The 72089-nt window shown below is 34.5% G+C and overlaps 4 protein-coding genes and 1 non-coding gene across 6 annotated transcripts; 4 read left to right on the top strand and 1 right to left on the bottom strand.

Annotated features, from left to right (window-relative positions):
- Positions 1 to 33854: 33854 nt before the first annotated feature.
- Positions 33855 to 35326, top strand: LOC145064481 (uncharacterized). The gene is made up of 4 exons (XM_079011924.1): positions 33855 to 33861; positions 33962 to 34104; positions 34194 to 34534; positions 34690 to 35326. Exons 1-4 carry the CDS (start codon positions 33855 to 33857, stop codon positions 35324 to 35326), a joined length of 1128 nt encoding a protein of 375 aa, XP_078868050.1.
- Positions 35327 to 37678: 2352 nt separating this feature from the next.
- LOC145061881 (peptidyl-prolyl cis-trans isomerase CYP40-like) lies at positions 37679 to 40654 on the top strand. 2 transcript variants are annotated; one of them, XM_079009461.1, is made up of 9 exons: positions 37680 to 38129; positions 38295 to 38798; positions 38878 to 38965; positions 39040 to 39092; positions 39715 to 39819; positions 39922 to 39997; positions 40108 to 40145; positions 40236 to 40319; positions 40427 to 40654. In XM_079009461.1, the coding sequence occupies exons 1-8, from the start codon at positions 37959 to 37961 to the stop codon at positions 40287 to 40289; spliced, it is 1089 nt and encodes a 362-aa protein (XP_078865587.1). In that variant the 5' UTR covers positions 37680 to 37958; the 3' UTR covers positions 40290 to 40319; positions 40427 to 40654. The 2 variants fall into 2 exon arrangements, 1 of the variants encoding a protein (XP_078865587.1); XR_013687319.1 differs by lacking the exon at positions 40427 to 40654 and having other exon boundaries at positions 37679 to 38129; positions 39715 to 39814.
- Positions 40655 to 43427: 2773 nt separating this feature from the next.
- LOC145063127 (ARM repeat superfamily protein) lies at positions 43428 to 45686 on the bottom strand. The gene is made up of 6 exons (XM_079010721.1): positions 45126 to 45686; positions 44558 to 44841; positions 44343 to 44471; positions 44119 to 44241; positions 43748 to 44034; positions 43428 to 43675 (listed from the first exon to the last, which is right to left on the bottom strand). The coding sequence occupies exons 1-6, from the start codon at positions 45565 to 45567 to the stop codon at positions 43552 to 43554; spliced, it is 1389 nt and encodes a 462-aa protein (XP_078866847.1). The 5' UTR covers positions 45568 to 45686; the 3' UTR covers positions 43428 to 43551.
- A 1033-nt stretch (positions 45687 to 46719) lies between these two features.
- Positions 46720 to 47705, top strand: LOC145062326 (uncharacterized). Its single transcript, XM_079009942.1, has 2 exons — positions 46720 to 47033; positions 47194 to 47705. The coding sequence occupies exons 1-2, from the start codon at positions 46769 to 46771 to the stop codon at positions 47448 to 47450; spliced, it is 522 nt and encodes a 173-aa protein (XP_078866068.1). The 5' UTR covers positions 46720 to 46768; the 3' UTR covers positions 47451 to 47705.
- Positions 47706 to 49348: 1643 nt separating this feature from the next.
- Positions 49349 to 49435, top strand: TRNAS-GGA (transfer RNA serine (anticodon GGA)). The gene has a single exon. It is a non-coding gene; the product is annotated as a tRNA-Ser (tRNA).
- Positions 49436 to 72089: the final 22654 nt, after the last annotated feature.

Here is a 72089-nt window from a genome sequence, read left to right as displayed (position 1 = left end):
ATTTAATTTTTTTGGGTTAATAATTAATGATTAAAATCAAATAACTTGAATTCTCTATTCTCCCTTTATAGATGTCGAGTTCAGACATCAATGATGTTCCTCATCCTTTTGGAAATGGTTTTCCTTCTCATTCTGAAGATGGTCTTCCACAAGTTGATCAAGGTGAAAAACATGTTCCCTTCTTCAAACGGTGGAACTGGAAATCATCTCCCAAAGTGAAATATACCTCCTCCCACCAATATCGAGCTCTTCCTTTCAGAAGACAGGAAGCAAAATTAACCTTCGACCCCTCGGGGCAGTCGTCGGGAAAGCGTTTACCATATCTGCTGACCACCTCCTACTAGTAATGGGGTCCTTTTCCCCAAAGAACTCAGGAGCTCCACAAGCACGGAACTTGTTTAAGGAAAGAGTGTGAGCTCCCACAATCGTCATAATCTCAATGTGGAACGTGCCTAGATGCTAATCCAAAATCTTCATGATCCCCTCTTTGACCGAACCGAAGATCACAGGTGTCAGCTCCAAAATACTGCGGGTGGTCTCCGACGAGATAAACTCTCGCATCAGCTCATTAATCGGCTCAATGCCATCACCTAAGCCCAAATCAAATCCTCCGCCATGAGTTCTCTGAAGGGTTTTGAGTGAAACCCTAAATTTCAGGGTTTGCACCCTATTTAAACGCCTTATTGCAGCTTCCATTGTCCCTTATGCTCCCAGAACACCTCTTATCGAAACCCTAGCCGCTTTGAGTGATCTAAGGACATTTTTTGTGCTTTTGGATGGTTGTGAAGCTTGAAAGGAAGGGAGAAGCTTGGGAATTTGAGTTGGTCTTGTAGATCCAGAGATCTTACTCCATCTTCAGCTCAACCAAGGTAAATGCCCCCTGTTTTGGTCTTCCATTTGGTTGTTCATCTTTAGGGCTTAGATTTTGGGTGCATTTAGGGCTTTCTAAGCCATTTACAGATTTGTGAAGCGATTCATGGGGTTCTACTTTTAGATCTAAGTCATTGGAGGGGTCTCAAGGCATAAAGGTGCCAACTCTATGGCCATGAAAGCCCCATGCACATCGTAGAGCACCTTTTATGGATTTTTGAGCCAAAAACCCCATGCATGTGCACCAAGTTTGGAACTTTACGTATAAAATGGACATTAGGAGGCCAGATCTATGATTTTGACATGTTAAGAACCGTTTAAATCAACTGTATAGTAAGGGTCAAGAAGGGAATCGATGAGTTGTTCTTGGAACTCGGCGAGTCGGTGTGTAATGACCACTAAATCCTTTCTGTGGTTGGACCAGTAGTTCAGTAAGGAAGTCCCGTAAATGTTTAGACTCATAAAGGGACCTGGGAATCATGGGACTCGATGAGTGTATGAACAGACTCAGTGATTGCAAGGCAATCCCCCAACCTTTGAAGATGGACTCGACGAGTTGTTCTACAACTCGGCGAGTCATAGATTGGATATGTTCTTATGAGGGAGATGAACTTGTCGACTTGAAGGAAGAACTCGGCGAGTTGAATGAAGATGGTCCCGATGGTTTGAATGAAGGAGAACTCAACGAGTTCTTGCTAGACTTGTCGAGTGGAGTCGGGGTTGGATCGGGTTAAGTGGAGCATGGACTCGACGAGTTGTAGACCAACTCGGCGAGTCAGGTCAACTAGATGTTGAGTTTGACTGGTTATGGTATTAACCCTGGTTAGGGTTGCATGTTCTGTTTGATGACTCGATGATTGTCGTGTAGGGATTGAGGAGTCGAGGAGAGCCGACCTTCACGTCGAGGACATATGATACACTACACGACATCGAGGTGAGTTACCTTCCAGTAGCGGTGGGTCTACGGCCACAATGCCGGCCCACTAGTAGGAGTTGTATGTTAGATGATTGTCTTTGTGATTTTCATCTAGGTTGCTACTACCTGATATGTTATATGTTGGCATGATATGGGATATGAGATAGTGGTAGTAGGGGGAGAATAGCCCCCAAGTTCGGTTGTTAGAACCGAAGGGTAGTTCGGACACCCCAGATATGTCTGACAGTATGTTATGTTTGTATGATGGCATGGTAGATTATATGTGATAGTGGTAGTAGGAGGGGAATAGTCCCCAAGTTCGGTTGTTAGGATCGAAGGGTAGTTCGGTCACCTTAGATATGTTTGATGGTATGTTTATGTTATGATATATGTAATAGTAGCAGCAGGGGTGGAATAGTCCCTGAGGTTCGGTTGTTGGGACCGATGGGTAGGTCAACACTCCAGAACGACTTGACACGGGTAGGTCAGCACCCCAAAATGGCTTGACATGGGTAGGTCAGCACCCCAGAATGGCTTAATACGGGTAGGTCGGGAACCCTAGAATTGCCTGACAGTATGTAGGCTATGTGATTGTATGGTATGTGGTATGATGGGGGAACTCAATAAGCTTTGTGCTTAAAGTTTCAGTTTTGGTTTCAGGTACCTCTTTGTGCAAGGGGAAGGAGCTGGCAGGGTAGTAGCACATCACACACACCCGAGTTTCTGGGGTTTTACTCTGATATTTTATTACATTCAGATGATATGGTTTTTGAGATATGATACTATGGTTTTATGTATTGATATGATTTTAGTAATGTCTTGGCAAGTTATTTTATAATTCACAAAATTTAAAATGAAATTTTTGGCCTCAAAATTTGGGATGTTACAGAGTAGCAGGACCGACTTTAGTCTTGCTAGAAGAGGACCCATCAAGAGACTTTTCGTTGTGACCCTTGGAAGGGGTCTTCCTCTTCTTTCCCTTGCCTTGCCCGATTGCCAAAACATGGGCGGTGGTAGGAGTGGTAACAACCGACTTACCTTTGAGACCAGTTTCGGCTGTCCTCAAAAGTCCTTGAACTTTGCTAAGTATGATCTCCTCCTTGTTCATATGATAGGTCATGCGGAACTGATCATAACATGGAGGTAAGGAGTGTAGTATCATATCAATAGCTACCTCCTCAGGGAAGTTCACATTTAACTTTAGCAATCGGTCAACAAACCTTTACATCTTTTGCAAGTGGCCCATGATGGCTTAACTATCCTTCATCCTGGTCGTTATCATGGAATAGATGATTTCATACCGCTCTTGACGAGCACTCTGATGGTATCTTTCCATCAGGTCCTGGTGCATTTCAAAAGGGTATAAGTCCTCATAGGAATTTTGGAGTTCAGGAGACCTGGTGGAAAGCATGATACAAGCTACCTTGGTGTCATCTTTCTCATGTGCCCTGAAAATCAGCAATCTCCTGGGGAGTAGCAGTTGACTCATCAATATCCTTCAGCTCCTTGTCGAGGACATATTTTTTCCTCATAACGAGTGACCATCCTTATGCTCCTAATCCAATCGTTGAAATTAGTTCCATCAAAGATGACTCTCCCACAAAGGTTCATGAGAGAGAAGGAGCCGATAGGGTTTGAGCTAGAAGCAACATTGTTGGAAGACATCTGAAAAGGAAGAAAGAAAAAGTTTAGATTAGATATTGAGTCCTTAATATAACACCCAAAATGAAATATTAAGGCTAGCACCAAACACAATATTTTACAATTTGGAAGAGGGATGCCGTAATCCAATTTGTAAAATATTTGAAGGTAGGTAAATGACGATTTATCAATTTCCACCATGAAAAATGAAATTGAATTATTAGGTTTTAGATGAATTGAAATTCCTAGATTCTTTTGAGATTCATTGAACTCTTCAATGGCATGTTTAAATCTCGATTATGCCCTTCAAGTTTGTGACTGGGATACCGAGGATCACAAACAATGTGTGAATAATCAATGTCATTTATCACCTAATCGATGTGTCGATTAACCACACACGCTCCATCGATCTATGATAAACATTAAGCCCCCCTTTTCCACCCTTACTAGTCCATGTTAGTGTGCCGGTTAACCACACACGCTCCACTAAAGACTTGGTAAGATGCAAAGTGTAATTTTATGGGTTAGCATCAATTTCACATTTTCCTAAAGTAACTAAGATTGGGAATTTATAAAACATTTAGTTACTTTATATTTATCATTATACTTTTAATGAGAATTATAGTCTTTGTGTAACATCCTGAATTCCCAGGTATATTATTTTATTTAATTATTTTGGAATTTGTGGAGGAACTCGGCGAGTTGGAGCCAAGACTCGCCAAGTAGGGTCGCAGATGTTCATCCGGGTTCACGTCTGGACTCGGCGAGTCCACGCTGTTTAATGAAACCCTAATCCCTCGGGTTTGGAGCCTATTTAAGGGCACTTATAGCCTCCCATTGCAGCTACCAGTCCCTTGAGAGAACCCTAAGTGAGCTAAATTGTTGTGAGGGAGAAGAAGTCACTTTTTGATCCTTGTACCTTTGGTTTAGCAAGAAGAAGGTGACAAGAGCAAAGAGGAGGTGTGATTCAAGCAGTTCCAGAGTTCAAAGACTTCATTTTGAGGTAATAGTTCGAACCACCTTCAGTTTTGGTGTTGATCTTTAGAGTTAGGGTTTTCTAACCCCTTTGGAGAGTGATTATGTGGAGCAAATGGTCCCTCTTCGAGTTTGTGCCTTGAATCTAGACTCAAAGAGGTCCAGAGACCTTAACCCTTGGAACTTTATGGATCAGTTTGGGGTTATTGGACTTAGGTTGCCATTTTTGGGACCAAATCTCCTTTTGATGCCTTGTTGTGGTTATACAAGCATCAAGTTTCGAACTTTACGTGACATTCATGCTTGGGGAGGCCAGATCTATGGTTTGGGGAAACAGATCTGACCTCAGGAGGTCAGTAGAGTTTATGCATGGCATGAACTCGCCGAGTTGTTCTTGAGACTCGGCGAGTAGGGTTAGGGTTTCACATAAATTGCTCAGTGAGTCGACTTGCTGAGTTGGGGGATGACTCAGTGAGCCAGGAGGGGGTTAGAGGACTAGAGTTCAAGGCGGTACTCGCCGAGTTGTTCTTGAGACTCGGCGAGTTGAGTCGGGGTGGCCCCGCGATTCATGACTGGTATGACTCGTCGAGCAAAGGGAGGGACTCGGCGTGTCAAGCGGGACAAAGAGTTAAAGGGCATGTGTGAACTCGCCGAGTCACCAGGGTGCACTCGGCGAGTAGGGTCAAAGTGGGACCGTTGACTTTTGTTGACTTTTAGGGTTTGGTCATCAATGGAGTCCTTGTGACAAGAGGGGAGGGTAAAATAGTCTTTTACCTTTCTGAGGGTGCCAATGGCAGGTTGAGTCTTGTCTCGAGAGTTATATTTATAAGAGTATTTATTTATGTGAATAGGCGGAGGCTAGGCAATATTTTCCATCGAGTCAGAGATTTACCGAGACGCCTGAGGTGAGTCTTCTCACTATACTTTACCTAGAGTGGTAACAGAGTTATGTGATAGAGATATTATATGTTATCTATGTGATGTGTGGCACTGCATTATTTCTATGTGATTTATGCTGTGTGTATATCAGAGTTAGGACCGGAAGGCCCACAGAGCTAGGACCATAGGGCCCTAGGGCCCACAGAGTTATAGCCTCGAGTGGCTAATATATGTTATATGTGGTATTTTTAGAATTATGTGCCAGTGTATTTGTATGCTATTTATATGTTGATATTTATTGTGATATGTGATTCAGAGTTCTCAGAGTTAGGACCTTTGGGTCCATAGAGTTAGGGCCAGAGGGCCCACCGAGAGTTGGGACTGGAGGGTCCCACTGTGACACACTGACCAGAGGGTCAACAGAGATTATAGCCTCGAGTGGCTAATATCTGTTAGAGTGGTATTTTGGGGAACTTACTAAGCTTCGTGCTTACAGTGTTTTGTGTTATATGTTTCAAATTTTTTCAGGATCACGGGACGACACCGGCTCGATTGTACACACCAGAGGAAGCGTTATTTGAGGATCCTGGTTTATTAATTGATTTAACAAAAGAGTTATGTATTGTAATTAAAATAAAAAGGAGAGTTTTATCAAAAGTGTTAAAGAGATAAACTATTTTAAATGAAAATTTTGTTTCGAAAATTTCGGTGTTACACTTTGTCCTACCCGTTCGGCTAACGACCCTCCACCAGTCAAGGAAGCGGTGGGTGAGAGTGGACACCCATTAAACCACCATTTTATAGGCAGTAACCTTATACCCCCTTATAGACCGGCTTCGTGAATGAGGCCTACTAACAGTAAGACGGACTTATTCTTATACATACATATATATATATATATATATATATATATATATATATATATATATAATTTTAAACTTATAATATTATAATAGTATAAGGGTTGAATTTTAAACTTTTAAAACTCTAGGGTTTGGAATTAAAGTATTAATGTGTGACTTTACAAATTCCAAAACTTGAGGGCAAGTTTTGAAACTTTTCAAAACTTTTCAACTTCATAACATATGAATTTAATGGTTCTTGAAAATGAGACTCTTTATTTTTATAACCTATGACTTTTAATGATCCATTTAAGAGAAAATTTTTGGAATTCCATAACTTGAGGACAAGTTATGGAGTCCATTAAAATCATCAAGAACAACAATTCAATTAACAAGAATGTTCAAGTTCTAGATTAAACTCATATGATTAAGATAATTCAAATCAAACAAATTTTATGTAATTTAGACTAATCATATAAACTAAAACCATGTATGAAATTTTTACCATCACCTTTCAATTTGACAAGTAAGAACATTACCATCTTGAAAAACAGGTTTCTTGGTTCAAAAAACAGTTTAGGGTAATGATCGTCATCTAATAGCAAGCAAAAACCCGAAATTCTGCACACAGGTGCATCACCACGTCGTGGTAAAAGCTATCACGTCGTGGTGAGCAGTCAGATGCAAAAATGGCAGAATTTCAACTTTGGAAAAGCAAGTAGCATCAAGTATAATGGAAAGCAAGCCAAGGCTTTGATACCACTGAAGGGTTTTGAGCATTCTAAGACTCCTAAGGTGTTCATGCAACCATAAATACCTTGGATCTATGTTTTCACTATTATACATGAAAACTTGAAGTTTCCAAGGTATTACCCTAACTAGCATAGAAAACTTTGACACATAGTAAAACAAAAACAAATTAGGAAACATACCTTTTGTTGTGGCTAATTGCTTGGAGCTTTAAGAGCTTAGCACCAATAGTGTGAATGCTTCAAGTGGAATCACAAATCACCACCAACACTTGGAAACTTTGGGAGAGAACTCTCTAGCTCACAAAATGGGCCACACTCTTGACAATGCTCTAGGGTGCCATTTTCTTGAACCAAAGAGCTTCTTATATAGTGTGCACATTAGGGTTACACCATGTAACTCATGACTTTCCACATTCCTCGTGATCCATGGGTTTTAACCTCCATGGAGCATCCATGGGTCACCACATGGGTTAAGCCCATCATAAGGAATCATGGATCACTAGCCCACATTATAAGAATGAATGATTTACACAATCAATCCCTATATATTTAATTAGTCTCTTTTGACCACAAAATTAATTCCAAATTAACTATTGATCAATACCAATTAAATAATATGATTTCATATTAATATATTATAACTAATAATATATTAATAAATCATATACATCCTCTTCTCAAAGTCCAAATATTTCCGGTGAAGTGCAACCCAAATGGACCATGTTAAATCGGGTCAAGTATATACCAAATATAGTTATGGACTTAGACACCTTATCCAACATGTTCATCACCATACTGACAAGCAACCATACAAGAATCAGAACATACCCAAAAATATCCTCATCCAAAAGCTTCCTAGATTTTTCGTGACTCCCCTCGATTCGAGTATGAATCCCGTGCTTTCAGTAGTACGGGCCCAACACTACCTTCCACACCTATCCATACTTTCCTAAAGAGTTTTCCTGAATCCTCTACGTCACCTTCTCAAATCGGTACTCTAAGTATTCGCTAAACAGGGCAATCGAGCCTACTAAAATACTTCCTAGGATCTCCTAGGTTTCGACCTCACCCTGCCATCAGCTGCTGAAGAACACTCACTAATGTCAAATAACTACTTCACGAATAAAACACATGCCATAAAGTTTATATAATCCTTCAGGTAATAGAATCAACCATACAACGGTTGGACTTAAACAAGAGCTGCGTAATAGGGTAAAATTTATCACTCTGAGATTATTTAACCTTTTGAACATGCAACTTAACATAGTCATGAAATAATTAGCTCACATTAATACGAGTCCCACAAAGAACAAAGAAAGCAACATTTGTGAAGTAACACTCCAAGCCACAAAGCTGAATAACATCCCAAGACCACTTACTACAACCCATGCTAGGAACTTCCACTCTTACTGCCGGTTACCTTATGCATACAAATTATACACAATAAAGGATCAAATAAAATGTTGAATGGAAGACTCTACCCTAGGACCACAACCAAACAAGGAACATGAAATAAGGCCAAATAAGTCATTCTAGGGTTATATGATCCTAACGGTATACAATTTTTAAAGCATACACTTAGCAATTACGGATACCAATACATATTCCCAATCTAGCATAGAATCCAATGCTTCCTAGGCTACAAGGCATCACAAATCAAGCCAATATATCTTGCAATTCCTAAAAGTATCCCTAGCCTTATGCTAGCATGCAAACATTCATGTCGTATAACATATCAACATGTATGGGTATTATGGGAATCACTTACTTGAGCTCGGCTTTATTGCACACACCACACCCCCTTTTTCATTATAAAAGTCTTTTTAGAAATTTATTTTTTCTTTTAAAAGATTATGAACTCCTCAATTTGACTTCTGTCACAACCGAGAGTGTGTCCAAATCCCTCAAACCAAGGTTCTGATACCAACTTGTAATATCCCAAAAATCATAAGGTAAAAATTTCATTTTTAATTCAACCGTAAACACCAATTATCCATTTCAATCATTCAAAAGTATATCAGGTTAAAAATAGTTATCATAGTACAATTTCAAAATCATAAAGTTGCAGAAACATTTTTGGATGTGTTCCAATCAAGCCAATCCCTTCCCTTTTGAACCGGAAGTACCTAAAATCATAACCATAAAACTGTAAGCACAAAGCTTAGTGAGTTTCCTAAAATACCACATACCATACATAACATTGGGCCTAGCCTGCACACTGGGCCCAACCAACCATAATGGGCCTAGCCCTTTCAAATCAATGGGAAAAACCAAACATACAAAGGCAAGAGTCACATAGACAGCTAGCATCCTACATAACATACATTAGGCCTAGGCCTTCCTGATCTATGGGCACAAGCCAGCATGCAAACGGGCCTAGCCCAACATACCATGCAAGAGTCACAAAGACAATTATCATAATAGATCCCAGTGGGCTGGCATTGGTGCCCTCGACCCACGGGTATAGTGAGGAGACTCACCTCAATCCGAGATAACCGAAATACATGCGCTGTTGCTATCGGAATCCTCTTCACTGAACATAACCAAATTTTCCCTAATCAATTATTAAGGTAATTTCCCCATAATCCAAGGTCCAATCCTTATCATATCCTTCTAATGCATAAAGGATCATTTTACCCTTCCCCAATATGACCCAAAATCTCATGGCAAACAGCCCAAAAAGAGCTTTTCAAGAGTACGCCCCGCATACCAGATTTGTATGCCCGGTGTACTGCATGCCGCCGCACAATGTACAACTCGCCAAAGCTTTAAAAATGGGGACTCCATGCATTACACTGAGCATACGCATATGTATGCCTAGCGTACTCATTAGAGGTCCAAAACTCGCATTAAGCACTTAATTCGTAAGACCAAAAATGTCCAAACTCAGGTCTAACCTCGAAATAAGGTCTTAATCCATAAAGTTGCCAACTGTACTCCTTTACATGTCTTAATGGGACCCAAAAACCATAATATGAACACCAAATTTAGCATGATCCATAAAAACCCATCAAGATGACATTTTTATGCACCAAAAACCTTAGAAACGCTAAGATCTAGCATTCTAAGCTCCTAGAGTAGCTCATACTCACAAGTATGACTTTAGGGACCATAATAAACCCAAAACAAGCCCTAGACTAGATCTAACACATACAATTATCTAGTTAGAAGCTTTATATCTCCTAGAAGCTGATGAAGATGATTAGAGCTTGGATCCACACGCTCCAATCCAAGCAATGCTTCTTAAAAAATATCATTCTTTCCCAAAGCACACCAAAAATCATACCAAGGCTTGAAATTCACCAAAAGAGGCTAGGGTTTCGAACTTAGGGTTAAATGAATAAATGGGATGCATGTTGAAGATAAGTGGGTTTGAGGATGAGTTAAGGCCTTTAAATAAGGTCCAAGACCCCGAATTAGGGTTGGAGACTGAGTCGCGTATGACCAACGTACATCTGGTACATCTAATCTACACGAAGGAGCCATTGCGATTACTACAGCTAAGTACGTCCAACATACATCCTTGTACGCCCAACGTACTCGACAAGCCCCTTACTACTCAATCTTCTGATGGCCATAACGTTTACGTCCCAACGTGGTTTTCAATGATCTTTATATCCATGGAAAGGTAATGAAAAGCTTTATAACCCTATCTAATTACTTTTGACTTAAAACACCTCGAACTAAAATCCCTAATTCATGAAAGGCCTAAACCGTCACTTTCACCATTATACCCTAGGGGTCCAAAGCAGATACCAAACTCTCGCTACCCACAACTGCGGAATTTCCATTTTCATGGCCATAAAAGACCGATTTGTTTATGCTTATTTAAAAATAAGAGTTTTCTTTCTGAAGAATAACATAGTGGCATTTATTCCCAGAAAACATGATAATGATATTATCAAAGCATTTCCGAAGAAATGTATTTTATTTATTTTAAAACATTAGGATGTCATCGTCAATACAGAAACATAAGCATAATGAAATATTACAAGCCTTACAGTAACTAAACTAGTTGCCTAATACTCCTTGAATCTCTCAGCAGAATGTATCTTTAACATTGCTACCTGTGATACAATAAACTGAGTGAGTCAAGTTCGGAAACCTGGTGAGTACATTGGATTTTCAACCCGCAATAATATAATTATTATGTTTAATAATCAAACAATTAACCCAATTTCCCATCCCCATTATCTTCTTTATTCTTAAGGATCATCCCTAAGAATCATCTATTCTTCATTTATTCATTCCTAAGGATTGTCCTAAGGAATAGGCATGAAGTCCATTGATGCCAAGGTTTATCTAACTGGCACTAAGTCCATAGTTGCCAATGTTTTCTATTAGGCACAGCTGCCAATGTTAACTATTAGGCACTAAGCCCACAACTGCCAATGTTAATTTATAAGGCACTAGTCCATAGCTGCCAGAGTTTTTAGAGTACATCTGGTGAACACGTAGTTCAAAAACATCTACAGGTTGCGAGCCTGCTAGCATTCCACACGACTGTCTAGAATCGTCTTTGGTTGTCATCTATACTTTGCTAGACGACTAGATCAGCGTTAAAGTCAATGCTTCTCATCATCTTTCACCCCTCAACATCTATTTCATCCTTCATCTCACATCTTTCATATCATCTTTCATCTACCCACCTTTACCAAATATATTTATACGTATAAAAATACATATACAGTTTAAATCAAGTAAAACATGTATAAATCGTTCATCTAGCATAGATATATCAGGAACACAGATAATAAGAACATGTATCATGTATTAACATTAAATACAACATATCTATGTGTAAGATGAAATTAACTATGCACTTATTTGCTAAAGTGACAACTTGAAATTTCGGCAGCGCTTCGCTTCTAGCAACTGTCTTTTCCTTTGACATAACCTAGTGTCATTATCACAAAGTTTTAGTCTAATATTTATTGCGACTAATTATTAGTCTAGATTCATCATTAAATCAAAGTATTCTTCGAGATCTATCAAGTAAGGAACACCCAGGTAGGATCATATAGGAGGTAGGGTCCGTTTGGTATACGAAGTACATTGTTTGGAAATCCCACTTTAAACACCTCACTAAATCTAGGCTAGACATCATCCCCGTAAGTGGATCAATCAGCATAACGACTTGGAATCACTGATAAATCTTGTTTATAGGTTCATAATAATGACAATGAACTTAAACATAAGTTATACTTAAAGTACGGTAAGCATAACTCAACTTACAGGTGGTTTAGCGAGAAATCGGGCTCTGAGTGGACATAACTTCTAAGCCGAAATCTTTATTTCTCGGGGAATTCCGGTGCTGCGGGGCTTTGCTTCTAACACATAGGAGGTGCTAGGGGAAGGCGTAGAGGTTTGGGGGTGTTTAGGAGAGAGTTGGATAGAAAGATGTGAGGAAAAGAGTGTTTTTCGAGCTCTATTTATAAGCTGCCAACGGCCAAGTACGCGGGGCGTAATGGGTTTTTATGGGTTACGCAGGGCATACTAAAAAATTACGTTGGGTGTAATGTTCCACATGTCAAAATCTGGTGTCAAACCGTGGGGAAGAAGGTGAGGCCTAGATCATGCCATGTGTCACTCCGAGATTAATCTGAAAATTGATTATCTTCTAAAATCCGTAACTTTCGCATATGATCTCCATTTTTGACGTTATTTATATCCACGTGATCTACAACTTTCTTTTAGACTCCGTCGGTTAATAATCGATCAACCTAAAGTTCGATTTCTTAGTTGTATAATGTGACATCCCCATTTTCACGGCCAAAGAAGACCGATTTTGTTTATGCTTTATAAAAATCAAAGTACTTCTTTTAATAAAAATGTTGCAGAATTTGTTCCCAGAAAAACATGATAAATACGTTATCAAAGCATTTCCGAAGAAATGTATTTTTATTCATTTAAAACATTTGGGATGTCATTGTCAATACAGAAACATAAGCATAAGCAGAACTTACATTCATTTACACTAGTGATCTACATCTCTTTTAAATCTCTCAGTGCAAAGTAGCTTCGTATCGACACCTGTGATACAAATAAGCTAGAGTGGGTCAGGTTGGGAAACCTGGTGAGTACATAGAGTTTTCAACCCACAATAACATAATTATTATATTTAAACATCAAACAATCAACCCGATTACCCATCCCCGTTATCTTCTTTAATATTCCTTAAAGAATTCTCTTAAGGGTCATCTCCTATATCATATTTACCTCTCATCTTTTTACCTCACGTTTCCTTATATGCTCGTTCCTAAGGCATGAATACGTAGTTACAACGTCGACTGAACTCGTAATTCATAGTAAGGGTTAGAGTATCATCACATGAATATACAGTTAAAACATCACCTGGACTCGTAAATCATCACCTACAGTTTATAACTCTGCTGGTGTTTCCACGGGTTGTCTAGAATAGTCCGTGGTCGCCATCTATACTCTAGTAGATGACTACATCTCCAAATTGTTGGACAAGGTTATAGTATCTTTCATCCTACATCACCGATTCATCATCACCTATCCATCACCTAATTATCATCACCTTCCTATCATCACCCATCTCTCATCATTTTATTTCATCACACACCAACTATTTCATCTACCCATGTTTTATCCCAACATATTTGTAGATATAAAATAAATATATATTTAAATCATTTAAAACATGTATAAAATCATTCATCCATCATAGACAGCAGGTATTCAGATAATATGCACACATAGCACGTAATTTATATAAAATACTTCATATCTATGTGTAACATGAAAGGGACCATGCACTCACTTGAAAAGGTGGTGATTCTGAACTCAGACAGCGCTTCGCTTCTTAAAAATAATTTCCTTCGATGAAACCTAGTACTATTACCACTAGAGTTTAGTCTATTATTCGCCGAGACTAATTAATAGTCTAGCTATTATTACTATTATATAAGCGTTATACAATACTTATATGACCCATAATAATAGCCCAAGTACTTATTATAAGTTCCTAATAACGTTACTATAATTAAATAAAAGTTATATTAAAAATAGCGTAAGCACAGCTCACTTACAACGGGTTTTATAGAAAACCGGGCTTTGCTTGGAGCAGCGTTCCCGAGCCGAAAAGCTCTTCTTCTCGGAGTCGTCGAACACTCTGGGGTTTCCACCTCGTGCTAGGGAGGTTCCCTAGGCTTTTCGGGGGGTTTCGGGGCTAGAGAGAGGTTCTAGAGACAGAGTAAAGAGAAGAAAGAATGGGAAATGTGTGAAAAAAATGAGGGTGGGAGAGGTTCTATTTATAGGGTGAAAATGGCTGAACTTGGTGACACATGTCACCATCTAGTGGCAAGAGTTGGGGAGAAAGCAATGGCCAAGACTGTGCCACATCACCCATTTTTCGCACAACACACTTCCGACTTCTAAAATCTGTAACTTTCACATACGACCTCCGTTTTTGACGTTCTTTATATCCACGCGTAGGTAAAAATTAGATCTACAACTTTCATTTTGACTCCGTTGGCTAATTCTCGATAGATATTAAATTTAACAGTACAAGGAGATTATACTGTTAAATATCCGCGTAAAATTCATAACATCTACATACGGACTCTGTTTCCGTCTGTCTTTTTTACCGTTGAGTTCCTATTAATGAGATCTTCAATTCTCATTTAGGTCGCGTAGGCCAAAAACCGATCGATCTAAAATTCGAGTTTCGGGCTGTGCACTGCTAAGCCAAATCTTAGAAAATTCATAACTTCCTCATACGAAGTCAGATTTTGGCGTTCTTTTTTTGTATGTTCTCGGTTTAACCTATACAACAACTTTTGTCTAGATCACTAAGGCTAAAAAGTCATCTGTCGTAAATTCACTATTTATGCCTTCCCGGTGTCGTGCCGGTTTTGCCGTAAAACTTCGACGGGCCATAACTTCTTTGTTATAACTCGTATTTCAGCGTTCTTTATATGTACGGAACCCTTGAGACATATTCTAAAACTTTGTTAAGATTATTTACTCTAAATAATATTTTGTCGAAAAGTCATTTTCGACCCCTATTATCTCTAAATTGACTAGTCTGGATCTGCGGGCGTTACATATAATGCTATTCTGAATCTTAGAAAAATCAAAACTTCCTCTAACAAAGTCAGATTTGGATGTTCTCTATATACACGCTCTCGGTTTAATGTCTACTATGACTTTTGTTTATATCTCTAAGGCTAAAAAGTATTTTGTCAAAAATTTACTTTTTACGATATGCTGAGCTGTGTCGGTTTAATTGCGAAACTTCGACGGGTCATAACTTCTTCGTTATAAGTCGGATTTCAACATTCTTTATTTGTAAGAAATCCATATGAAATATACTATAAATTTGGTTCAGATTATTTATCTTAAATATTCTTCTATCGAAAAGTCATTTTTAACGCTTATTATCTTTAAATTAACTAGCCCGAATCTGCGGTCGTTACAATTATCCCCCCCTTAGGATGATTACATCACAGAATCATCAACAAAATAGGGCTTATATAATGACTCCATAAGTTATCTTCTCATCCTAGGTAATAACCGTAACTCTTATGACCTTTCAAATGATTATCTAAATCTTGGACTTCTTGACTGTTGGCGGTGCTTAATCTTGCACCCGTTCTTCATACTATGTTGGACTTTCAATCATAACCTTTGGGTTACAAACTCAATCCTTATTGGAGACTCCTGCTCCTTCTTAAATAGACTTAACTTAAGATAAGTTCTTTACTTCGATTATCGTAACAGATTGATGTGTCATGTTCTAATGACCTGCCATCGTATGATGCAACGCTTTGACTCATATATTTTTGAGTCAGATTCCGAAATGGAAGATACCTACCTTCATGTTCTAATTTAATATAATCACATTCTAGCATATAGCACTTCTAGCTACAAGCTTATTACTTTAACGGAGACCACAATACTTCTATTGATCGCCTCAATTATCTTATACTTTAGTCTTTTGGTTTAAGTCAGATGCTACATCAAACTTGGTTCTCAAAACCACGTACAATACATATCTTAGTCAAACTCGATATGATATGATTACCAGGGTTGGAATAATAATCATCTTCTTAGTCATTACCGAAATGATGGTGGCGACATACATGAACAAAACAAAATCAATTACTAGCCTTGGTAACCTTCTAACTTTCCCAGATCCAAGTGCGAGTCATGTGCTTACGGTAGTATAGGACTCTACTACCTTTCACACCTACTTATACTCATCCCAAGTATTGTCTCGCAGTTCTCCAAGGTACCATAAAAGAATTTCACATAGTCATTTAACACATCTGATAACATAACAAAATTTTATATTATTTCTTGAAACAATTACAAAGATATTCGCGTTCACCCTATACTATGCCTCTTATATTAGGCTACAGAACATGATATTATATATATGGCTACTTTATATATCGATCTTCATATATATATATATATATATATATATATATATATATATATATATATATGTCACAACTGGGTAATTTTGGAACCAACAAGGTCTAAACCCTAACCAAGCATAAGTGAATTCACAACATAACTTGATGCAATGGAACTTTGAAAACCATGAGAGCATGGTTATACAAGTTCATATGTATATACACTTGTGATAGCTAAGTTGTAATGAACCTTTGAAAGGCAAATAAAGTCAACAAGACATCAAGGACTCAAAGGATCGAGTCAACACAAGTCCAAGTAATAAATTTATATGCATGTTATTGTATAAAAAGATTTAGAATTTTAGAATGATGGAACACTATAGAACCGAAATCAACTTCTTAGGAACACTAAAAGACCGAAATCTATTACTTTTAAGAAGCTAGAACATAAATCACATCCCTAGAGCACTTTAGGACTGAAAACACACCCTAGGATGAGCCTAGGACCGAAATAATAAAGTAAGTCACTCCTAGGACCGAATTCATGTATGAATTAGGTCATACTAGGATATTTTGAAGGGTGTTCGATCATATGGTGAGAATAAGACAAGAGTAGTTGACTTTGAGATGGGAAATTTCATGCATTCCCAATACACTCACGGTAAACCATGAATTAACCAACAAATATCCATACATTACCCTCCAGACTTCCAAGCACATATCCCATTACTTTCCTCACCTTTAAACATCGTGAGTTAACCAATACCCCACCAACTTTCTTATTCCCAACTTCCCTCATTTTTCTCTCTAATTATCCTCTCAAGAACAAGATTGGTTCTTTCCAAAATCTTCATCATTTAAGTGGTCCTTGGACTCTGGTAAGTAAATTTTGACAACCCTAGTGCTATTACACATTATGTTGTTAATTTCACCCCATTTACACACAAATTTTCGTGTGTTAAAATTTCTAGAAAACTAGCATCCAAGAAGCTCTTCAAGCTCTTACCAAGACTAGGCTCGAAATATCTTCACAACACTTCAAATCATCCACCAAACCAAACCAAGGTGAGTTCATACCCCCATATTTTAAATCTTTTTCCATGTTTTAGGGGGGGGGATACAAGTCAAACTTTGTTTATCCCATAAATAATTTCATGTTTTTCATCTTTTGTTAAAGATAAAATATTATTTACATAAGTTATGGTTTATATTGGTATAAATATTTGTGATATATTTATTTTCTAGAACAAACATAATCTATGTTGTAAAATCATAATAAAGAAAAGTATGAATTGTAAAACTACATGGTTTTTGGGAACTTATACTAAAAGATAATTATACTAGCAAAAATGGCACCTTATAGTCACTTACTAATCTAATGAGTTTTTAGCATCGAAATATTATGTTTTGATTTCATATTTTCATGCTAGAATACACCTTTATATTCATATAAAAGACTATATAAATAGTTTTCAAACCAACAGGATTAACTATAAATGGGTATAGTTTGGAAACCACAAACCACACTTTTCGAAGTTACACATAATTATTTAAAGGAATAATTATCTTATTTTGCAAGTAAAAAGGAAGTCGTTGTTCATGTAAATCTGTTAATGCTCTTGTCAGACTTCCTTTCGTCGTACCCACCTAGCATACACTGTAAGTCCTGTAGTTATAACCAGAGTCTCCTGGAGGGAGAGCTGGGTAATTATGTATAGATCTATATGGGGTTGATACCCCCACACCTGAGTTGTTCGCTACAACTAGACGGGGCCAGTCTAGGGTGACAAATATCTTACCGAAACCGACGTCTGAAGAACGTCATGATATGCAATTTAGTTGTTTCAAGCATGGTTATAGCGACTCATGTAGGTTTTAATGAAAATGATTTTGGTTTACGGGAAAGTTATACTTCATTAGTTTTATTGAAAGAAATGAAACTATAAACTATTTTCTAGTATGATACTCACTTCCATTGTGGTCTTAGGGTTACAGACCATAGTTCATCTTTAAGGAAAATACTGCATTTTTCTGGAAATATATATTGTTACTTTACAAGAAAAGGATACCAAGGAATTACTTGTAATTTTAGTTCATATTAATGAAAATATTAGATTTTCTGGGAACACACTCTTTACAAGTATAACAAAAGAAAACAAAGGACACGCATGCATATAATCACAGTTTTAGAACGAGGCTTTCAAACTTATTTTTATAGAAAATATCAAATTTTGTGGAAGTACTATGAGAACTATTTTAAACAAGTGCAAAACTATTTTATAAAAAAACGCTTATGACTCACCAACTTTTTAGTTGACACTTTTCAAAATCACTTGTATTCTCAGGAACACCGTAGACAGGTACTCAACCCCTTCTGAGGTTCGGCGTAGTCATCTCATGTTTATTTACTTTTCAGTTCTTTACATTTAACTTTTGAACAAACAAAGTGTTGTAAGCAATGTAATCTTGTGTTATCAATGTATGAATGTTTGGATTGCTATGTTTCAATACTATTCGTTTGTTATGATACTGTACATGAAGTCAACCACCCCCGGACGTTTCTGCCATTCTGGTTTGGGGTGTGACAGATTGGTATCAGAACATTGTTTATAGTGAACTAGTATATCAAACCATACAAGATATACAACTATAAATATAATGGGATTAAAACACTCTGACTAGAAGTATTCTTTAAAAGTATAAGTATTATATAAAAGTATAGATACATACCAGAACAGTGTCATAATAAGAACAAAGCAAAAGTATTTAGATGTTGGACACTACAGTCAAACCTAGACAGTTATGTAATCATATATGGGGTAAATATAGCCTGATCAACTATATTTATTTGAGATATGACCAACATGTGGTTGGGAGGTGATGGTGGTGTTGTAATAAGTCTAAAGAACTTACCAACTATACATGCAAAGCAACATTAGAATTAAGCATAAAGTTTAAAATACTATAGGAGTATTTTAGGATACCATATAACCCTCGTACCTAAATCTTTTACATACTTCTCATACCTCTATTCTCGCACAAGCAACATGGCAAAATTTCACCACGAGGACCCCCGCTACCCTGTCATAGTAGCCAAAAAATGGATCGAGGAGGAGCCAGAAGAGGCTCATGAGGAAAACGTAGAAGTCGGTCCTGAAGAATACCAAGAAATTGACTACGAGGGGGAGAATTCTGATGAGGAGTCAGACGATGGTGAAGGCACCAGAGAGATCCTTAGCGAGCCTTACCCTTCGGGGGCAATACCAAACCCACATGCAGAGTAGGGGGCCTTACCGACCGTCTACACTCCCTAGAGGAGGAAGTGGCCACCGTAGGACAACAACTCATTACGGCTGAGGCTAGGCAGCCTTAGCAAAGCACAAAGCGGAACAGGCCACTCGTGAAATGAGTGAGCATCTTGTGCACTATTTCGACATATGAGCGTCACTAAACTACTCGCACTTGGACCTAGGTTTATTATGTATTTCACTACAACTAGTAGTAGTAAATCAAGAGAGGTATGCCCTCCAAGAACCCATGTAATCCAACTCAACTAATTGTACTGATATCTATATCCTCTTTTGTTAAAATTAACGATCGTCCAATACCTACTACTACCCATTACCATAAATACAACACAGGGATGTAGATCGAAACATTGAGAATTGGCAACAAGACATTTGAATTATATGCGTGCATGCATGACTGTATATCTATAATCATAGATGAGGTACAACTAGAAATGGCCCCAGTTACTTACGAACTTGTTTCTCATCATGCAACAGAATCATGTCTTCCCACGAAAATAACCATCACACCAGCGAAACACCAATTCTACAAATCGACCCCACAACCTTCCAAGCTGCTGTAATAGATGTCATGGCAACTGTCATGGCGCAACTCAACGCCAACAACACAAACGAAAATGGAAGCAGTGCCTACAATTCCAACCGCAGTAACAACCAAGGAAACCAACGAGGGTCAACTTACCAAGACACCCCACACCCCAAACCTAAGATCATGAAACGAAATTTTGGGAAAGGGAAAGAGAGCAGCTCGACTCAAGGGCTTACCAAAAGACAACAAGTTGCAGCAGTCCATACCCCCACTGGACCCACTACCTCAGCATCGAGAAAACCATATCATGGAAACCTCCCACACTGCAGCAAGTGCAACTATCATCATCATGGAGTCTCCCGGGAATTATATTCCAATAAGTGCAACAAGAAGGGGCACATCGCCCGTTTATGTTTGTATATAACTAAGATTCTACAGACTTAGAGTGTGTAATTTCGCCTTGATTTTGTCTGGTTGTGGAGTTAGGGTAGGGCCACTCAGTCGACTGTCTTTTCAATTTTAATTATACACGACTAGGTTACATCAAACTATCATAGAGAGACCTAGTAGAAATCAGACTACAAAAATTCAACTTTATATATCAAAGTACTCGTACCACTAGAACCCCCCCCCCCAAATCCGACACAAAATAGTCACAGCAGTAATAACGATGATGAAACTGGTAGCGTTAGAAACATGAACATAGAACACACTATCGTTCTAAACAATCATCTCCCTTCAAAATCGACTTAACATTTGTTACAATAAGAAGTCCAACATCGTTACTTGACGCATAATGGTTTGATCCTCACCATACCAATTCCAAACACTGCAAAGAGACCCTTCGCCTCACCCGACCAATTAACGAAACTCTTTCAAATCTATAACGACAAACCTCAAAGGCATCTCTTGCATCCGGACTTATAAGTATCTATGCAATAGGTACCATACTATGTCCTAGCCGACTATAGAAATAAGAAACAAGAAGCCAAAAGACCTCAAAGGAATCTCAGAGGTTTATAATCTCCCCGAGATGTTCCCGAAGCCTTTTTGAAGTATCACCCTTGTGCCAAGATGAGTTCGGAACCGACTCGACTCTTGGAGCCATTCCTATAGCCAAAACCCCAATATCACTTAGAACCGACACAAAACAGATACCGTCTGATCAATAGAACGACCCAATAAGTAAGGAAGCTATCAGGCCAAGCATCTAACCTCGGGAAGCACCCATCCGACTCATAAGGAGGAAAGGTGAATTGCCCATAGGACCACTGACTACTAAGAGTCAAACAAACCCATCCTCAAGGATCGATATACCCTACCCCGAATCAAAGACTTATTCGACCAACTTCAAAGGACAGGCAAAGGTCAACCTACCTCTAGCTCGGAATCCCAAAGGAAGAAAACTCCCAAGGCAACCTAAGACTCATAAGGCCAGCTACATCACCCGCAACCTTAATCTTAGTGACAATAGTGTTCATATTAAGGTCTAGGGAACACTACCTCCAGGGCGTCTAGTACACCAACATCATTAGACCATTCGAGATCCTCGCCGAGAACGGTTCGATAACCTATAGACTTCAGTTACCACAAGAACTCAACATCATGCATCCCACATTGCACCCGTCCAACCCTAATAAGTTTCTAATCACTGAAGCTCTGGTAATCCCACTCGATGAAATCCAAGTGAACAAGAACCTACACCCCAAAGAGTAACATGTGAGAGATCATGGGCAGGGAAACCAAAAGCGCAAGGTCAAATATTAATAGCGAAGGTCCGTTGGAACACCAAGAAAGGACCCAAATTCCCCTAGGAACGAAGAGAACAGATGAAACAGAGATACCTGCAACTTTCTCCTAGTTGAAAGATCCGCCCAAGATGCTAATTTCAGGACAAAATTCTCTCTAACAGGGGGATGATGTCACAACTGGGAAATTTTGGAACGAACAAGGTCTAAACCCTAACCAAGCATAAGTGAATTCACAACATAACTTGATGTAATGGAACTTTGAAAACCAAGAGAGCATGCTTATACAAGTTCATATGTATATACACTTGTGATAGCTAAGTTGTAATGAACCTTTGAAAGGCAAAACAAGTCAACAAGCCATCAAGGACTCAAAGGAGTCAACACAAGTCCAAGTAATAAATTTATATGCATGTTATTGTATAAAAAGATTTCGAATATTAGAATGATGGAACACTATAGAACCGAAATCAACTTCTTAGGAACACTATAGGACCGAAATCTATTACTTTTAAGAAGCTAGACCCGAAATCACATCCCCAGAGCACTTTAGGACCGAAAATACACCCTAAGATGATCCTAGGACCGAAATCATAAAGTAAGTCACTCCTGGGACCGAATTCATGTATCAATTCGGTCATACTAGGATATTTTGAAGGGTGTTCGATCATATGGTGAAAATAAGACAAGAGTAGTTGACTTGGAGATGGGAAATTTCATGCATTCCCAATACACTCACGGTAAACCATGAATTAACCAAACAAAAATCCATACATTACCCTCCAGACTTCCAAGCAGATATCCCATTACTTTCTTCACCCTTAAACATCGCCAGTAAACCAATATCCCACCAACTCTCTTATTCCCCAACTTCCATCATTTTTCTCTCTAATTATCCTCTCAAGAACAAGCTTGGTTCTTTCCAAAATCTTCATCATTTAGGTGGTCCTTGGACTTTAGTAAGTAAATTTTGACAACCCTAGTGCTATTACACATTATGTTGTTAATTTCACCCCATTTACACACAAATTTTCGTGGGTTAAAATTTCTAGAAAACTAGCATCCAAGAATGTCACAACTAGCATTTTTAGCTAGGAAATTCTATTCTCATATAAACATCATCCATTGTAAAAGCCTATACTCTAAGTAAATACTATACTATATTCTCGTTCAAATACGTCTCATATGTTCAACTAAGGGTTGAAAACCTTAGAAATCCCGGTTCAAGTTCTTTATGGACTAAGATTTTATTATTGGGCCTAAAACGAATTAGTTTACCTCTAATGTGCCATGTGGGCCAATTTGGGCCACAACAAATCCCAATAGCCCTAATGGACCCTAAATCTCTTTAATTAGACTTCATTGGGTCGTGATCATCAATAAGGGCCCAATGGGCCGAGAAGTGATTATTGGGCCTCATGATTTCGAGCCAAGGCAAGTAATAGCCCAATTTAAATTCTCTTCTTCATCTAGCCCAAAATTTTCAGCCCGTATTCAAAATAATAATAATAATAATAATAATAATGGAAGAATGCATGGACTAGGCTAATGACAACTCATAATCTCATAACATACATCTAGGTGATCACATGTATCAAGAAGTGTATTACCCTTCATGCAAAACTCCTTATCTCTTCTCCCTCTCTTCTTCTACCCCTTTGGCCGAAATCCCACCACTCCACCTCCATTTTTCTCATTCAAACTACTTCAAACTCTCTCAAGAACTCCTTCATCTTCCTCTAAAATTTCGAAAATTATTGTGTGTTTCAAGAGGAATTTTTCATCAAAGATCATCATCATTGGTAAGATCTCACAAGCTAAGTTGATTTACTACATCTTTAAACTTAATTCACTCCTCTTACCACCTCAAATTCGTGACCATGCTCCCTAGAACTCATCAAGATTTGAAGATCACTTCAAGAAGCTAGCTAGAGTCATAACTTACACCACCTTCTTCTTATCTTCATCAAAACCGAAATCCAAACCCCAAGGTGAGTTCATACCCCCTTGTTTTTGGTTTTTACTTGTTTTTGGGGGAGAATACAAGTTGATTTGTGTAGATCTATGTGTATATGCATGCCTATGTGTGTTTTCCATGAATTATTTGGTGATTATGTGTTGATTTCTTCACTAATCTAAAAATATGTTAAGAAACTTGAAGTTTATCACTAGGATCTTCATATGAATCTTGAGAAAAGTATGTTTTATCACAAGATTTACATGTAAACATGTAGATATGGGATTTGTATACTAGATATAGCAAAAATAAATGTTGTGTTCGAAGATCTATAAACTAAACCCACAAAACAGCCCTTGATAGAAAACTTTTGGTCCAATCTCGGACTGTTTTGACCCTCCAAATGGAAGTATTTTTCAAAACTGTTTTACATGGATAAAGTTCAGATTAATACCTTTAAAATGACTACTCTCACGTTTTCATACGATTTTTCTACAATTTTTGGCGAATTTTACAAAACTGCCTATCATATTTGAAATAATTTCGGACCAACCTGTGAAGATGAGTAATTTCACACTAGTTTGAAGCCATCAAAAACTTTGAGAAAAATTTTGAACGAAGTAGACAAAATTTCCAAACTTCCAGAATTTACGGATCCAGATTTCGACTTACGATGAATTTTCTACAAATTTTCTAAAAACTAGTTCGGAAAAGCCAAAAACCAGAAAAATATGTATTTTTACAAAACCAAGCCAAAAATGATATTTTTGACAAAAATGGGTTTAAAATGCTATTTTTATCACAAAGTAGTCATCAACACAAGTTTTTAACAAAATTGGAGATTAAAGTGTTATCCTTACAAAAATTGGGCCTTAATTGTAAATTTTTGGCTTATTGGGCCAAGAATGTCATTTTTACAAAAAGTGGGCTTTAGATATCAATTATGTAAATAATCAAGCTAAAATAAACAAAACAATAACAAACGGGTTAAAAACGACATTCATATCCTTATTGGGCCTGGAAATAATATACATGTTTAGTGGGCCTTAGTGTCCTTTTACATGTATATTGGGCTCGAGATAGGTATTCATATCCTTATTGGGCCTGGAAATAATATACATGTTTAGTGGGCCTTAGTGTCCTTTTACATGTATATTGGGCTCGAGATAGGTATTCATATCCTTATTGGGCCTAGAAATAATATACATGTTTAGTGGGCCTTAGTGTCCTTTTACATGTATATTGGGCTCGAGATAGGTATTCATATCCTTATTGGGCCTGGAAATAATATACATGTTTAGTGGGCCTTAGTGTCCTTTTACATGTATATTGGGCTCGAGATAGGTATTCATATCCTTATTGGGCCTGGAAATAATATACATGTTTAGTGGGCCTTAGTGTCCTTTTACATGTATATTGGGCTCGAGATAGGTATTCATATCCTTATTGGGCCTGGAAATAATATACTTGTTTAGTGGGCCTTAGTGTCCTTTTACATGTATATTGGGCTTAGGATAGACATTCACATTCCTTTTGAGCCTGGAAATAATAGACACTTATAGTGGGCCTTAGTGGTCCACTTACATGTTTATTGGGCCTAGGAATGGGTTTTATATGCGTTGTTCTTTTTATGCTATTTTAGTGGATACTATTTGCATGATATTTGGGCCTATAAATACCTTACATGTGAAATGGGCCTTAGTTGTCCTTTCACATATATTTTGGGCCCATGTTATATAATCTCATTCCCTTTAGGTCTTGAAATGATTTACATGTTTAGTGATGCCTTAGTGGTTCACTTACATGGATCATTGGTCCTAGAATGAGTTTATACATTTTCTTCGCGTAAATTCGATTAAGGATCTAGCGAGTTTTTATCGGTTGGCACCTATTCAGTGTACGATCGTAGCCTATAGTTATAACCAGAGTCTCTTGGAGGGAGAGCGGGGATTTGTGTACAGATCTATATGGGGATGACACCCCACACCTGAGCTGTTCGCTACAGTTAGACTAACTCAGTCTAGGGTGACAAAAACCTTATTCTATTTTCCGTCGGCGTCCAACGATGCCAAGACAGGTGAAATTGTCATAAATTAGTATGGTTATGACGGCTCGCTTAGAGGAATTAACGTTATGAAGTTTACGGAAGACCATTCACCATTCACCATTATCTTGGATTACTCGGAAACATTCTCTTACTAGTACTCAACCTCGGGGGTTGGTACGACAACTTTCTCTTGTACAGACAACACCGGGTTGTCTGGGAATATTCTCTTTACATGCTCTTACATTCTCTCTACATTCTCTTTACCTTTTTAGTCAAATAAACAATAACATACATGCATTAATACAAGATCTAACACAAACACACTAAACAGTTTTCAGAAAATATCGGATTTTCTGGTGGTTTTCAAAGTTATACAAATCATTTTCACAAACATGCTTATGAACTCACCAACATTTTTATGTTGACCGTTTTCAAAATAACTTGTATTCTCAGTAAATCGTTGAAGCAGGATGAACAAAACAAACTAATGGATATTGTGTTATATTTTGTTTCATCATACTCTTACTATTTTGGCATGTAATATTCAAATACAATGCTCGGTGTAAACAATGAATGTTGTAATATTACATGTGTGATGATGATGATGATATTTTTCAATTATATTCACTGTAATGATATTTCAAGATGAAGTCACGCACAAGCCCCCAGACGTTTCCGCCGTCTGGTTCGGGGGTGTGACAAAGAAGCTCTTCAAGCTCTTACCAAGACTAGGCTCAAAATCTTTTCACAACACTTCAAAGTTCAAATCATCCACCAAACCAAACCAAGGTGGTTTCATACCCCCATATTTTCAAGCTTTTTCCATGTTTTAGGGGGGGGGGGGGGGGGGGGGGATACAAGTCAAACTTTGTTTATCCCATAAATAATTTCATGTTTTTCATCTTTTGTTAAAGATAAGATATTATTTACATAAGTTATGGTTTATATTGGTATAAATATTTGTGATATACTTATTTTCTAGAACAAACATAATCTATGTTGTAAAATCATAATAAAAAAAAGTATGAGTTGTAAAACTACATGGTTTTTGGGAACTTATACTAAAAGATAGTTATACTAGCAAAAATGGCACCTTATAGTCACTTACTAATCTAATGGGTTTTTAACATTGAAATATTATGTTTTGATTTCATATTTTCATGCTAGAATACACCTTTATATTCATATAAAAGACTATATAAATAGTTTTCAAACCAACAGGATTAACTATAAACGGGTATAGTTTGGAAACCACAAACCACACTTTTCGAAGTTACGCATAATTATTTAAAGGAATAATTATCTTATTTTGCAAGTAAAAATGAAGTCGTAGTTCATGTAAATCTGTTAATGCTCTTGTGAGACTTTCCTTCGTCGTACCTACCTAGCGTACACCGTAAGTCCTGTAGTTATAACCAGAGTCTCCTGGAGGGAGAGCTGGGTAATTGTGTATAGATCTATACGAGGTTGACACCCCCACACCTGAGTTGTTCGCTACAGCTAGATTGGGTCAGTCTAGGGTGACAAATATCTTACCGAAACCAACGCCTGAATAACGTCATGACATGCTATTTAGTTGTATCAAGCATGGTTATAGCGACTCACGTAGGGATTAATGAAAATGACATGCTAGTATATATATATATATATATATATATATATATATATATATATATATATATATATATATATATATATATATATATAGGGTTTGGTTATTTTGTTTTCACTATCTATTGTGTGCATGTATGACTGATTCTGGACCAATCATTTTAGTTATTTTAAGAAAGTAATTAATGCATATTATATATATATATATATATATATATATATATATATATATATATATATATATATATATATATATATATATATATATATATACCCAATCCAACACTAACCGTCTTGACACATACGAAAAGTTTATTTGTTTTTATTTGTTATCTGTGATATTATAAAATTTAACTACATTAATCTATATTTTTCTCTTATGAGTACTCGAACAATTTACAATAAACCAAAAGGGAAAGTGAGAAAAGATCCATACTTTTATGCAAAATAGAAAGTGAGAAAAAAGAGAGGTTTGTAATAGGCTTGTGGTTTCTTAAATTGGAAAGCATAATATCACAGTAACATAATTTATTATAAAGTTTGAGGCTTTATGGAATGAAATAAAGCTTTATTACCATAAAGTGGTGAGCCCCTACAATGGTGGGTGTCACTATGCCATTGTCTTCCATTTATCGCACTAAACTTGCTTTTCATTCATCGTCCATCTAACCAAATATTGAATATGATCATATTCTTATTAATGCTCTAATTGGATTTGTAAGTGAAAACTATTCAATTATACAATTATTATGATAATAAAACGCTGTTAAAATGGTTCCACGATAAAATCTGAATTGTCATTTTAAACATTACATGATTATAGTCTTATAATCAAATTCATCTATTAAATTGCCAATCAACCCAATATTAGTTCTTCTTCTCGTTTTCTTCTCGTCATCTCTCATGGCCAACAAAAACCTCAAACCTTATAGCATCACAAACAGTAAATGCATATGAAAAAATACCATAAGAAGCTTGGAATGGAGTAAAGCCATCTTCATATTACTTCAAGGTATTTTGTTGCATCAGGTATATATGTGTACATTCTAATCCATTAAAGAACGAATTTTCATTAAGAAAAAAAAAAAGAACTCATACATATGTTTTTCGTCAACATCATTCAAAGTGTAAGTGTATGATCCAAATACAAAAGGATAATCATTAGGCAGGTGTCATTTTCAAGAGAATAAAAATTTATACTTGGAAAAGGCATGACAATAGAAGAATATGATTACATCATAAAAGAATATAATAAAGGAGGAAGAAACATATCCAAGAGAAGAAGAAGCTGAAAATGCAAACATTGATACACCATGTCAAGAAAGGAGAGTTAGAAAACAACCTACTTGGATGGAAGATTACTACCGAAGAAATATCACAATATTAGGGTAAGGTTGAAGACTAAATTAAATGGAAAGGAAAACTAAATATGAGATAACAACCAAATGACCATATGATTATGGGAAATATAAGGAAATGATCCAACTTTTTGTATTTTCGATCCCAAATAATTATCATGTCTAAAAGGAGACATTTATGAGTTCTAACCAGCTTGTAACATCAAAAATACGTTTCTAACAAAATAAAAACCAAATTTTAGATCTCAGACTAAACATAACATACAAACTAAAAAATGTATTGTATAATTCCAAAACTTGTCCAAAAAACAAAGGTAAATTTCAAAAAGAATGCTTCGTTACCACAACCCAACAAAAAGTAATAAAAATATAGGGATAATGACTTGAGAGGGTACCGTATTTTATCTTTTGATCATATTTGGTCACTAAATTTTTTTCATTATATATTAACCTTTGAACTTGTTGAAACGTGTAAATGTTACCCTTATGACCGCTTTTAGCCAGTTACAACCGGTCATAAGGGTAAAATGCGGACAGTTTTAAATAATTCAAGGGTAAATCAAACACGAAAAAAGTTTAATAATTAAATATGAACAAAATGGAAAGTTTGTTACATTTTCAATTTATTATCCCATAAATGGTTCTAAATGTTGTTAAGGATGAACACAAGCAGAATATGGAAGTCACAAAAGTGAAGATGTTGTAATCGTGTGATATATCTTTATAGTATAAGGTACCAGAAACAACACTTATAAATGCAGTAGGAGAGGCTTCAATCACAGAAACTGAATGGAAAAAAATATGGTGGTTTCAGACATATACTTAGGACATAAGCGACGATTTTCACTCCAGAAGATGAAGACGGTCGTTGTGAAGATAATATGATGTAAGATTTGAATGCGGGTTTTCTCTTTACAAGGACATGAACTTTAACAAGAGAGTGTGGATGAATAAGTTCAAGGTTGTGGAGCAGTACATGAGTAGTCTAGGTGCTAGCTTCCTTTACATTGTTTGTGCATTTGCTAGTTATTACTTGCATCTAACTTTTCTATTTGTTTGTTAGTTCTATATGTTCCTTCTCACTGTGTTCCTTTTGATTTTTGATCTTATTTTTTTGTTTAATTCCTCGTATGTCTCTTTTTCCCTTTGTGAAACTCTTTTGATAATTTCTTCTCTATGGGCTGATGTTTCACTTATAAGTGAATAAAGAAACTCTAGTTAAAAGTTCATTTCATGGACTAGCATTAAAGTCATGAACTACAACATGGTTATATGGTACATATTCTATTTTTAATACTATGTATAAACACAACACAAAACAGTTCGTGGTGACTGAAATCAAAATTATTAATCGTAGTTGCTACCAATAGGCAAAATAAACTAAGGGATAATTGCAAAAAAGGACAATGACTTGATAGGGTAACGAACTTTCAATTTTGTTCATATTTAGTCACTGAACTTTTTTCGTGCTTGATTTACCCCTGAATTATTTGAAATTGTTCATAGTTTACTCTTATGACTGGTTGTAACCGGTTAAAAGTGGTCATAAGGGTAACATTTATACGTTTCAACAAGTTCAAGGGTTAATACATAATGAAAAAAAGTTTAGTGATCAAATGTGATCAAAAGGTAAAGTATGTTACCCTCTCAGATTATTATTCCTAAAAACATACCATAGACGAAATAGACTACAATATAAGGGAATAAAAGGTGACATTTAGTTGAAAACCTTGTGATTGAAAACATTTTGTATTTAAAAGTTTTAAAGACATGTCTAAATCCAAATAACAATTCAAAATTGCAAAAAGTGATTTACTTCTTTGGAATTTAACAAAAAGTTAGAGGACGGCGTGTTTAGCAAAAAACTTACTGGTAGCAGGTAGTTGATAGCGTTTTGTTAAACGCTATGTGTGATAGCTTTTAGATTTTGAATGTTTTGTTTAAATTAAACGTTAAAAGTTTTTAGTGTCAAACAAGGGTTTTTATTCAAAACCGAGCGCTAGAAGTTAGAAGTTCCTAAATTCCTAAATGTAAATATAATAAAAACAATAAAGCAAATTGGTGTTGCAAACTTGAACTCCAAATAGTAAAAGAAAAAGAACTTAAAATGCAAAAGAGTATCTGAAAACGAGACTTATAACTTGATTGACAAATAACCTACAAATACCCTCTGTTTATACTAATAAAATAGAATCATCATCTAATACTAAAACTAGGAAAACCTATTATTTAATCAAAGTTATCCTAGTATAATAATACTTTCCTAATTAACTAACTGATTAATCCAATAATCACCCCTTAATCGGTTTAGTCATACCATTTGTTCAAAATAGTGTCGGTTCCTCTTCGATTAGACTTGCCTCTTCTTTTTCCCATTTAGGATATTCGTTGCTATAGTGACCAAGCTCACCACCTTTGTAACATCTAACGTGACTTTTATCCTGGACACGTTCATTATTATCTCGACTTCTCCCGGACCCCCGACCTCTTTCCCAGCCACGTCCAAAGTCATCCCGATTTGAATGTCCATTGCCACAATGTTTTACAAACATGTATTTTTCCTCACTAGCCAACAAAAACCCACCTTGAGTGTCTTCCACTTTCTCGGTTCATCTTATACGTGATGGGTTTTAGGTAAAACAAATAAACTAGAAAACCAATTCCTAAGTTCACATGCAACCTACTTTGGATCTATGTTTTATCTATTGAACATACAACTTTGAATTGCAAAACAAGAACCCTAGAGGAGAGAGGCTATAATCGAAATTTACAACCTAGGGCTTAGTAATTACATACCTTTCAATTGTTATAGTAAACAATTGATAATTCCCTTGATCTTGATCTTGATCTTCTTGGAAGCTTAGCACCACAAGTGTAATGCCTCTAATGGAATCACACCCAAACTAGCAAGAAGGAAAGTAGAAGGAGAGAGAGGGAGTATGCAATTTTCGGCCCTAAGGGTTTCTTCCAAAGAAAGAGTGACCAAAATGTGAACCAGGAGGCTCCTTATATAGTTGAGGGATCTAGGGTTTAGGAAAAACCCTAATGCTCCTTGCTTAGGGCCTAAGCAAAGCCAAAGGCCTTATCCAAGCCCCCTTGGACGAAATCCTTAGGGTTTCCCCTATAGATTTCGTCCACTTTCTTCCAAGGAGGTTCTGGAGCCTTCCACTCAACTATTAGATAATTGCAAACTAGTCCATGCACTTTATAATTAATTCTTTTAACCCCAAAATTAATTCTAATTAATTTCTGGCTAACAATTAATTAAACAAAATGATTTCTTATTAATATATTAATATTTTAACATATTAATAAATTCATTTATATTAATTTATTAATCTTATAATAAATTAATATCTCTCCTTTCATAATTTCCTTGTCCGGTTGCTAGGTTTGAGGGCAACCCAAAAGGACTGTGCTGCTATCAATTCAAGTACATACCAATTATAGTTATGGGCTTAGACACCTAATCCAACAATACGCTCCTCGTATGTCTTTAATCTACCAACCACTTCATCGAATAACATTGAACCCAACTCGAAATATTGCTCTATTGAAGCCACAATTTGAAGAAACGACTTAGGCATCGAATCAAGTAACCTTTTCACCAAATCAACTTCTTCAAGCTCGTAACCAAGACTCCTCACTTTTGAAGCTAAACCGGATAATAATTTTATCACAAAATCATCGACCGTTTCACCCTCCTTCATGCACAAACTTTCAAGCTCCCTTTTTAAGGTTGCAAGTCGAGCTGTTCTCACCCGATCCACTCCCAAATACCGTGTTTTCAACCCATGCCACACTTGCTTTGGGTTGGTGTAACTCGCCATTTGTAACACCATGTCTTCGGGTATCGCTTGAAACAAAAAGGCAAGGGCTTGTTTTGACTTCTTTTGATTTGATGCTTCACCTAACGCCTTTGGTTCGACCGTCTCCCATATGTTGTGTGTATCCATAATCGACTTGACTTTGACTGCCCACATCGGATAATTCGTTGGAGTCAAAACCGGAACTTGATACGTCATCGCACCTCCTTCTTTAACCAGTGACATCCTTTTTGCTCTCCTTTGACAACCCCGGCCTCTTTAATCAAGCTTGTTCTGAGAGAACTCTTCCACCGCACAACAAGACAAGATCACGACCACCTTTACCGTCTTTTGCCACCCACAAAATGAACCGAATCAAAGTCACCCGCTTTGATGTCTTCCAGTCCATTTATTCGGCACCTCCGATTAGTCTCTCACAAGCCCAATTAAGAGAAACCGAGGTTGCTTGTATTCAACATCGAATCACACCCTTTTCAATGAAAGCGCTCTGATACCAAGTGTAAATATACTACATCCGTCCCAAATTGATAGTCCACTTTTGACTTTTGAAGTATTTTTTTTCTTAAACTTTGACCTTAGATATTTTTGTGTTTGATGGATAATACTTGATGCACAATATATGAATGGATTGTATTTAAAATGTTTTTTCATTGTTATAAGTTTTATCAAGTAATTTATAACAAAAAATAAAAATATTTAAGGTCAAAGTTGAAGAAAAAAGACTTCAAACGTCAAAAGTGGACTATCAATTTGGGATGGAGGGAGTAATAAATACAATAAAGAAATTTGATGTTGCAAACTTGAACTCTAAAGAGTGACAAGAAAAGAAAAAAAAAATTAGAATGCAAAAGAGTATCTGAAAACGAGACTTAGAACTTGATTGACAAATAACTTACAAATACCCTCTATTTATACTAATAAAATAGAATCCTCGTCTAATACTAAAACTAGGAAAAACAGTTATTTAATCTAAGTTATCCTAATATAATAATATTTTTCTTAGTAACTAACCGATTAATCCAACACTAAACATTTCGTGTCAAACATGTCCTATACCAAAAGCGAAATAGCTTAATATAAAATGACATGAAATATTGTTAGTTCATTCATAATAAATATTTCAGATTTAAGAAGAGATTTTTGGAAATTTATCTAAGCGTGTGAGGCAAGGAGATCTGCTATCTCCTTTCCTTTTCATAATGACGATGGAGGGTTTAAATGTTATGATGAAAGCTGCCAGAGAGAAAGGGATATTTGACGGGATCCCCATTACAAATACTAACATCTCTCTTTCTTACCTATTTTGATGCAGACGACGCTTTATTTATTGGAGACTGGTCAATGAAAAATGTTTCCAACCTGGCTAGAATACTTTGTGTTTTCCATGCTATGTCGGGACTAAAGGTGAACTTCAACAAGTCAAGGGTGTTTGGTGTTGGAGTTGAATTTGGGGAGGTGTGTTGTTGGGCCGGACCATTGAGTTGCGCTCCATCTTCTCTTCCATTTACTTATCTTGGAGTCCTAGTCGGTGAAAATAAGAATAGGAAAAACTCAAAAAAGCATGGAAGCCGATAATTGACAAAACCCGCTCCAAACTATCTGTGTGGAAGGCTAGGACATTGAGTTTTAGTGGGAACGCGACTTTGGTGAAATTTGTACTTAGAAACCTTCTAACTTTCTACTTCTCATTATTTCCAGCCCCCATTGGAATCATTGAAGAACTTGAAAAAATCCAAAGACAATTTCTATGGAGGAGTGGTTTGGAAAAGGCAACTATGCATTGGGTTGCATGGGATAAACTAAAAGCTCCAAAGGATGTAGGTGGGGCAGGTTTGGATTCTCTTAGAAACCTAAATCTGGCTCTTCTTGCCAAATGGTGGTGGAAGTTAAAAACATACCCTCAATCTCTCTGGGCCCAAATTATAGGTGGTTTTCATAACCTTCCAAACCAACCTTGGTATTGTTTTGCTAAACATAATATGGGTGGGGTATGGTCAAGTATTGACAAAGCTAAGAATGGATTTTGGAGGTTGAATATAGATGTAAAGAGATATTGAACACAATCGATGGTGGTTTAACGTGGAGTTCGGATTTTCTGGTGGATGGAAATTTTAGCGTGGCGAAGCTGCGAAATAGACTTGACGGAGCATCACATCCAGTCAGTGATGGTGAATATTGGTGGCTAAATTCGGTTTCAAAAAAGGTGGTGAGTTTTATCTGGAGAGCAAAACAGGGTAGGATCCCATCAGCAGAGGAGTTGGCTAAGAGAAACATTCCTGTTCCATCACAAATGTATGGGTTATGTGCAGACACAGAGGAATCAACTAGCCACATTCTCACTTCCTGCAGTCTGGCGAAGGATACTATAAATATGGTGCTTAGCTGGTGTGGAATCCCCACTCAATCATTTGTTGGGGTTAATGAGGTGTTAGATTTTGGCAGAAAATGGGGACATTGTCCAAAAAAGAAAGAAGTACTAACAAGTATTATATACAGATGTCTTTGGAGTTTATGGAAGACTAGGAATGATCGGGTTTTTAGAGGTGTGGCATCAAAACCGACGAATATTGTGGATTCCATCAAAGCTATCGTATTTACTTGGAGAAAGCATAGAAGCCAAATAGGTGAAAAAATGGAGTGGGATAAATGGCGTGTATCACTATTAAATTGTAAATAATTTATGCTTTCTTCTTCTCTATTGGATGTAAATTCTGGCCCCTAGTATCTTGCTAGGGTGCATTATCAATAAAATTGTCGCTTCAAAAAAACTGCAAAATAAAATAAAATTATAGATTTTGAGGTTTACGAAATCCAAATGGACCGTTTCGGACTTGGATGTTACTATAGTAAATGTATAAAAATTGGATTTTCTTTTTCATAAATACATGGTATTTTTTAGATTATCCCCATAAATTTTATCTTGAACGTTGTCACAAGCATCGATATCTGAAAAATCATTCGGAACTGAAACTTCATAAACTAAAAATTATCATATTTTAAAGGCAACTTGAAAGAAAGAAATTGCAATGCTTTGAGATGGCTAAGAAAGCAAGAAATGAATTCGAAAGATGGTTTGTTTTTTTTTAGTTGTAGGTGATATCAATGCTTTGCTTTTCATATTTCATCGGGACATGGTGATTGCGACTTTTCTATTTTAATTTTATCAGGACACTTAAAGCTGTATTTTATTATATCATTAGTTTATTTAATAGGAAATATTAAATAAATATTATCATAAAGATTGTCATAATCGAGCATAATTATGCTACTTGCCATTCTTTATTTGATTTTTTTTTTCAGATATATTATTGAAAACAGAATAATTAAAAATTGTTATTTTTAACCCAAATTATTAATAAGTAAGAAAATAAATAAATATTATTATTATTTGTTAACATTAATATTGTGTTTTTGAAACGATTCATTAGTAAGTAAAAAAGAGAGAGAACAACTATTTGCTGAAGAATCCATAATTATTGACATTTTTTAAAGTTTTTTAGTTTGAAATATTACTTAGTTTGTTTAATTAAAATTTACCATTATAAACATTTTCCAACCATAGATTCAAAAACATTTTTTTATTACCCAATTCAATATTTGTATTTAAATATTTTATAAAACATTCTGTGTCATATTTAAATATATTTCATATATTAGTATAAAAATATAATTTTACGATTACATGAAGTTATATAAATATGTTACTGAAAATAGAAAAGATAATAGTGTCAAAAATTGGTAAAATATATAGTACAAATAATATGATATTTATTAAACTAACCACTATAAAAGAGGTAATTAATAAAGATGATTATACTTATCTCATTTTAAAAAAATAGTCAATTTGTTCGGAACACATCATTCCATACTAATAATAATGTATGTTTCGGAGTTGGTGAAACTTAACTTAAAGGTTGTATGAAATCTAACATGCTATAAATTAAATTAGATTCATTTCGGACTCTTCTGGCCGAAAAAACATAACATAAAGTAGTTGAGTTGACATAACATTATTATGGATTAATCCGGATCATCCTATTTATAACTTATTTAATGTTGATTTCATTAACATCATTCCATTTCAAGAAATTTGTGTTAATGGAAAAGTTGCAATTCATCGCCTATTCGTCAAAATGACAACATATGATACCTTATATCATAATTTACTTCATTATTGGTAGGTTTTAAGAAATTTGTCTATATGACCTCAAAACAAAACATATCATAAATTGTTTTGGACTAGTTCATCGTGTTCCAAACTAAAACACGTGTTCTGAATCTATCTATATGAGCCTGAAGTATAACATCCCAATCACCCTTTCAGATACATCGTATAATCATATTCGTGACTGGTTCATCATATTCCGGACCGAAATAAGTGTTCTTGATTTGTTGTGAGTGTGTGCCTGGAACATATTTTTTTTTCTGAGTATCGTACTCTAAATTAACATACATTTATTTATGGGGTTTTTATGTTAAAACGTATCAAGAATATAAAAAATACATTGATTAATAGAAAATAATCTAAGGAAGTTGTTATGGTCATATTTTAGAGGTGTTTGGATTAGCTTATTGCTTATTGCTTATTTGCGGTGGGAATAAGCAATAAGCATGGGGAGAGATGCTTATTAAAATTAGCTTATTTAGTTTAATAAACTGGATTTTATCCAAACACTTAAATTAGCTTATTGTGAGAATAAACAATAAACACCTCCTTAGACTTGGTCTAGGGTATTTAGTACACTTATCAATGTTGCATATTAAATCGTCCATATGATGCTTAAATTATTCAAAATATACTTAAATATGTGATTTAAAATATAATAAAGAAATATTAATAGTTGTTGTAAATCTAAAAAAAAAAAAAAAAAAAAAGATATTTTGGTTTATACTGCGTGGTTGATAATATTAACCCATGAAGGTAAATGCAAAATAATAATTTTTCAAAAAAACCTTTTAATATCTTTTTTTGTTATTTTTATAAAGTATATGAAAAAGTTGATGATTATGATATGACAAATTTAGAAAGAAAGAATAAGCATTGAAAATGGCGAAACAAAATTGAAGTTAGATAAAAAGGGGACAGGAGTGTCACCCTGTCCATGCGATTCCTCGATTCATTCATTATTCATATACACACCACGATTCCTTTTTAGGGTTTCAATTCCAATTTCTATTTCGTTTTTTTGTCTCTTCTACACATATATACATCGAATATGTATATATACAGTAGCTGAGTTGCAGTTACAAGCTGCCATTAACATAGATAGACCTTTCATCTTCATCTTCACAGAGTGATACAGAAAAAGATGAGGAGAGGGAGGTGTTATCTTGATATTAGCATTAATGGAGAACTAGAGGGAAGAATAGTGGTGGAATTGTTTACTGATATTGTCCCCAAAACTTCCGAGAATTTCAGAGCACTCTGTACCGGAGAAAAGGGTGTTAGCCCTATCACCGGCGTTCCCCTTCACTATAAGGTTTTTCTTTTGTTATGCTTCCTGATTTTTGTAGTTTTGGATAAACTGTTTCTGATTTGGAATTCGAAAAACGTATGAATTGTTCTTGAATACTGAAATTAACATGAAAAACGCATCGGAAAAGTTCAATAGTTGACTGATGAACGATTGTGTCAACGCCTACAGGGAGTTCGATTCCACAAGCTCATCAAAAGCTGTATGATCGAAGGCGGCGACATTTCTTCAGGTCATGACACTAATGGAGGAGAATCGATCTATGGTTCAAACTTCGAAGATGAGAATTTCGAAATGAAACATGAAAGAAAAGGAATGTTATCAATGGCAAACTCCGGCCCCAACACAAACGGATCTCAATTTCTCATCACTACAACTCGCACTCCTCATTTAGATGGAAAGCATGTTGTGTTTGGAAGGATAGTTAAAGGAATGGGAGTTTTGAAGTCAATTGAACATGTTCCTACTAGCGACAATGATTCCCCCACTTTAGATGTTGTAATTGCAGATTGTGGAGAAATCAAAGAAGGTGAAGATGATGGAATTGGGAATTTTTTCAAAGATGGAGATGTGTATCCTGATTGGCCTGCAGATATCGACAATGGTTCTGTTGAACTTTCTTGGTGGTTGGATGCTGTTGATTCAATCAGAGCTTGTGGAAATGAAGCTTTCAAGGTACTTTATATATAAATCGTTTCAGTTTTCATGTTGGAATTTGCATACCTTTAAATCTTTATCTCATTGTTATCTACAGAAGCAAGATCATAAAATGGCTCTCAGAAAGTATAAGAAAGCTGTGCGATATTTGGATCTCTGTTGGGAGAAAGAAGGAATCGATGATGGTATATCAACATTTCTTTATTGGTTATAAAGATAAAGATTTAATTTTTCCATTTATTTGTTAAAATTTTTGCAGACCGAAGTATTTCTCTTGGGAAGAAAAAGGCTCAGATATTCACAAATAGTGCTGTAAGTTAATCTCTCTGATTTGTTGTTTCTTTTTTACTTAACGTGGATATAATTTATTAAGATATGAGCTTTTTACATAATTCTATTTCTTCTTTTTTCCTCTCAACTCCTCTTACACTAAAATCGATGAACATCGTGAAATTTGTTTCTTTGTAATATAAGGGTAAAATGGTCATTTAGTCACATTCAAACGGTTTGCTTCTTTGTAATTGTATTTTTTTTTTTTTTCGTCTCAACTACTCTTACACTAAAATTGATGAACATCATGAAATTTGTTTCTTTGTAATGTAAGGGTAAAATGGTCATTTAGACACATGTGAAATTTGTTTCTTTGTAATGTAAGGGTAAAATGGTCATTTAGTCACGTTCAGACGGTTTGTTTCTTTGTAATTATATTTCTTCTTTTTTCCTCTAAACTCATCTTACATTAAAATTGATGAACATCGTGAAATTTATTTCTTTGTAATGTAAGGGCAAAATGGTCATTTAGTCATATATTTGGTCTAGAAAAGAAACAAATCTTATGTATATTTTGTTTTATGATAAACCAATACACGATCTAATTGTAGAAATATAAGCTCTATCTCAATTAACGACCCAAAATTCCTTTTTTACCCCTCAGGCTTGTAAGTTAAAAATAGGTGACGCGAAAGGAGCATTGTTGGACACAGAATTTGCTTTGCGTGACGGTGGAAACAATGCGAAAGCTTGGTTTCGCCAAGGTCAGGTTGGTCATTTCATCATTTATTAAAATCAATTTCACTTAATAAAATGATGTTTAATTATTGTTAAAAAAAATAAATAAATAATAACTGTGTTCATCATATAGGCACATATGGCACTCAATGAGATAGATGCTGCAATAAATAGTTTCAAGAAAGCAAAAGATTTGGAACCAAATGATGGTTAGATAATAAACAATTCATTTATTAAAAACTACTCTTTTTATATTTCCATTCTTTAATAAAAATCAAATTTTATAAATATTTATATGATTAAACATATGTATTTCCAGGTGGAATAAGAAGGGAACTCAATGCTGCATTGAGGAAGGTTTGTTACTTTTTTTTTAATTTTTTTACATTACATGCAATATTCAATATGAAATTTTAATTATTTCTTTTTATAAATTTGCATAAGTAGGAGGCTGATAGAGTTGAGAGAGAGAAGAAGGCATACTCCAAGATCTTCTCATAGTTATGTGGGACCTATTTTTTCATTAATGAGGTATTTTGGATAACAATGTTTCAATCTTTAAATATAATAGTTATGGAAATTTATTTTGGTTTTTTTTACTATATGATTTTATGTTTTTTTTTTTTTTTTAATCTCAGGGTCGTAAATTTTGTCGGATTCTTCCCTTTTATAGTCGGGTGTTTCCTACGAATTTTAAAATGTAGAGAATTGAGAATTTTATAGAAACTTGTTTCGAATTGGATTGAATCAAATAAAGTGTACACAAAATGTATTATTGGGTGTGGTATATTTAAGATGTATTTAAATGGTGTGAGTTGCATCTTTCAAAATTTCTAAACTAAAATAAATGACATAATTTGCTACAATTCACTAATTAGTATTTATGGCATTGTAAAATTCAATTTTGACTTTGATTTTATGTTATGTACAAAAAAGCTCTGAACAATTGGTTAAATAACATAATTTAATAAAAAAGCTCTGAACATAATTTATTATAAATTTATTTTATACAATATATATATATATATATATATATATATATATATATATATATATATATATATATATATAAACATATTTTTAATTTTGTTTTACTTTTAGATTACCTTCATTGCTCCAAAAACTTATGGCTTTAGATATACATGAAATGAAAAAAATGTTAAATGTCGTTTTAAAAGTCTTAATGTCCTTTTTTTGTTGTATTTTATAGAAGAGATATTAAGTAACGTAACTATTATAAATGAGCTTTTAAAGAAAATAACCATTTTTTCAGTTTTTAAAAAAATGACCGTTTACTTACAAATGCTCCATTTCAAATTTGATCTTCAAAATCCAGACTTTTTTTTTTTTTCACTTTTTTTTCAAAAAAAATCTCTATACTTATGTCTGAAATATTAATTTCGAAGTGTTTAATGTCACATTTTTTCAATCTAATGTCTGACTTAATGCCATAATATTGTATACAGTTCATATTTACTATATTAGTTTAACTTTTTATTTACTTAAAAAATTAACTTTTTACTCAAAAATTCTAAATTATTCATCGGATTTTAGATTTGTTCTTGAAATTTTAGAGTTTTTGTGACAACCAGTGTTTATAGAGTTGTTCACTGTATGGATAAAACTGAATTATCCAATTAGACAATTCGGATCAGACTATTTGATACAAATATTCATATTTTTTTTATTGGTTTTCAGCAAAACAGAATTATTATATTGGATTACGGATTTATTTGATTTATAAAATAAGAACTGAATAGTAAAAAAACCGAATAACAATTTATTATTATTTACTTTTATTAATAGTAAAAAACCGAATAATAGTTTATTATTTACTTTTATTAATTGCAATGTCATCATATACACTTTTGATAATATATTCTATTGCTAAAAGTTTGGGAAGTGTTGTGCATAATTTTATTTTAATGGTTTATGAAAATTTTATTTGAAAACATTATTTTAAACCTCTCATACGATTGAGGTTTCATATAAGGTGTTAAAGATTAATAGGATCAATGGCTTCGTAGAAAACACTCAAATATTTTTATACGAGGAGCTAAAGAGCTACTAGAAGTTATTGCTCCTTAGTCCTTTGGTTGTGGGGTAGTGTTTAGTTGGCAAAGTTTTGTGTAGACACACCAAAAGGTGTATATGGCACTTGGTAAAATCAACAACATAAATGTCCTCAAAGAAATGTTTGTTTAAGACAATATACAAATAACAACACAATACAAAAAAAAACAAATATATAGAAGTTTATTGGTCATCAAATACAAACGAAACAAATGAGAATGAGAATTAATGCAGTCACACGAACCAACCATTTATATAATTTTCCACATAACATGACACTATCATCCCAAAACTACTTTGAATGTGCATCAATCTATCATACTATTGAGGCTTAATTAAGCTAAGTTTAAGGTACTTGGATCCTATATAATAACACCAAAGAAATATAGATAACAAAAATACTCAAATCTGAATAGAAAAACCAATCTTGAAATCTTTGGAATGAGTTTTGGACGGGGTATATGTTTATTTTGTAGGTTTGAGATGATTATGATATTCTGATTTTATATGTCGGATTACTAGATCTAAACCATTTAAATTTTATGATCCTTATAATTTTATATTAATATGTATATTTTCAAAATTATAATATTATGTATAGATGATTAGAAATAAAAAGTTTGTTATGTATATTAGTATATACTACTTACATCCTACTCCACAATACAAAATACCTATTCAAAATTAAAACCACAAAGTTGAGAGCCTCAAACTCATGAGGTTTTTGGTTCTCCAATATCCAAGTCGACAATATGTTGAGTTGTTGGCACAAGCATTCAAGCAAGAACCAAAAAGTTCAAACTATTAAACTTGTTAATATTGTTGTAAATTGTAACTATTACAAAAATTCAACTAATTTTTTAGATGAGATTGTGAAAGGATTTTAGGTAATGGAAATTTCACCATGTAAATTTTAGTCAATTAAAATAATAAATTGGGATACTCAATACCCACATGTATACCCACGAACACAATGGTTATTTACTAACCAAGGTACCAAAAGAAATTAATGCATTAAGGATACAAATTTATAATCAAATATGAAATTGAGATCACCAATAAATAAAACCTCATCACAACCATCCAAACAAGATAATCATCCACCTTAAATTCAAACTCTAGCCTTACATTTATATTATAAAAAAATAAATAAATTTGTTTACATTTATATAACCATGACTTCAAAGATTTTAGAAACTCAACATTAGCCAACCTAAATAAATATTAAGGTTGTAAAAATCACTAGACAGTAACTAATCAGTCGACTGGATCAAGAGATTAATCAACCTATGATTAACTAGGATTAATTGGAAACCCTAATTTATAAAAAAATATATATTTAAAAAATAAATAGTTTGACTATTTTGCTAATTTTGACCAATTAATTACCATCAAGCCCAATTAATGACTCACAAACCCCATTTTACCATATAGACACTCTAATTAGTTTTTCGAATATTTTTATTTTGTTTTCCAAAAAAGCTGATTATAAGTAGTTGACTTTTTATAAAATGACAAATTTGCCCTGGCGGTTATACTTTTCTTCTACCACAATTCATTGCCAAGTAAAAAAAACATATTTCATATAAAGGCTCAAAAACTTACCTATCTCTTACATAACAATTTCTATAAAGTCTTTTAAAAAAATCATATATCATAAAAAGATGAACATTTTTTAAGGCAACAATAGCTATGAATTATAATTTTCAACCCCCAAGTCTCTAAGTGCATCAGTCCCAGCTTCTCTACAACTTTTATGGCTTTCTTTTGCATTCCTTATCATCTTCTCAATACCATTATTCAACAAAATAGACCTATCCAAAAAAAATTAAAAAGATATAATTTCCAAATTTTGATTAAAACTAAAAATAATAATAATAATCCACCTGTTTTCTGTATTCCTAGCAACAAGATTACGAATCATGAGACATGAATATTTCTGCAACTGAGATGCTTCAGGAAACTTCTTCATAGCTTGAATTGCAAGCTCTCCTGCTCCAGCTTCCATAGCCATGGCTGCATGATCAGGTGAGCGCAGGCACAGGGTGCTTATGATGGTCATCACCTCTTGAATGACAGAAGGATCATCATGAAGTCTGTTTGAAAGTGTGATGAGTCTATTCAAACCTCTCCTTTCAATTATAGCACTCTTGTTAAAGTCACTTCCTGCCAACTACCCAAAAGAAAATATCTCAAGATTCTTGATACCCTTTTTGGGAAATAATATAAAAATTAAAAATTTATAAAAAGATTGAACCTTTGATAACAAAGAACAGCAAGATTTGGCTACAGTTTTGTTCCCTTGTATGCCAGATTCATCGATAGTATTGAGTAGTGAATCTATACCACCTTTTTCAGCAACTGATCTGCATATTTCATCCTGAAAGTATCCCAGAAAGATCAAGAAAAGAAGGAGAAGAAGAATAGAAGATAAATTTTAATGGGATATGATAATTGATAATTGATAAGTATAGTACTTACATTCACTGAAATGGCTTTTAGTGCAATTGTTATTGATACCAGGCTTGATGAGTTAAGTTCATCATCAAGTGACTCAGCAAGAGCTTCAGCAATTCCAATTTTGGCAAATTTTCGAGCATACCCATAAACCTAATTGGGATGCATGATTTATTTAATGTTTCAAGAACATTTAGAATCAAGTGTTTATGTGTTTTTGTATGTTCATTGTTACTTACTTGTGAAGCGATTACACGGGTATCATCAGCTGCTAAGAGTACTCGAATGGCATCATATAAACTTGAGATGCTTCCTTTTTTATGGTTCTTCATGATTTTAACTATTAACTCATCTATGTGTAATTCGACATATGCTTCCTTGAGAACCTCATTACCAGTTGCAGAAGCAGCAATAACAGAGAAGGCACTGTTCAAGATGTTTACATTTTGAGTTTCATCAGTTAGGATACCAATCACGATTTTTGGTCCTCCACATTGCCTGAAAGTTTCTGTACTTTGAAGATCTGCATTGAAAGATTGTATTCATGATCTTATGACTCTCAATGTAAAGATCTTAAAGGTGAAAGGTTACAAAGAAGAAACTTAGTATTGAATACGTAATCCTGTAAGTGAATCTGATGCCACAATCATGAAGGAGCAGAACATTTGAATTCATGCTCCAGAACACTAATCAATGTCACAATTGACAAAAGATATCACAGATATCGGATCAATCAAACGAGAGATCGATAGAACTCAGGTACTACATTGAAAAATTAAGTAAAAGCATAGAGTTAACCATTCATACCATGGAGAAATGCAGCCAATGCATTCAAAGCCGATACAAGTGCAGAATCACGGCCAATATCGCGAAGCTTCGAACAAACAGAGCACATCAATTCTACACCTCCGTTTCTTGTAGCAATCGCAGCATTTCCAGATCCCTCAACACGGGACAATTCCGTCAAATGATCTAACAAACATCGCGCCTCGTCTAAGACTGCTTTGTCTGTCCAATCCGAACTCTGTAATTGTTTGATTCTGTCAAGTGATTGGATCACCGGATTGATTTCTCCGGGGAGTGTAGAGGTGACGATACCAGAGAGATCTACGCCTTGAAGAGTAAGGGTTTCGATGGCGTCGCTTAGGGCTTCCGTAGGGTCCATACCTAGATCGTCTATGTTTTCTTTAACCATTTCATCGAATGCTTGTTGCGAGATCGACCGAATGCTGGGCTTTGCAGGGGCCATGCCTGATGTCTCACCGGTGGTAGCGTAGGTGGTTGCCGGAGAAATGGCGGTGGTGGAATGAGGGTGGAAACGGAGTGTGTGAGTGAGACTTTCTTTGAAAATTTTAAGCTCTTTCCAGAATGTCCAAAAGACACAAATTACATTCAAATTTAATCTATTTACAAAAATTGCCCATGGATTCAAATAATTGCAAAAGTCACATCACATTTTTGTATAATTATAAAACCGGCCCAGTTTGCTAAAATGTAGTCCCTTTGACCCAGTGTAAATAAACCGGATGCAAACGGTTTGTTCATGTCCATTCATTAAAGTTAGCCGAACAAACGAGTGAATATAAACAAATAAAAAACAAACTTTTAATAGTAATGTTTGTCCGTTTAACAAAACACATTATGTTCGTTCGTTTATATTTGTTTGAACATTTTAAATGAACAAAATATAAATGAACAGAGATAAAAAAAAATATAATTAAACATATATGAATATAAACAAATATTTTTATGGCAAAAATCTAAAAATACAAAAGGTATTGGCCAAAACATAAACTATCTAAAGTTTCATATTTTGATAAACGAAACAACTATTTGTTTTCGTTCGTTTAATTAAACGAACAATAATTTGTGTTCATATTCATTCGTTATTATATAAATGAACTTCATGTTAAACGTTATTTAAACATTTAATTTGTTTACAATCCTAATTAATTATTTGGATCAACAGAAATAACTAGAAATCATATAGGTCATTTTTGTCTTTCCACACAATTTTCTTTCGTGTTTCTTTTTTCAAAAAAAAAAAAAAAAAAAAAAAAAAAAAAAAACTCACTCATAATAAAAATGACAACTAATTCCATCGTAATTTACTTAAAGTTCACCAACAAATTAAATTGCTAAGGAAATGTTTTCGTTTAGGATATAATGGGTCAAATTGTTGAAAATGCTTCTATTTTGGACATAATCCACCTCCATATGTTGAAATTTTTGTGCACGCAAATGAGAACACAAAAACTTGAAAATCCACAAATTTTCAACATTACACCAACCCAACTAAACAAACTTAGGCTCAATTCCATTTCTTATTCAATTGTTAGCCTCATTAATCTCTATATAAACACATTTTCTCCAAACTTCATAAATCACCTACTTAGCCAAATTCATTACTTCCAAGTCTCTTTCCATCAATCAAAGAAAGCTCGAGTAAAATGGCTTTGATGTACACACATTCCCTTCTCCTAATAGCCGTAATTTCAGCAATATTCACAGTTGCATCAAGCAATGCGAATTTCCAAAAAGGTCCCCAAAATTGGAACTTCAACTTCAACAATACAAACGAGCCATTTAGACACAAGAACCCTTTTCATAGCTCTAGAAGAATCATTGTCGGTGGATCTAACAACTGGCGTTTTGGCTTTAATTACACTGAATGGGCTCGAACAAATGCCCCATTCTTCTTCAACGACACTCTAGGTATGTATCATGCATGAAGACATGCATGAGACACCATGCATGTAGTTTCTAAGTCTTTTTCATTTAAATAACATGATATATTTTGTTCAACGAAAATCTTTACAAATGTTATTGATCAAATACATATCGTGATTTAACGTTGAAATTTGTGGTATTGCAGTGTTTAAATTTGATCCACCTAGCACTACCAATTTACATCCACATAGCATTTATTTGCTACCAAATCTATGGAGTTTTTTGAGGTGTGATCTAAAATGGGCAAAACTTGTGGCTAACACATCACAAGGTGGAGGAGAAGGGTTTGAGTTCGTGTTAAACAAATGGAAGCCATATTATTTTGCTTGTGGAGAAAGCAACGGTTTTCATTGCCAATCTGGAATGAAATTTTCTGTTATGCCGTTGTTTCGTTGGTTTTGAACGCTTTAATGCTCATTTTATACCAATTGAAGAAAGAAGAATAAGTTTGTTTTCATTGTTTTAGGTTTATCATTTTTAGACAAAAGAAAATAATGAGTGTTTCAATATTTACTTTTTTGCTTCTATGTATTGTTTGTTGTGCTTCACGTACTTTACTTCTACAATTTGAAATGTATTTGTCTTAATAGAGTTGTCATAAAAAAGATAAATCTACATTTTTTGATATAGTGAGATAACAAGGGAATTATTAGTTCATTCTAGTATGTATTAATTCATAACAAGATTTTAATAAGAATAAGACAGTTTTATGTTTTAGCTCGTTTGGTATATATATAGACATAAAAGATCGTTACATAAGTCAAATATAGTCAAATATAATTGAAGAAAAAATAAACAAAATTCTCAGTATTAACACATAGGATTATTTTCATTTTTACCAACACAATTGACATGCAAATGGGGAAGTCAAACTCCTTTATTTTTTGTTGGCTTTATCATTATTAATATATCTATTGCCAAAGATTTATTTAACTAAGAATTTATTATTATTATTATTATAAATATATACTTTAATAACTATTTTATTAACTGAATGATAAATAATTATATGCTTATTAATATTCCTATGATTTTTTGTAGATTAAAATTGTTAAATTATGCATTTTATATTATAGTATTCGTACCAATATAATAAGATGTGCCACATATAATGTCCAAGATGGAATAAAGCTATCCATTGTGAAATTTCAGTGCTGACCATATAATTCCAACGTATGTGCTATTGTCGTTGACGATTGACTTCCATTATCTGTAATCTGCTTTTTGAAATTTAAGATCCAAGTCAATGATTTATGATTATTAGTTTTGTAGGTTTTATTTATGAGCAAATACTAGAAAAAATTGCATATTTTGATCATATTTTTTTAAAACAAAAATCAATTTAATTCAAAATTTCTCAAAGAAGTCATACACAACCTAGTAATTCAAGCCTTAAAGGCCTACTAAACATATATCAAAATTTGGATGATACTTACGTGTTGTTTGTTTTTTCGAAAAGAAAATTTATGAAGTCTGTAGACAACCTCTGCAATCCTCTGTAGCAGAAGAGGTGGAACAAACGGCTGCAACCTATAATAAAAAGCATGTTTGTTTTTTAATATCTGCAGACTACTGCAGTAAACTAAAATATAAATAAACTAATTTTATAAACTGGAAATAGTTCTCAACCACCGAAATTTTAATAATTCTAGTCTTAAATCATTGAAAGAATACTAAAAAGAACATATAAAAAACTAAAAATATAAAATTTTTTAAAAAACACTTTAAAAAATATAAAAGAAGCTACCAGTTTTATTATAGAAAAAAAATCTAATTTTAAAAAAACATAAAAAAAAATAAGAAAGTATTGCAAACGATGTCTACAAAATTCGTAAAAAATTACACACGTTAAAAAAGATGCAAATAAAACTGAAAATATTATTAACAGAAATGGTAAAAAAATTCAGAAAAATCAAAGTTTTTTTTTTTTTTTAAATCAAGTTAAAAAATTTTATGGAAACTATAAAAAGAAATTGTATCAAATCCATAAATAAAAGTTAAAAAAAAATCAAATTTAAAAAAAAAAAAAGTTATACCAAAATTCTAAAAAAACACTTGGAAAAAATGAAAGTTGAATAGGTTTGAAGAGGCAAGTCAAGTGATGTGTCACGCAGCACACGCACAGAGGTTTTTTAGTCTGACGCCTTCCAAAATAACAAACTGCTGCGAGAGGAAAAGTGTTGTGCGTGTGTTGCGTCGCGCAGCAAAAAGTGGTTTGAAGAGGTTTTAAAAAAAACCAATAATCTAGAATGATTCACTATTCACTCGATTTTAGTTTTTTGGGTCATAATCATTATGTAGGAGAGATGGCCGAGTGGTTGAAGGCGTAGCATTGGAACTGCTATGTAGGCTTTTACTTACCGAGGGTTCGAATCCCTCTCTTTCCTTTCCGTACCTTCACCTAATTCATCGATCTTACTAACCACAATAGATCAAATAGCAATGGATACGACTATTCCAACAGTTAGACCTTTCTTTGATATGGATTCTCTATTCCTAATGGTTGTGGTACAGAAAATACTGTGTAAAGAAAAGAGTAGAGTAAACAAGGAATTAAAATCTCCCTCTCGGTCTATGATACCTAAATGGAAGAAAAATCCGGATCAAACCCTTATTTATCTTAACCTTAGGTTAATTTACTTCGCCAAAAGGGAGCAAAATAAATAAAAGGATTGGCCCCAATACATCTTGTATGCATACACTATAATAGTATCATAACAATGAAAGATTCTATATGATATGTCCAATGTGAATTGATCTCAAAAAATCCCTCGTTACTGCTCAAAGGAGCAGTAATAGGTAGGGATGACAGGATTTGAACCCGTGACATTTTGTACCCAAAACAAACGTGCTACCAAGCTGTGCTACATCCCTTCCATTGGTCTACAGTGTCATTGTAGAGAATTCTTGTCTTGTTTTCCAACAACACCTTAATATATAAAGTCATCCATTATATACCTACCACTAATCACTATAATGGTGAGTGTCACATTATCACCACACTCCATACAACTAACCATGGGATACCTACCATTAAACACATCATTCCACCTCATTTTTTAATTAAATTTAATTCAAAAATACATGAAAATCATTTTTTTAAGTACTAGTTTTTCATTAGATTAAAACACTACATTACATTGAAAAAACATAATAAAACAATATATTTTTTTTAAACAAACATTACATTAATTTAAAACACACAACAAAAAAAACATAAAAATACAACCACAAACAACTTAAACTAGTTTTTAAACTTTATTATTTTGAATGACCGAATTTTGGGCACTCCCTTAATTTTAGCCAAGTTTTGACGTGTTTAAATGGTGTGTGTTTCGTGTCTTCATATTGGTGCATGGCCATAGCAAACGGTTCGCCTTCGCGTACGTTGTTTGTAACAAAATTATAAATTACATCGAACTCAAGGTATTTAACCCTCATATTGCGAAACTTCCAATATATACGATTTCGACAATCCATTAAATCATGAAAAATGTTTCCAACTTTTACCCAAAATTTAGGAGGCATTATAGCATCTGGGTCTTCTGAAGCCGCCACTAATGTTAGTTCTAAGTTCTCTTCTTCATTTTCTGACCAATTCATCATTTTATGAGCCATTGGGCTTGAATTATCAAGCAAAACAAGTGTTTCATTTTGAATAAAGTGAGAGAGGAATTGTGTGAGTAAATAAAAGAAACATTATGTTATTTATAGAAGATGTTTAATGATGTTTGAAAGGTAAAAATTTAAAAAAAAAAAAAAAAAAGTGTGAACGTTACATATTTAATATTGAGCCGTTGCTCACAATCGATCAAGCAACAATTTCATTGGTCCTTTTGAATCGTCTACCACGAATCACCACGAAATGGAGAAACCACGACCGGTCAGGCAGGTGTGCATGGTCATGGTCCATTGCCACCTCAACCATGGACCAATTTGTGGCTTGTATACCGTATGGTCTAAACATAGATAATTACGTTAGGAAAATAATATCATGACAAAACTTTTAATTAGGGTATACTATATACTGTGTTCTAAAAGGCGCGTCATGGCGTGAGGCGCGACATCGCCGTTTCGAAAAGCTTCATAACGTTGATGTTAGGCGTGGCGCGTGGCAAGGCGTGATATGGCATGCCATGGCGCGTTATAGCGTGTTATGGCGCGTGTTTTTTTGTTTGAGACACGTTTTTTTGCTCTTTTTTATACCTTTTCTAATCGGACATACAAGTATTGTGTTTTTTATTAACTTTCTGTTATTAGTTGTTGATATAACACTTTTAAAAACTAGGTATATTTGATATAAATTTATATTTATGCGGCAATATAATCATAAATTAATACAAAATCGTCGCCTTACATCACGCATTGAAAAACGCCATGGCTCGCCATAACTCGTTAAGCTTGAGGCTTGGCTTTGCCGCCACGCCACGTCTCACGCCTTTTAGAACCTTGACTATATATATATATATATATATATATATATATATATATATATATATATAAGTTCAATTGAGAAAATAAAAAATGTTGACAATAGGGGGAAATCATTCTCAGCCGATCATTTATTTTTGCCGCAAAATGCTCCGGCATACGGGCCGACGGAGTATGAGTAGTATTCATATATGAATATAAATATAAATGTATTTTATATATGAATACACCACCTCCCTCCGCCACCAACCACCACCACCACTGCCACCAACCACCACCGCCACCACCACCACCTCCACAACCAACCACCACGCACCGCCGCTATATTCATATATGAATAACCATTTCCGTTATACTTATTCAGATATGAATATTCATATTCGTATATGAATATACTTATTCATATATATTCATATATGAATATGATCTGTTATGTCTGTCCGGTACGATGGAGCGCTTAAGCGGCATATTCGAAATGAGTGACCCATATTCATTCCCACATTCTTAACATTTTTTTCTCAATTGAACCCTCCAATATATATATATATATATATATATATATATATATATATATATATATATATATATATATATATATATAGGTAAGAAATGATTTTTTGTAGGAAGGTAGGAAGTTTTTTTTTCTACATATTCTTTTGGCAAACAAAACAAATGAATCACTAGATGAATAAAAAATAACATGATTCACAAAAAAAAATCCCAAAAAACATCTCGATGATTCATTTATACAATGATTTTGTTGTTATTCACTAAAATTGTCATAAAAGTGAATTTTTTTTCTTCATTTACATAAAAATGAATCATTAAGACGTTTTTTTTTCTTGTGAGTCATCTTACTTATGAATCATTTAGTGATTCATTTTGTTTTTTCACTAAAATAATATGTAGAAAAAAAAACTTTTTACCTTCCTATCAAAATTTTCCTTCTTATTTGATCTTTGACTATATATATATATATATATATATATATATATATATATATATATATATATATATATATATATATAATAAACTAACACACCCCTTTAATTTAAACATGGGGTTTACAAATGTTCATACTACTCCGAAATTCAAGAAATAACTATGTAAGAAGACCTTTAGTGAAAATATATGCATATTGATAAGCCAATGGCACGTGTAACACACACACATGTCCAATAGCAACACGTTCCATACCAAAATGTAAATCTATTTCCACATGCTTGGTACGTTGGTGTTGTACATGGTTAGAAGATAAATACATGATACTCACATTATCAAAAAACACAATCGTGTCTTTAGATAATGGACATGATAACTCAAGAAGAAGATTGTGAAGCCATGAAACTTTAGCTACGATATTTGCCACCCCATGGTACTCAACATCAACAGATGACCAAGAAGCCGTGTGTTGGCGTTTGGAGGACCAAGAAACGTGATTACTACCAAGATAAACACAAAACCCACAAGTGGACCGACGAGTGTAAGGACATTTAGCTCAATCAGCATCACAATAAGAAACCAAGCAAACAATGGAAGAAGATTGAATAGAGAGACCATGAGATAAAAGTACCCTGAATATAATAGAGGATGCGCTTAAGAGCGAGTAAATAAGGTTCACGTAGATAATGCATAAAGAGACAAATTTGTTAGACAACATATGCAATGTCAGGAGGAGTGAAGGTAAGATATTGTAAAGCGCCAGCAAGACTACGGTATAGAGTGGGATCAGTGAGAGGAAGACTATGAGGATAAAGTTTGGATTTTGTGTTAGAAGGGGTGTTACACGGATTACAAGATGCAATGTAAGCACTTAACAAACTTTCTTTAGCAAAGGAGGTTTGAGACAAGAACAAACCTTTGTTAGTACAAGACGTAACATTACCGAAGAAGAAGGAAAGCGAGCCCAAATCGGACATAGGGAATTTAGATAATAACATAATATAATGCTAGATATAAGAGTCAAAGAAGAAGCAATGAGAATAATATCATCAACATAGAGGATAAGGAAAATATGATCAGAACTCGAGTGATAGGTAAAGAGAGAACAGTCGGATTGACTACTAGTAAAGCCAAGAGAGGTGATGAAGACAACAAATCGTTGATACCAAGACATAGGGGGCTTATTTAAGACCATAGAGGGCTTTTTGAAGGCAACAAACTTGATGAGGAAAGGTGGGATGGGTATACCCAGGAGGTTGTTTCATTTAGATCTCCTCATAGGGGTCACCATGAAGAAAGGCATTTTTGACATCCAACTAGGGGTGAGCGCGGTGCGGTTCGGTGCGATTATTAGCCAAAACCTCACCACTAACCACAAATGCGGTTAATTCGTTTTCAAAACCGCTTGGTGCGGTTATTTTTGCGGTGCGATTAAGCGGTTATTTTTGTGGTGCGGGTTTGTTTTTTCTGTGTTGCGGTTATTAACAACATTGATTTGGTGTGGTTATTTTGTGTGGTTTTTAACCACAGTTTGGAGCTCAAACGGCTTTAATAGTTCAAACATATTACTTGTAATAATAAAAAAAACCATAAGGTATAAGACAATTAACTTAAATCACAAACAACTAATATCTTAAAAACGTCAGATCAATAGTAATTAACAAGAAATATCTTAAAATTGTCTAATTTCACAATTTTTCAAAGTTAAACATCACAAAAAACCAAAACATTTGTCTTCTAGTATTTTATCAATCTTTCATCCATGAAACTTGTCTTATTTTTAATATTTAATATATTAGTAATTAATAAAAAAAATTGTATATAATATATGCGGTGCGGTGCGGTTTTTTGAAAACTAATAACCGCACCGGACCGCAAATTTGCGGTTTTTGAAAAACAGAAAACCTCACCATCGGTTTTTATTGTGGTTGCGGTTTACGCGATCTTTACGGTTAATTTTAGTTGTAGTGCGGTTTTTGCTCACCTCTACATCCAACTAATGTTTGTGACAATGTTTGGATATCACAATGTTCAAGACGGATGGATGGTGGCGGGTTTGACAATAGGATTAAAAGTGTCATCAAAGTCAACGTCGGGTTGCCAAAAGAATCCCTGAGGAACCAAGCCACCTTTATAGCAATCAAGATTGCCTTTTTTTTTCATACTTATGATGATAGAGCCAACAAAAACCAACAATGTTGGCTTGTGGAGGAGGACGAACAAGATCTCATGTGTGGTTTGACCGAAGAGCGGTCATTGCAGAATCCATGGCAAATTTCTAGTTGGGGTCATAGAGGGCCTGAGTAGTAGAGCAAGGGATAGGAGAGATATCAGAAGTGGCAGATAAATTGAAATTTTGTTTAGGCTAGAGGGACCCAGCGCGGGAGCGAGTGACCATGGGATGAGTTGGAGGAGGTGGGGTAGGGGAGGAGTGGGAGAAGTCACTAAGTTTTGACTTACAGTTGTGGATTTAAATGTTTCAGGTACTTTGGAGGATCAGGGGAAAGCAAATGCGTGATTGTATATATCATCATGTGGATTTATGTTGAGAGATGTTATTTGATACTATGATTTTATGATACTGTTGTCAAACAATGAGTTGGATGATTTATGGTTTTCATAAAAATGTCTTTTAAAAATAAAAAAAAAATGTTATGGTTTTTGGGACGTTAGGTTGTCTAATATCAATTATATTATGTTTTTGTATAGAAGTATAAATTAATTTAAAATATTTTATAGATTAAATAAAGATTCCATATAAAAATATAAAAGCTAAATACCATTTCATTTATGTTTTTTTTTTAATATTTTCAATATTATGAATGATCTTACAATCTCGCTCATGATCTTATTAAGGATTTGTCGATCTTACACCTAAATCAATAATTCGCTTTTAGATGGTGGAATTGTAAGGTCGTACAATCCTACCTGTTCATCTCTCTCAACCCTTCCAGGCTTGTCACCTAGACGTTACATCGTCTTTTTATTTTCACGTCAATATTACAATCACAACACAAGTAATTCATCTTTTCCAAATCTTTCAACCTATACAATTCTATTAAAATATTAAATTATTTACTAATATAAAAATTAAATAAATAAAATTAAAAATAAAAATAACATTTCATTAATATATGTGTTGTGCACATATTAATTAAAATTATAAGAAGAAGACATTTGGGTAAGGGATAATGACTTAAAAGGGTAACAAACTTTCGACTTTGTTCACATTTAGTTACTAAACTTTTTTCCGTTATCTATTTGCCACTAAACTATTGAAATTGTTCACATTTTACCCTTATGACCGGTTGTTACCGGTCATAAGGGTAAAATGTGAACAATTTCAATAGTTCAGTGGCAAATTGATAATGAAAAAAAGTTTAGTGACTGAATGTGAACAAAATCGAAAGTTCGTTTCCCTCTAAAAAAGTTCAATGGCTAAGTGTGAACAAACTTCCTCTTGTATAATGTTTGAGCAAATTATTTATTTTTGTTAAATTATAACAATATTTGTTGATGAAGAAATCTATCAAATAAAAAAAAACAAAACAAAACCCCGAAAAATATATTAAAAAAAACGAAAAACTGAAACCGAAATAAAAAACCAATGGTTTAGAATTTTCTAAATAAAACATCTAAATTTCCAATCTGATTTTGGTTTTACAAAAATTCAACTTTTGAATTTCCATATCTAAATCTCTTCCCCTTTTTATAATCAAAAAATGATTATAAAACCAAAAAGAGAATGAGAAAGCGCTCAATTCGGAATTTTTCTATCCAAAACTCTCCCTAAACAAATGGCATAAACATTTTGCTTCAATCCGGAAAATCCAAAACATCTTCAATTTTTAGCTTCGTTTACGGACCGCCTTTGACAAAAATTTGGGTAGAAATTGTCAATTTCAAAATTCTGTCAAAGGCAGTTCGTGAACGAAGCTAAAAATTGAAGATTTTTGGATTTTCCGGATTGAAGCAAAATGTTATGTAGTGTGTTAAGGCCAAGGGGGGGGGGTGGATAGAAAAATTCCGAACTGAGTGTTTTCTCATTCCCTTTTTGGTTTCATAATCATTTTTCGATTATAAAAAGGGAGAGAGATTTAGAATGGAAATTCGAAAGTTGAATTTTTCATATTATGCGGACTTGAAGACCGAAGTGAACTCAAGTATTTGAAGTTTATGAAATGATTTGATTGGAGATTTGGAAGTGATTTCGGTTCATGATCGGTTTGGACTTATTGAAAATTTTTGGAGTGTGCATAAATGCTCAAATTTTGGGCAATTTTTTGGAAAATGAGAAACTCCTAATTACCTTTTGATGCTCAGTTTATATGGTCTCACATTCTAGAACCCAGATTGAAAACTCATGGAAGAATTGTTCATCTCTACATGTGTCACGTTTGAGGCTCGATTCGTGAAGTTGCTCGAGTTTGGAGGATTTGAAGTGGGTCATCAATTCCTAACTTTGAGGGGAAAATGTTGGGTACAAAGTTATTTATGTATGACTTTGTAAACGATTTGAATTTTGTAGACCCACTTGCATGTGGTAAAGTAACCTTGTGACATGATATATATATATATATATATATATATATATATATATATATATATATATATATAGAGAGAGAGAGAGAGAGAGAGAGAAAGATGTAAACACTTCTATATAAGGTGGGTTCATACCACATGTAGATATGTGCTTGAGAGATGTTACACTAAGAGTGTTAGTGAGTGTTAATTATGTACATTTAGTCATTGAATTTTTTTAGAGGGAAACGAACTTTAGATTTTGTTCATATTTAGTCACTAAACTTTTTTTTTTCATTATTTATTTGCCACTGAACTATTGAAACTGTTCACATTTTACCCTTATGAATTTAGTCATTAAATTTTTTTTAGAGGGAAACGAACTTTAGATTTTGTTCATATTTAGTCACTAAACTTTTTTTCATTATTTATTTGCCACTGAACTATTGAAACTGTTCACATTTTAACCGGTCATAAGGGTAAAATGTGAACAGTTTCAATAGTTTGGTGACAAATAGATAACAAAAAAAAGTTTAGTAACTAAATATTTAGATGCTGTGGAAATTTTTTAAAAATATTTTGGTATATTATAATTTTTCTGGGCATGCTACCTTTAAAATTACTTCAACTACCCATGACATTTTGTTTAGGACTGTTATCCTCTTGTCAAATCCACACCTCGGTGGAATGGTGGTGCCCCTTGTATCGGCCCCTTCTAAGTGCACAAATACAACGACTCCATCCACCTTCGGATTATACATTTTACCGTCCATTAGTTAGTGTCAAAAGTTACGTCGATTCTGTTCAAAAACCTATTTTTTAACTCAAAAGTACTTTATAATATCATCCCTTACTATAATAAAGTGACGTTAAATGGGTGTAAAATAACAATTTCGTCCTTATTTGTATTTTTTTATTGTTTGTTTTTATAGATTTGTTATGTTTAATACTGACACCGTGTACTAATTAGTTCCCTTAGAAGACTACAATTCTTAAAGCTTTATACGAACTACCTCAACAACAGTTTGTGCACACAAAATGCTTAGTTTCTCAGTTTAGCTTAATAAATATTTTTATTTACGAAATAAGAGCAAATGATAAAATAACAACATTATTATACTTTGTTTTCTCCAATTTTGAACATCATGAAGCAGATTTATAACCTCAACACATTAGCTAGATGTTAGAAGCATGGTCTAAATCTTAGCAACTTGCAAGTGAGGACCCAACACATCTATCTATATGTACCTAGAAGGCTAGAATCCACAATAGAAATCAGCATCTTACAACAAGTTGCATAATTGCAATGTCTCGTTATGTATATCCAATCACTTTGCCATTAGGAAAAATTGAAAATGTTGTGTCTTCTTCCAAAATACTAATTGTCTGCCACTCTGTTACTATACGCCATCATCCAGTTGTAGGTGACCTCCACCATGCACACCCATGTTGACAAACCTGGCTAAGATACAAAATATTCAATAATTACGCTTAAGGATTTTACATAAATTTCTGCTATTATGCATCTTCTAAACATCTTTCCTGTATTTTGAGTGATACCAAGTTCACTGCAAAATCATAATTAATATGTGAATGTGGTTGAAGAATGATTAGGACAACAAGAACCCTTTACAAGTTTGTTAAAGCTAATTTTTGAGAGCATAGAATAAATTCTTTAACGAGAGTCAAAATATCTTAAAAAGATTTACAATATAGACATAATGATATATGATCAATAGAGATAATATATTTTAAATTTAAATCTAGACATACCAAGGATGCGACGACGAATGTTTAGTTTGTAAGTCTATGTCAAAGTCAAAGATTGGGTGGAGGGTTTTGCTTAGTGACAAACATGGAATTTTGTCCCTAATGATTTGTATCATAATTTGTCAACGAAAGACCGCAAAAACCAAAAGTAGAAAACAACTATTCATAGTCATACACTCATTCATCATAACTACAGTTTATCATGGCACCTTGAAAATAAAAACACTCCACATGCCAAGTAAATCATTTTTAAATATAATGATTTTCGATTGGTCTTGCATTCAACATTATTCAGATATTAAATAAAGAAACGTTATAAAGTACATTTATTTGTGTTTCACGTTTAAGGATAAAGGAAACAAGTGTCAACTTTCTTTCCTGATAATTCAATAAATAAATATTTGGTTAATTCGAATGTATAATCTCAATCTGCATAATGCTAGTCGTCAGGACTCCAAGTATTGATCCAGCGTTGACTTTCTTTTCCAACCATGTTAGGCGTGTGTATGTGTGTGTGTTGAGGGGGAGGGGGTGTTGACTTCGATGCTCATCCTAGAGTTAGGGTTCATTGTTGGATCTGTCAATCCTCTTGTGTAACAGATTTGTAAGATCAATTGTATGGACAAATTGTAATCTAGCTCCTCGCTAGCCGTTTTATTTTATGGTAATATGATGTTAAAAGAAATAGTTTTGTAAGATAACTTCATCAACAGTTCTTAATTAAAAACCGTAACATATGATTTTATGAGCAATAACTGCTGATGTGTAAGATAATAAGGATAAAATAGCCTTGGAAATTCTGAGAATTGTGATTTCACTATCAAATCAAAGTATTGGGTGGTACTCCCTAATCTTTGATTGGATAAGACTCAAAAGAGAAAAGAACAGAGAATGAGTATATGAATTTTCGTAAGTACCAGAAAAAACTGACCAAAATCGGTTAAATACCTTCTTTGTCTGAAAACTGTCAAAACTGTCATAAAACAGTTTGGCAACAGTCAACAAACTGTCATAAATCCGGGTCAAATATTCTAAATTTGGATTTTTGATGCATTTTCAATACAGCAATATAACCTAAATAAAGATCCCAGCCAGGGGCTGCCGCCCCCGGACCCCCATTCGTTCAGGGGCTTCGCCCCTAAATGACAGTCTACTTTTAATCTTGAATAAACTTAAACAAGTGTGCATTCCACACCTTCCTTACTTGTTTAATATTTATCAAGATCACTTTTGGTCAACAAAAGTAATCCCATTACACTTAAATCACATTAGTGAACACAAATCACCAACATGATGGACAAATGAGCCAATGATTGGGAGTGGAAATTCAAGAAAAAAAAGAAGAAGGAAGAAGGGAGTTCTAACGTGGTAAATGTCAAATATAAGCTTGTTAATAAAGATGAGAATGATAGATAGAAAGATCTTGAGAACTTGTTGATAACAATGTATCATAGATTGGGAAACAATTTGCATTCGCTAGGTTTTACGAATTCAAAATGCTATGACGTTGGAGAACAAGTTATGTATGATATATGGATTTGAAATTTTCATTTGTATGTGTTTGTGGCGAGGTTTGGTTGGGAAGAGGGAATCTAACTTCCAAAGGAAATGATAAAAATGTAGCATGATCAATTCATGAAGAAACCAAGTATGTACTTCTAAGGCGAGAAGGAACATATGTATGCAATGGTGTTGGAAGGAAATTTTGTAAAAGTTGGAACCAATAGGATATCGCGGAAGGAAAGAAGATTACATTAGAGGCAACATATTTGTTAGTAGTACCCGACTCGGGGAATTCTAAAGACACCTGATTTAAAGATCAAATACTAATGAAAACCACTTTGATTATAATCATCATACCAAAGTGGTTTTTTCAAAAACTTTCATATTTTAATTTATTAATTATCAGGGACATCAACTACATGAATATTACAATTATTATGTACTGCATTCGGTAGAATATATGCATTAAGTCGAGCATTGTATAATATTTCTCATACAACAAACGTTTTGGTCTGTTGTGACGCCAAAGTGGAAAAACTGTAAGTATTGGATGCGATTCTTGTAAATCAAATTTCATGACCATTATGAACGTAGACGATAGCAATAGATCTATGATGTGAGATGTCATTCGGATCATGCCAAAATGGAAAGGAGGCCGACGAACCTAGTTTGTCTAAAAAGTAGACGATTATACCATACTTATTTGCAATGAGGAATCTCTAGCATAATCATTCAATATTCATTTTGTGTAGAACTCAATCTAGTGAAAGTCAATGTGTGATGTAAGTTGTTTATATAATCCTGAAAAATTATTGCATACCGTTCCCAGTTTTCTAATAACTTGTATAATTCTTAGTGGATTTGACACTAGTAATTTTGACTATAACCAAGGGAGATAGCTACTTCCCGAAATTCATAATTTCCTTCTCCCTCCACATCTTCGATGTATGTAACATATGAATGAGATTCATTTGAAATTTTACTCATAAATTGATGAGATCAAATCTCAGATCGTTTAGATCTTTCACAGGTATACTGATGAAAAACAAACAATTAAAACACAATATGATTATGAACATAGTATGGAATCAAAGTAAAGCTTATGATTCAAATACAGTCACGCCTCAACAGAGCTCGATGAAGAACTTCCACTATAGAGGCGAGCTAGGGTTTAAAATACTGATGAGAAAAATAATAAAATCGTTACTGACTAAAGATGCATGCATGCACCTTAAATACTAAAACCCTAGAGTCAAATAATGCACGGTTGGACAGGCCCAAACCGGCTACCAAAACTGGGCTAAGGACCGAGCCCATGACGCAACACTATAAGCCCAACAATCTCCCCCTTTGCGTCAAATGAGGCGAGAGATTATTTCTGTTGAGTAGGCTTCACTGTCTTCAAAACTTTGAACAGCCGAGGAATGATAGCAAGAAGAGTTGCCGAAATTGAATATACCATCTTAGCATGTCATTAAACAACTTCTTGTCGGCTGCTGAGTTTTGATTGCACCTCTGAATGATCTCTAAAATATGCTCCAAACAAGCAGTTGAGAACAGGTGCTTATCAACAAGAGCGAACAGGCATTTTTGACCTTCGCCCCTGAGAAACATCACAGTGTGATATTTTGAGTCAATTTTCCCTTTGATCATTGAGTTTATATCACCAGCTCTTCCCATTGGTTTGATCATAGTTCACTTTGTTGGATAAGGTGTCTAAGTCCATAACTTATTTGGTACATACTTGACCCGACCCGGCATGGTCCATTTGGGTTGCATCTCATCCAAACTATTTATGGATAATTTTATGAGAGTTATACACATATGTTTATTAATATATTATAAGTTATAATATATTAATATGAAGTTATGTTATTTAATTAGTCTTAGTCTTAAATTAATTATGAATTAATTTAGAGATTAAAAGAAAGACTAATTAGATTATGGACTATTGGTTTTATATGGTGTGGGCTAACACTCATTTGTTAATGGCCTAGGCTTGGATGGAAGTCCATGGATGATCCATGGAGCTTTTAACCCATGGATCCTTGGAAAAGGAAAGGTCATGGGTTATTAGGGTTTCACCCTAATCATGTACACTATATAAGCATGCTTATGTTGCATGAAATGGCCCCTTAGGGGTAACTAGTGAACTAGTGTGTGTGTGCTTGTGTGTGGCCGAAAATACAAGTGTGTATTCTCTCTCAAAGTTTTCCAAGAGTTTGTGGTGTTTTGTGATTCCATTTGAGGCATTCACACTATTGGTGCTTGGCCCTCAAACTCCTTAGGAATTGAACTCATCATCAAAAGGTATGTAATCTCATCTAATTCTTTTATGTTTAAAAGTACCCCATGCCATGTTAGATAGGTTATGAACCTTGGAAAATTATTATTTTGCATGTATTTAGACAAACATAGATCCAAGGTTTATTAGGGTTGCATACACATTTAGGAAGTGTTAGATTGCTCAAAACCCAACAGTGGTATCAAAGCCTAGGCTTGCTTGTTTGATACTTGATGCAAAATAGTGAAAAAAGTTGAAATTGTTGCTGTCTGGCTGATGGACTCGCCGAGTTCAAGGCAAAATTCATCCTACTCGGTGAGTAGGTTCGTGCACTCGGCGAGTAGAATGATCAGAATGCAGAATTTCGACTTTTGCTGCTGGAAATGGACTAGAAACATTACCCTAAACTGTTTTGGTGTTTTAAAACTTGTTTTAGTTGGTGTAATGGTTATTCTAATCCATTTACAATAGCATATATCAAAATTCCATGATTTTTAAGTGTTCATATAATTCTTGAAATTTTGATGATCATGTTCATGTTCTTATGAATTTAGAAGATGATAGGAATTATTTGCTGAATTGTTTAGAATTAATTCTTGATCATTTATGTGTTTTAATGGAGTCCATAATTTGTCCTCAAGTTATGGATATCCAAAGGTCACTTTTATTTAACACACACATAAAACACATAAGTTACATGAAAATGAAGAGTCTTCATTTTTATGAACCTTTAATTCATAAGTTATGAAATGAAAAGTTTTGGATGGTTACAAAAGATGAAGAGTCTTGTCCTTAAGTTATGGAGGTTCAAGAGTCACTTCATTAATAAATATATAAATAAAGTGTAACCTTAATTAATTCCATAAGTTATAAAATAAAGAAAAGTAATTCTTTTATTAGTTTAAAGTGGAACTTGAAGAGTTTTTGGATTAAAACTACTTTAAACACATAAATCATGGAATTAATTAGTTTTGAATAGTTTCAAAACTTGTCCTCAAGTTTTGGAATTTGGAAAAGTTTCACACACTTTAATAAACTTTAATTCCAACACTTAGAATTTTAAAAGTTAAAATTCAACCCTTATACTATTTATAACATTAATGGTTAATTATTATATATATGTATAAGAATAAGTCGTTTTACCGTTAGTAGGCCTCATTCACGAAGCCGGTCTATAAGGTGGGTATAAGGTTGTTGCCTATAAAATGGCGACTTAATGGGTGTCCACTCTCACCCACCGCTTGCTTGATCGGTGGAGGGTCGTTAGCCGAACGGGTAGGACAATGACTTTAAATCCTCATTAAAAGTATAATAATTATTACAAAGTAACTAAATATTTTTTATTTAATTCCCAATCTTAGTTACTTTAGGAAAAATGTGAATTTGGTGCTAGCCCATGGAATTCACACTTTGTACCTTACCAAGTCGTTGGTGGAGCGTGTGTGGTTAACCGGCACACTAACTTGGACTAGTAAGGATCACGAAGGGTGACTTAATGTTTGTCATAGATCAATGGAGTGTGTGTGGTTAACCGGCACATTGATTGGGTGATAATATTAAGGGTACCAAGTGAATTGGTATGGTTATTCACACCTTGTTTTGTGATCCTCGGCATCCCAGTCACAAAATTTGAGAGGGCACACTCGAGATTGAAACAGGCCATTGAAAAGTTCAATGAATCTCAAAAGATCTAGGAATTTCAAATACAATTAAAACCTAATAAATATTTCGTTTTTCATGGTGGAAATTGGTGAATCGTCATTCGCCTACCTTCAAATATTTTATAGCTTGGATTACGGCATCCCTCTTCCAAATTATAAAATATTGTGTTGGGTCCTAGCCTTAATATTTCATATTGGGTGTTATATTAAGGACTTTGAATCAACTAACTTGATTTTCTCCCATTATAGATGTCTGGTTCAGACAACTATGATCTTCCCAAATCTCTTGAAGATGGTGTCCCTCAACATCATGCTTCACTTCCTCCACCTCCTCCAATTATTCTCCCTCACCCACAAGTTCTTGAAAAGTTTAAAGTCACTCAATTCCTATTGGCAAGCATAGTGTATGTGTGCTCACATCTTGGAGATAAAGTCACATATTGACAAGCCGAGAGAGTTGGGTGTCAAAGTCTCGTGAAAGTTGGATGTTCAATCACTTTCTTAGTAACATAGTGAGTCTCTTTGGGACTACTATGAGACAGACTATGACATGACCCTTAATGATGTTATCTATTTGCTTGGTGTTGTGGAATCATCAATGATTTGGAACACCAGTAAAGCAAATTTGATTAAAAGAACAACTTCCCAAGTCTTAAATGGACATTGACAATGGTAGCATTGGATATCTAGGAAAAGATTTCTCTTCCCAATGGAAAGGGATCGGCCATAGTCAACTCGGTTGACCAAATGGTAAAGAGAAATGCTAAGTCTGAGATAGTCTCATGTGCCATTACCAAAGGGTCCATGTGTTTTGTTGCCAAAGGAAGGGGCATTGGTTGCGAAGCTGCCCTATTCACCTGAAAGGTCATAAGGTTGATCAAGTCAAGAGGTTTGACTCTACTTCGGGTAAAGTCCACTGTCTAACTCTATTAAGTTCCTATTTGGAGATTCTTATTACATAATGTGAATGGGTCACATGCTGATGTTTTAAGAATCAAATAGGAAGCTTAAAGTAAGTATATGTTGATTCTGATTGCGAAGGTGGGTTTCGATCGCATGGTTCGGTAATCAGAATTTTGAGTTGTTGCTTAAGAGTTATAATATATTGCTTATGAATAGATAACAACAAGGTTTTCATGTGGATTGTAAGGATAAGTTTTTCCGCAAAGTTTTAAAATAAAAGAAAAAAGGGTTTTAATTTTATTTATTTTAAAAATATCCTTACAATGGCATCTGTGGAAAATTGTTGCTTATATGTTTCCAGTAATAACAATATTGGAAAGTGGATTTGATTCTTTCATTTGTGGTAGTGTCTGAATTTACCAAATGAAGAAAGTTTTTCATCACCCAAGTTTCAATTGGACAGAAACTTGGAATCATACAAGTTGTATTGTATGATGAATGAGAATTTTCATCTTTGAAAATTAAGACTAATTCTTTGATCACATGTATATGTGAGTCAATTAAAGGACTAAAGAATTAGGTACACTGGGTGTGCGCTGGTCAAGGTCCACCACAAAGATTGATTTGTCATGATTTACTAAAGATTAGTAAATATGATTATACTTATAAGGTTAAGTATAATTCTGTAACATTGGAAAGGTTACAATGTATGACAAAACAAATGAGAAGAATCATATTAGGCAGAAAGATAAAAGTTTCTCAAATCTGAAAGGATGGGAGAGTACTTTAGTATCGTATTTCATGATCATCTTAATGATTATGAAACCATATCACAAAGTCATACTCTAAGGACGTCTTAGTGCATTGTTATGGCTAAGAAGAGAGGTCATGAATTGTTGGATTGGTTAAGATCGAGAAGATGAGTCATACTTCGTTCCAAAACAATTCTTAGAGTCATACTCCAAGATTGTAACTTTGAGTGACATAAAGGAAGATTTATTAACACTAGTCAAATGTATGAGTAAAATGTTTTCTACTCTTGTACATTTGAGATTGGTAAGTTGTGATGTCTTGGATGAGACAAAGACCAACTAAGACCAATTGTGTGAAGTGTTAGTCTTGATAAGAATCCGCACTATCCCTTGAATATTTGTTTTGTCAAGGAATGGTTCTTGACTAGGGAAACTTATATGTCAAGGGGACAGTGGGAGCCTTAAAGATCCTGAAAGAGTTTCAAGATTTAATCAAGAGTAAAACCTGTAATTTATCACTAGCACACGACTTAAGGTTTGCAACCTATCATGTTGACATAATTGTTGTTTCTGTACCTACTTCAAATAAGTTGAATTTGCATGTGAGTTATCAGAGTTCAACTTGGAAGCATTGGTGGGCCTTGTGCTACCAAGGTGACAAGAAACTAAGATTGAACAAGTTTAATCCATGTAAGGCTGAATTTGTCACTAACCTTATCTTGTGATTATGGTTTTGACAAATTCACATGGATAGGAACTCATACACTATAAAATCTAAGTGTCATCAGGTTTCTCTCCGATTCATGAAAATGATGATGAGGAAACGCTTTCACTAAGTAGATTTTAAGTAGATAGCAATTGTGTTATTTGCATTTGAGACTATGATTACGACATCCCTTTTCATAGTTCTGAAAATTGTTTAGACACACATGTGAGCTATCTAAGAAAGGGTGTATGAATCTAAATTTCAGAAGTCCAGTAGATTTCTGGAAATATGTCAGAGCTAGTGGGAGCATAAGAGCTATGCTTATAATCATCATGCTAGTGGGAGCATGATTATTACGTTTAGTGTTGCAAGTTAGCAATGTTAATTATAGAAAACAAAGTTTCAATTCATGAAGTTGCAGGGGTTGAAAAAGTCGTTTTGCTATAATTAAGGGAGAGGAAATTATACTTCATTTCAATTCTAGAAGCTTAGATTGAGATTTTAATCATCTTTAGTCAAGAATATATATATGAATTTTATGTTGGAATGGTTCAACTTGAAGAAATTCTATATATATTGCGTTTTCAAAATTTGATTATGATTACGGCATCCCTCTTAATAGTTAAATTTTGAAATCATGGCAAATAAAAATATTGTAGCAAAAGACTTGTCTAGTATCATGTCTTTATGTCAAACATCATGAATCGTGTCCCATATGCTTCGGATATAGGATCGATTGCATGTGCTATAATATTCATCTTTTCTAAATTTTCCAAATGCTTAAGGCATTGAGAAGGGAAAAGTCTAGAACTGGATATGACTAAAGTGATTAAGCAATTGTCGAGGACAAATCTGAGGTTCGCCAAAGATTGGTTGCTCAGGGACAGTTGGAAGTATGATGTAAGTTGTCGGAAAGGACCGTATTGACATGTTCTGAAAATAAGTAACTCTTGTTCGGAAGTGATGGTCAAATGGGACTATGGAAATGTCTCCATAGGTGGAAGTTATTTAATCTATGTAAGACTAGAAAACCTTAATGCAAGAAGGATGTTCAAAGCAATCTACTTTGAATATGAGACTTCCGTTCCATAGAAGTTGACCTTCTTTGGAATACTCTGTAATGACTGGTGACAAGGTTTTGCTGACTTTGTGCATAATCATTAGGAAGATTGCATAAAAGTTTAAAATCTAACAGACTTTTTGGTAAATGATAGGAATCGGGGATTCTCACATTTACAATAAGGATTTGGGATTGTGAAATGAGTATCAATGGAATCATGTTCAATTGATCTACATCACAATGTAAGGATCATAGAAAAACATAGTGTGCATACTTGGAGTATGGCATAACTATTGTTTAGAAAAACAAAGTGTACATGCTAGGAGCATGGGACGACTGTTGTTTTATTCAAGTCTTAAGTTGATTGTTTGAAACATTATACAATGAATAATGTGTAATCAATATGGTGATAAATAAAAGGTGGTTCTATTTATATTCAAAAGGGTTCTGAGACCATATTGGATTCGATTATTATTGTGTTTCACTTTGCATGTTTTGACTTCCAAAATAGCTAGGTTATTCTTTCCGAATGACTAAGTTATTTAAACACTCCACAGTCGTTCATATGTTGGAAGTAGGTATGAATCAAGACTGTCATGAATCGAGTTTGTAGATGGCTAAATGGGTTTAGTCATAGCAATGGTTGCTACAACATTCATGAGTGCTCATAAGTTATGAGTATTGGATTAAACCCACGCTCACTTGTATCACTTCATGGAATTTATCTCGAGTGATCGTGAGACGGTAATATCATATAAATCTTCAAACCTAGAGATATGAGTTGTTAACTATGAGTTGGTTGTGCATTGATTGCACGTAAACGCATCAGTAACTTGATGTTATAAAACGTGTCTTTGTGTATAATTCAACAAGTAGTAGAACAAGCATATGAGTTGAAGTTTATCTGTTCCTTCTAGAAATAGAAGTGATATCTGGGCCCCTCGATGATTTTGTTGTGACCTATGTACCGGCCGGTCAGAACTAAATTGATGTGTTCGATTAAGTTCTTTGTCAAACAAATCAGAAATCGGGAAACAAACTGCTGGACAATAAGTACGACGTTGTTCCATGTATTTGTCCGACTGATATCATGAGAGCAGAGGAGTATATGATCACTTATCTAAAATGGCGCTTCATAGTTCAACGGAGTTTTCGAGAGCTACGATTGCTGGTTGGTTCCTGAAGTAACATACGCAAATATAGTTATTAGACTTATCCAAGTGGGAGTCTGTTGGATAAGGTGTCTAAGTCCATAACTTATTTGGTACATACTTGACCCGACCCGGCATGGTCCATTGGGGTTGCATCTCATCCAAACTATTTATGGATAATTTTATGAGAGTTATACACATATGTTTATTAATATATTATAAGTTATAATATATTAATATGAAGTTATGTTATTTAATTAGTCTTAGTCTTAAATTAATTATGAATTAATTTAGAGATTAAAAGAAAGACTAATTAGATTATGGGCTATTGGTTTTATATGGTGTGGGCTAACACTCATTTGTTAATGGGCTAGGCTTGGATGGAAGTCCATGGATGATCCATGGAGCTTTTAACCCATGGATCCTTGGAAAAGGAAAGGTCATGGGTTATTAGGTTTTCACCCTAATCATGTACACTATATAAGCATGCTTATGTTGCATGAAATGGCCCCTTAGGGGTAACTAGTGAACTAGTGTGTGTGTGCTTGTGTGTGGCCGAAAATACAAGTGTGTATTCTCTCTCAAAGTTTTCCAAGAGTTTGTGGTGTTTTGTGATTCCATTTGAGGCATTCACACTATTGGTGCTTGGCCCTCAAACTCCTTAGGAATTGAACTCATCATCAAAAGGTATGTAATCTCATCTAATTCTTTTATGTTTAAAAGTACCCCATGCCATGTTAGATAGGTTATGAACCTTGGAAAATTATTATTTTGCATGTATTTAGACAAACATAGATCCAAGGTTTATTAGGGTTGCATGCACATTTAGGAAGTGTTAGATTGCTCAAAACCCAACACGCTTGTGAATAGCCAAGGTGATTTCTTGATCCATCTTTGCTACTTCATGAATGTAGCAAACAAGCATTCGCTTGATGTGGTCTATTATTGGCTGATACTCCTGAGGATTCGACAGAAAATGTTGTTGAGGAGTATCCAGTCGTGAGGGTTGAGATTCGGCAGATCAGCCAGGGAGAAATTATGGATCGATCCTTCTGAGCCTCGAGTCACTTTAAATTTGACGTTGATTGTAACGGCCGTAGATCCGGGCTAGTCAATGTAGAGATAATAGGGGTCGAAAACGACTTTTCGACAAAAGATTATTTAGAATGAATAATCTTAACCAAGTTGTAGTATATGTTACAAAGTTTCCATACATATAAAGAACGTCGAAATCTGAGTTATAACGAAGAAGTTATGACCCGTCGAAGTTTCGCGACGGAACCAGCACGATACCGGGAAGCGTAAATAGTGAATTTACGATAGAGTGAGATTTAGCCTTATCAATCTAAAAGAAAGTCATAGAATACGTTAAACCGAGAGCGTCCATAAAAAGGACACCCAAATCTGACTTCGTATGAGGAAGTTATGATTTTTCTAAGATTTAGCATAGTAGTGCACAACCCGAAAATTTGAATTTTAGATCGGTCGATTTTCAGCCAAAATAATCTAAACGAGAAATGAAGATATCGTTAATAGGAGTTAAACGATAAAAAGACAGTAAAAAACGGAGCTCGTATGCGAAAGATATGGACGAAGCTTAGTTGCTACTCTTCGAGCGCGATAAATTCGATACAGTTTTATAAATCCGAGATAGAATGAGAATTAGCCAACGGGGTCTAAATGAAAGTTTTAGTACTCGTAAATACCAACGCGTGGATATAAATAAAGTTGTAAACGGAGCCCGTATGCGAAAGATATGGACGAAGCTTAGTCGCTACTCTTTGAGCGCGATAAATACGATACAGTTTTTGTAAATCTGAGATAGAAGGAGAATTAGCCGACGAGGTCTAAATGAAAGTTGTAGTCCTCGTAAATACCAACACGTGGATATAAAGAACATAGAAAACGGAGCTCGTACGCAGAAGATACGAACGAAACTTAACGGCTACTTTACTATAAAATCCCTATAAATAAAGGGTGAACCCTTCGTTATTTCTTCACACCATAAGCATTTCTTTCTCTCTCTAACTTCTCTCTAACCTCCCTAAACCCCTCCCAAGTCTAGGGAACCTCCCTATCACGAGAAGAAAGCCCCGGAGTGCCCGACGGCTCTGAGAAGAAAAGCTTTCGGCTCGGAAATGCTGCTCCAGCGAAGCCCGACTTTTAATAAAAACCCGCTGTAAGTGAGCTACGCCTATACTATATTTAATATAGCTTTTATTTAATTATAGTAACATTATTAGGACCTTAAAATAATTATTTGGGCTATTATTATGAGTTATATTGAGTGTTATTTAATGCTTATATAATAGTAATAATAGCTAGACTATTAATTAGTCTCAGCGAATAATAGACTAAACTCTACTGGTAATAATACTAGGTTTTGTCGAGGAAAATTGTTTTGAGATAACGAAGTGCTGTCTGAGTTCGGAATCACCACCTAATCAGGTGAGTGCATATTTACTTTCATCTTACATATAGATATGAAGTATTTTATATAAATTACGTGCTATGTGTGCATATTATCTGAATACTTGCTATCTATGCTGGATGAACGATTTTATACATGTTTTAAATGATTTAAACTGTATATGTATTTTATATCTATGATAATGTTGGGGTAAAACATGATGGGTTTTGGCCATAATAACATCCTATGTGCTCATACAAACCCTAATGCTTGGATCTAGGTTTCTCTATTGTACATGCAATTCATCCAAGACTATAAACCCTAGTTCTAGCATACAAGTAATCATATTAACATAAGAATGGGTTTAAGATATTACCTTGATTGTTATATAGCAATAACAATCTCAAATCCTCCTTGTAATGACTTTAGAAAGCTTAGAGTCACAAATGTCACTCCTCTAATGGTTCACAAACACCAAGAGCAAGAGGATGAAGAGGAGAAGAGAAGGAGGCTGCCCAAAACGTGTGGAAACCCTAGAAGGAAGCTTGTCCACGTTTTTGGGGCATAAGGGTCCTTTAAATAGTGAGGCTATTAGGGTTATCTAACAAGGAAACCCTAATTTGGATGCTTAAGCCCTAAGCAACCCATGGGCTTCTTCCTTAAAGGCCTTGGACGATTTCTAATGGGTTTCCCCATAGAATTCGTCCACCCCTTTAATATGGAGTCCATTAGCTCAATATTCAACTATCATACAATTGACAGTTCTAGTCCCTTAAGTTTAATTAATGTCTTTTAGTCACAAACTTAATTCTTATTATTTCTTGACTAATATTAATTAAACAATATGATTTCTCCTTTAATATATTATTCTCATAATATATTAATAAATCATAATTAATCCTTTCTCTCCATTATTCATCCTATCAATTTGCTTTGGTGAAGGCAAC

Source organism: Lactuca serriola, chromosome 7 (genome assembly GCF_051521515.1).
Source record: "Lactuca serriola cultivar US96UC23 chromosome 7, Lser_US96UC23_V15, whole genome shotgun sequence".
Taxonomy (NCBI): Eukaryota; Viridiplantae; Streptophyta; class Magnoliopsida; order Asterales; family Asteraceae; genus Lactuca; species Lactuca serriola.
This window is presented reverse-complemented; position numbering and strand designations above follow the sequence as displayed.

What these genes read in the sequence shown, in the direction of transcription:
- LOC145063127 (XM_079010721.1), bottom strand. Translation starts at nt 45,567, where the DNA reads ATGGCCCCTGCAAAGCCCAGCATTCGGTCGATCTCGCAACAAGCATTC. An exon ending in TAAAAGCCATTTCAGTGAAT is followed by an intron (nt 44,242 to 44,342) that starts GTAAGTACTATA and finishes GGATACTTTCAG; the next exon opens with GATGAAATATGCAGATCAGT. An exon ending in GCTGTTCTTTGTTATCAAAG is followed by an intron (nt 44,035 to 44,118) that starts GTTCAATCTTTT and finishes TCTTTTGGGTAG; the next exon opens with TTGGCAGGAAGTGACTTTAA.
- LOC145062326 (XM_079009942.1), top strand. Translation starts at nt 46,769, where the DNA reads ATGGCTTTGATGTACACACATTCCCTTCTCCTAATAGCCGTAATTTCA. An exon ending in CTTCTTCAACGACACTCTAG is followed by an intron (nt 47,034 to 47,193) that starts GTATGTATCATG and finishes GTGGTATTGCAG; the next exon opens with TGTTTAAATTTGATCCACCT.
- LOC145061881 (XM_079009461.1), top strand. Translation starts at nt 37,959, where the DNA reads ATGAGGAGAGGGAGGTGTTATCTTGATATTAGCATTAATGGAGAACTA. An exon ending in GCGTTCCCCTTCACTATAAG is followed by an intron (nt 38,130 to 38,294) that starts GTTTTTCTTTTG and finishes CAACGCCTACAG; the next exon opens with GGAGTTCGATTCCACAAGCT. An exon ending in GAAAGAAGGAATCGATGATG is followed by an intron (nt 38,966 to 39,039) that starts GTATATCAACAT and finishes AAATTTTTGCAG; the next exon opens with ACCGAAGTATTTCTCTTGGG.
- LOC145064481 (XM_079011924.1), top strand. An exon ending in TTGGAGTTGAATTTGGGGAG is followed by an intron (nt 34,105 to 34,193) that starts GTGTGTTGTTGG and finishes AAATAAGAATAG; the next exon opens with GAAAAACTCAAAAAAGCATG. An exon ending in CTTGCCAAATGGTGGTGGAA is followed by an intron (nt 34,535 to 34,689) that starts GTTAAAAACATA and finishes GGTTGAATATAG; the next exon opens with ATGTAAAGAGATATTGAACA.